Genomic DNA, 72,089 nt, shown 5'->3' on the forward strand with positions numbered 1-72,089 from the left:
ATGAAATGTCATTCTGAGAGATAATTTATGACTGATAATTACTGAGACCCAGGAGAAGTGAAAGACCTCGAAGGTTAAATTCCACAAACCAAAGGTACTGTAGATGCTTCAAATGTTGAAACAGTTGATTATATCGAACTCTACAGTTGAGGAGATCAGTTCTGAGAAGCATCTTTGCATGCACAAAACATCGAACCTTGAGAACAGGGCACAATGGCAGAAGATCACATCAAGTTCCATTTGGTCAAGGCATGAACAGGAACCTGAGGCACTCATGGGCACAGTCCAGTTTCAGTGAACTCTTTACCCACAATACAATGCTAACTTTTTTCTCCAATCTGATGTTTGATGAAATTCATGAGTGCTACTGATGTATAGCTGCATAAATAAGCAGGAGTCCAGATGCTCCTAATAAAGTGGAGAGTAAGTGTATTTATATGTATTTATATATTTCGAGTACTCTCAAATAGTTTAAAGTATTTAGATTGTCAAGGAAGTGAATAATCTGCCAATAGAGCAAAATGTAAAGTTTGTAAATGTAAAGACATTTAAAGTAAAAGGTCTTAAAAAGGTCTCGTATTTAATAGATTGTAATGTTATAGAAAATATCAGTTAAATGAGACTATATTTAAGCTATTGCCAATTGCTAAGTTGGAATTTTTTGTAGTGAAGTTTAACTCGAGACACTGGTGGGTGTTTCGAATGCTAAGAATTCTGTAAGATAAAAAATAAGAAACAATGACAGAAATGAAGTGATGCTTTTAGAGACCCAAATACACACCTACTGGGTTTGAGGTGGGAGGAAACCAGAAAACCCAGAGGACATGTGGAGAACATGCAAAAACTCCACACAGACATTATACTGAGCTTAGGCTGAAACTGGTGACTGTCTGAAGACAGTCCTCAAATGAGAGCACTATAAATGAAGTTGTGACTTTTTTTTTTTTAAGTCTTTGATGTACTGTATTGAATTTTTTTATCAATAGAAAAAAACAACAAAAACACCACGATAAGTAATCAACTATTTTATTAAAACTGGTCAATATGATTAAAAAAAAAAAACATATCAAAAACTGGTTTGCGCTAAAATATCACTGATTTTTTTTTTTTTTTTTTTTTTTTAAAATATTTAAAATTAATACATATCAAACTTTATACATGAAGCCTCCAACTGAAAACTTTAATTGGGGCTACAATATAAATAGTTACAGACCAAGCAGAACATATACTATTTACACTTTAGGGAAAAAAAAAACAAAAAAAAACAAGCACTCAATATCTGTTGATTAAGAATTCAATTTGTACAGAAAAACAAACAAACAAAAAACAACGTGTAGGGGTTTCAGAGTGCTAGGACCCCATTTTAGCTACCAGTTTATGAAACTGAGCATGTGTCATTTGAAAGAATCCGTGAGAATGTGTAAATATTCATAGTTAAAATCCCATTCTTCTCAAAAGACTCATCCGGTTTGTCTAAAACAGGGAAGACAGAGACAATAAATTTTTGATTTTTAAAATTTTAAATCATGAATGAAAGGATAACCAAAGAAGATAAAAAAAAAGAATCATAGACAAAGCTGATACTGCAAAACAATTCTTGATATTTTAATCTTTTATCCTAGCTTATGTAGTGTCCTCCATGGTTTATATAAATGCAATCGTTCTATTGCCTTATCCTTCCTGCCAATTTAAACACATCACTTAATCTATACAGACCAAATTGTGCCAGCGCAGTAACAGGCAGAGGTAAAGCTGTTCCTTTAAGGGAAAATGGAAAAGTCTAATGATGAGGACTTTCTGGATATTTCAGAGTTACCCATAGACAGAAACTAAAAAAAAAAAAAAAAAAAGGTGTCGCTCAAAATGTATTTTAGTTTTTATATTTTCGATATTGCTGTGGGATAAACGGAATAAAAAAAATGGTTTTCTGTTATTAAAACATACAAACAATACCATGCTTAAGGAACAAATGATTTCTTCTTAAACCACTAACAGTAGTTGTATGTAAATGTACGCTGAATAGCAATTTCCTTTTATGCATCGTAAAGTTTCCATTATTGGGCTAATACTGAACTCGTCTTTTTATTTTAGAAACTGTTAGTGTATTTTACTTTGAATACAAAACCGAAACCTTTAAGGAAGATAGGAAGAGCAGAAACACACGGCATTTTATGAGGCACGACATGCATTGTGATCTTTTACGTGTGCACAAATAAAACAAGAACAAAAACTTCACCTGTAATGAAAATAGGGAACCGGGCTGAGATGTTTTGGATCTGGAGACGAACTAGACAGCGAAGGAAGTCTGGCTTGTCCCGTGAAATGACGTCACATTCATGATAAGGTAAGACCTCCACTATTCCTGCTTCCTGGCAGCAGTCTATGAATTGCCTTCTCCTTTGGGCTTCAGGACAGCCCCTAAAGGTAACAGACACTTGTTAGCTATTGCAGAATTGAGACATGCATCTGTATTCATCAAGTCTGGCAGCATTTTCTACTTGATAAAACTCTTCACTTCACTGATTCTCTTTCACATGTATTAAAAATGACATGCTGGTTTGGTTACTTCAGAAATGAAGCAATTTTAAAAGCTGACGTGTAATTAAGCATATAATAAAGAAGATAGACAAATTAAAAATCCATCCATAAAACTATATTAAGACTATATTGTCCTCTCAGCAGCCAGTTTCTGTTTAATACCATCTTATTTTATATACAAGGGGCTGACACTCGCAGTCCACTTTAATAGGAACACCGGTGCACTTGCATGTTCATTCAATTAGCGAATCATAAGGCAGCAGCACAGTGCATAAGATGATGCAGGTACGGGTCAAGAGGTTTAGTTAAAAAATGTATCAGTGACATTGTGGCATGGCTGTGTGTGCCAGAGGGCAGGGTTTAAATGTGTCAAAAACTGCCGATATCCTGGGAATATCACACACGCCAACTCAGAATGGTTTCTAGAATTTACCCAGAATGATGCAAGCCATAAAAACGTCCTTTGAGTGAGAGAGCTGAAAGTCAACGTTGATGAAATAGATCAGACTTCTCCATCCTCTGACATCTTTTCTCAACATTTATACAGTAATTAATTTATACAGTACACAACTCTGTCGCAGAGACTGTTGTGTGTCAATATCTGAAATCGGCCATTTGAAAGGCTCGAACTAGGCCCATCTGCCACAGTTAAATTCAATGAAATCACACTTTCACCCATTTTGATGATTGTTGTGAACATCAGCTGAAGCTCTTGTTTGGTAGCTGCATGATTTTATGTATTGTGGTATGTACTGGGGTTATGGTAGCCTAGCGGTTAAGGAGTCGGACTACCAGTTTGAATCCCATGTCCACCAGGCCCTTAACCCTCAATTGCTCAGTTTTATTTAAAAAAAAGAAAGAAAAAAAAAAGAGATAAACATGTAAGTCTCTCCGGATAAGGGCATCTGCCAAATGCTGTACAAGTGCATGATGAGTTTATATAGGTGATTCAAGATTAATTTGCCTAAACAATAATGTTTTAAGAGACCATAATAAAACTGAACAATCTGAGATCCGGTATCTGAGGCCCAGGCCTATCTTCACTTAATGAAATTGCGATAACTTCGGAATTTCACCTTTCTGTCTGAATTCGGCTTCACTGACATCTGACAGGTCTTCCCATGCCACCACACATTATGCAAATTAAAAAAAAAATCTATTGATAGCCATTTTTTTAATTCAGCTTTTGAAGGACTAGACACAACAGGAAAGCTCAAACACAAACTGCGACCTTACCTTGCATTTTCCCGAAACTTGCGGCTGTCTCTGTAGTGTAGAAACCATTTCCACTTCCCTTTTTTATCTAGTTCTTCCATAATGCCCACAAACTTTTTCATGTTTTCTTTTATTACATTTTGAGAAAAGAAAAAAAAAACATATATAAATGAGTTTTATAATAGATTACAAAGCGACATTTCAATCTTTCTATTTTTTTTTCTTCAAAATTGCAATATTACCAAATGTAAAATTCTTTACCTAAACTCAGCGTGTCCAGTGCGGTTTCATCAAAAACCACAAATCCTCCTTTTGCAAAAAGCTCTTGGTGTGTGAGGTTTACAACATCGTCAGGCTGATCGATGCCCACAAACAGAACTCTGGATGACTTCTTTAACTCAAGCAAATGTGGAACCTGGGAGGACATGATATTAGTGATGATCTGCTATTTTATTTTACACATATACTGTATACACACATACACACACACACACGTGTAGTATAGTCCACCTTTGAAATGGACTTACCTCAAATATGTGTTCTGCAATATCCTCGTTTCTCAGTATAATAAGTAGAGGAGTTTGCCCGTTGGCATCAGATTCAAACTGATATGGCTCAACTGCAGTGTGGCCCTCAGCTTCCAACAGATCCTGGAGATCAGAACAATGTTTTTTTTTTTATTTCATTTTTTACCTACAATCACACTATAATTTATTTTATCCTTTAAGAAAAAAACACCCTGAACCACAGTGTGTATGCTGCATGCAAATATCACAAGGACATTACTGTTGAGGTTAAAGTAAATAAAAAAAAAAAGAAAAAAAAAAAAGAAACAAATATTCTGTGATTTTATAAGTAATAGTAGCTTTTCTTCTTGCCATCTTTCAGCAGTTATATTAACGGGAAACCTAATACATGAGTTAATGTTGGATGCAAAATGCAGATGTGGTGATGAAATAAAGTTCAAAGTAGAAAACTAAAGATCACATTAATCAAAGTTTTTATATGCAATATAAAATGTTTCCATTAAATATAACTTTAATATCAATTTTCCCACCTTGGTTTCCTCAAAAAAGGGGTCCGCTGATGTAACAAAGATATAGAACTTGTACTTGGTTCTGCATGCTTGCCTCACAATAGAGTTTAAATTATCGTGCAGATGATCAAACATGTCTTTCTTGATGCGACCACAGAATCCAGACTGCTTGCTGGTTGTAACGCGCTCGGAATCCCATTTTCTTTTCAGCTCTTCGTGCTGATGAGGGACAGTCTTGCCAATGCAAATGTCATTCATCAGGGTGTGGTATGACTTTGAACACTCTTTCGTTATGTCTGATAACTTTGAGCAAGTTGCTTCAGTGCCTCTTTCACAGAAAAGGCTTTGGAGATGCAAGGGCTTACTGTAATTTGGAGTCTTCTTTAAGGCTTTCCTTTCAGACATGTCTACGTTGATCTTAAATTTAGAAAGTGTCGGCCAAGTCTGATCAAGTGCAGAAAAGCTGTTCTGCTCATCAAGTCTTGAAAATTGAATAGTCATAGGCTTTTCTACAGGGCTGATATTTAGTCTGTGGTGGTGTTTTGCTCTGGAGGTAGTCTTATAATTTTTGAGCAAATGCGTCATCTTCTCTGAAAAGACGAGATACTCGAGTTCCATTAAAGACTGGGTGACAGAGTTCGATTTCTGTTCTTCCATATTCGGACTCGCACCGTGGATGCCTGCTAATCGCTTTTCAGTGGAAGGACTTTCATATATCACTCTGTTCCCTTTCTTATCAAACATTGTGATAATAGAAGAAGGTGGATCATGAAACGGGTCACTGGTGCCTCCCTTTGACACAAATATTCCCTCTCTCCTGAAATATCTGCGCCAGTCAAAGGACTGCTTGCTTTCTCCTTTACGCTGATATGGGCTGGATGTTCGTGTCCTTGAAATGCTCGATTGACCTGAACTACATGAAAAGGTCTTTTTTATGCTGAGGTCTACAGTTGCATAAAAGTCTTTTTTACCCCGATCATTTTGACAAAACCTTCTCTTATGTTTCTTTTTACTGTAATGTACTGGCTCTGATCCCTGGCTCTCAGACTCCTCATTAGATTCAGATAAACCTGCTGGAGGTCTGAAAGAAAGAACTCTTTCATTTGACTCGTCGGCATTGGGAACGGATTCTGAATAACGAGTTCTTTGTACCCAGCCAGGAGTGTCTGACTTACTCTCTGTAATCTCTCTTGGCCTGTATGCAACTTCCCTGTGGATAGAAGTGCTGTTTGTGTAATGTGTATCCTCGTCAGGCGCATACCATTCATTTTGCTGCTTTCTTTTGAAGTTGGCACCATGTGTCCATGATGAAGGAAGCTCTTCATAGGAATCATCTTCATATTGCTCAGGAAAACTACCAAACTGGTCATGTTGAGGCTCTATTTCTTTGGATGTTCTAGGTGTGGGAACTGATTTGCAGTCTAAATAAACCGTCTTCTCTTCAGGCACGTAGTCGTCAGCTAAAAACGTTTGATTTTCATCAGTATCTTTGACTGTGGAATTGTGCCTATTATAGGACCAAAGTGAATCCTGAAGGACGATTTGTTCTTTGTGAGCTGCAGACTCTTCTAAATCAGAATCCTCAGAACTTTCAAGTGCCAGCCATGCATTAGTAGAGTTATTCTTTACACAGTAGTGCCCGGTTTCAGAAATGTCCTGGAAATTTCCTTCCTGAATATTTGAAACCTCATCAGCCCAATGATATGTTGGTTCATCCAGAGTAGGGGTACAGCACCTGCTGTTCATCTCTGCCTCAGTGTCTATTTGCAGAGTTGGTGGAGATGCATCTATGCTGTCGAAATTCTTGTGCAGCTCAAAACTATTAGCAACCGAATTGTAAAATGTGGGGAGTAAAGGTTTCTGTTCAGTGCCCAGCTCTAGAGTTCTAGGGTCTTTACTTGACTCTTCATTGGCATTGAAACGGTCTAAATCCGCAGCTTTTTCGCTAGAGCCCTGGATACTAGAGTCTTTTATTTCATATGGTTCTGGTTTACCTTTTTCAGTTATGGGTAACACATCGTTTAAATATTTTGTGGGTTTGTACGGCTTGACCCCAGGTGTTTCATGTTGAACCACACGGGCATCATGATCACTTTCACCATCGTTCTGTTTTGGGATGCAAGCACCACCAACAGCCAATAAACTATGGCCTTCCTCCAAAGTAATTAACGGACTGGATGTTGAGCTCACATGATCTGCAGATGAATACTCAGATATCCCTGGCTGAGCACCTTCTCTACTGTGCTCTTTACAATTGCTTGCTACAGGTGAGTCAGTTTTCATTTCACACTCTTGCAGCTTTAGAGTGTCTTCCTCAAATGCTTCAGGGTGTCTTTCACCACAAGAGTCGTTCACAGCATGCACCGTTTCTGAATTTTCAGTTTCTGAATCCATATCACTCATATCCATATCTACACTACCTGTCCAATCTTGAGACTCAGCAAAAGTGCTGTTCTCCACAGAGTCGGATTTAGTCAGGGACTCTGCTACTGTTTTTCTAACACTTTCAGTAGTTGTTGCATCTGCATTTCTCTCATCTTTTTCAGACACATGTTCCTCCATGGCAGAGATTTCTACATGGACTTCCATGTCTTCTGTCGACTCCACATTGTGCGGTCTATCCAAAGAGCTGCAGTCTTTGACGTCAGGCTGACATTTGGTTTCATCTTTATCCGTTGTGGTTTCATTCTGTAACACATCCTGTATGTTTGGAGGTTTGTCGTCTCTGACATCAAGCCCAGATATGGCTTCCTTGTTCGATTTATTCACATCCTGTACATCTGCTGACATATCAGCTCTGGCATCAAGCTCAAGAGTGGCGTTCTTGTTTGTGTTATTCATATCCTGTAAAACTACAGGTATGTCATCTATAACTCCAAGCTCATCTTCGTCTTCAGCTTGTACGTCAGCAGATGCATCTCTGATGTTCACCAAAGAATTAACTTCATCTGAGGTATTACCGTCCTCATCACATTCCCCATCAGCAGTATTTTCTTCATCATACTCTGGCAGGATATCGCCGGTATCAGGCATAGTCAGAACCATGTCGGCCTCATCGTTAACATTTACCTCCTCATGCATGTCATTTCTGGCATCATGTGAACTTGTGTCATCTCTTACAGATGTAACCAGCTCCTGTGACTTAACCACATCAGGTACATTAACAGAGGTGTCATTTCTTACAGTCACAGATGTTTCTTTGTCCTTTTTCTGATCATCAATAAGCACTTCTCCGGTGGTATTACTGCAGTCATGACTGAAAGGTTTTCCTACCACCTTTGTTTTATGATTCACATGAGGTACATCTACATGAATTTTGTCTATGACGTCCGGTACAGGCCCAACGTTCTCTGTTACTTCTTCATTAACATTGACATTTCTGACATCTATTGGTGTGATATCCTGCTTTGTCTGGATACTTACAATAAACTCATCCACTGATGTGTCTCCTATATCATTACACACTACCTCATTATTTCTCTCGGACACAGATTTCTCTGTTGCACTACTATTCTTGTCATGAATGACCATAGGTGTTTCATCCCTGGTAAGAAGTGCAGATTTAAATACAATTCTTGCATCATTTTTATCACTTACAGAAACAGAAATAACAGAACAGCTTCCTGGATTGGTTTTAAGTACAGACTCATTCTTTTCATTATTACCAGAATACACACACACTGATGTATTTCCGTGTATTTCCTTATTAGCTTGTCCTTCACGTTGCTCATCTTTGGATACGCTCTCTCTGTGCACTGATACAGGTGCTTCACCTTTGTTCTTTTCCTTAAAGCTCCATGACTTTAGGTTGAACTTAAAGGCTCTGGTGTCAGGCACTTTAGAAATAATCAAAGGCTTGACAGGGGCAACAACCTGGTGGAATACCTCCACAGTCTTTGTCTCAGTGCTCAGATTCATTGGCTTTGATATAGACAGGTCCTTGCTAACAGGTTCATTCTGTTGCACATTCAACAATTTCTGTACTTCAATTCTCATGTTTGATGCAAGACCACACAACTGATTGTATGCACTGTTGCTCTCCAAGAGTTTTGCGTAAGTGCTTTCAACGACACCGGACATATCGTCCTCCACGTCGCTGCAGTCATTATGATCAGTTGTGGAATTTTCGTCCTCCACAGTGGATCTGTAATCCTGCAAAGGTTAACAAAAATGACTCAGTTCCGTGCAGTAGCATAAAGTATGGATTTCCTGACCTTAAGAAACAAATGACAATAAAAATACAGTTGCATAAATGGAGCTTATTGCTACTGGAGGATTGTAGAAATGGGTCTAAAAGGTAAGTGTGAATATTTTTAGTCATTAAACACCAGAAAGATACAGCAATATTTAGTGACACAGAATTCCTGAAACTGACTGTTTCATTCACTGTCTCAACTCAGTAGGTCTAACTATAATTCAAATTTCTATGCTATATGGCCATAACGTTTGAAGACGCATAAGCATCACACTATTGTACCAAAGTTGGAAGCATACAGTTACGCAGAATGACATGTTATGCTGTAGAATCACAATTTCCCTCATTGGAACCAAAACGTTGTTGTTCTAGACTTAAGAACCGCTTGCGTCAGGGGCTGTGGGCGGGGTTACTGTTAGCGCATTTGATAATGTACCTTAAGTATACTAATGTTTAATACACTTTTACTTTACCGCAATATGATACATTATCAGCACACACGATAGTAGTTAGCTACATGCTAAGGCTAACTTTTTCTGTGTTAACGATAAAATAATGTTATGTACTTTCTCGGTTACAAAGCCATGAGCATTAACAGTAAAGCAACATCCACCATTGTTGATGTGTTTGTGTTTGCCGCTGCTGCGCTAAAGTTGCTGGGACACGTGACACGTATACAGTGACGTCAGACTCGGCTCTGTGATGGCTCTCTAGCCGGTGGAAAGGCAAATCAGTTCTTAGAAGGTTTGCCAGTGGAACCAACTTTGAACCAGCACCAGTGCTAGCTCTGAACCAGCACCCAGTTCTTTTTGGTGGAAAAGTGGCATTAGACATGTTCCAGCATGACAATGCCTCTGTACACAGAATGAGCTCCATGAAGACATGGTTTGCCAAGTTTGGAGTAGAAGAACTCGACTGACAGCACCCTGAGCATCTACAAAAGTCATGAGGGCCTGACCTTAATTCTTCTCTTGTGGGTAAATGAGCACAAATCCCCAAAATCTAGTTTAAAGATATCTCATAAGCAGTGTTGTGCTAGTTACTAAGAAAAAGTTACTAGTTACTTCATTCAAAAAGTAACTCAATTACTTTGTTGATTACTTACACCAAAAAGTAACGTGCGCGTTACTGTTAAAAGTAACTTTTTAGTTACTTTTTTTAAAGAACGTTCTTTATTGTTCCCATTAATGGATTGGACCTTCGATAAACAAAGACCCAGCTTACATTTGACTAAAAGGTTTTTGTCTTTATGCTCAACTAAAGTGAAATAATGAGCATATTTCCACTTTGAGAAACTCGTCTTGCTCTCGCCTTGACTCGCCATTACTGCCGCACATACTTGAATAAACGGAAACACGCCCACAGTGTGGCGTCTTCGTGTTTATAGTGGTTGGCATCCACCAATCCTACAATGCGTCGTTGCTGTAAACAGGTTAGTCTGTACGCTACACTTCAGCCAAAATGAATTCATTTAAAAAAGTAACGGACAAACGCACCATATGGTAAAGGTAACGGAGTTACTTTATTTAAAAAGTAATGCGTTAGAGTATTAGTTACTGTCAAAAGTAACTGTTACAGTAACGCGTTATTGCCCAACACTGCTCATAAGAGTGAGATTATAACATTTTAGCAGCAAAGGGCATTATTTTTGGGTGGCATAGTCAGGTGTCCACAAACCTTTGGACATGTAGGGTCCAAATACGTACTCCATATAGATTTTCAAACCTGAGAAAGTCTTCAGGGCAGAGTGCTTTTGCAGATTCTCAGCAGAATTACAAGCTGCATTGTATTATCTTATAACCTACACAAGCAAGACTGTGACTAAACTATAATCAGATAAAAAGTATGGTATTCGTTTTTCTTTTAGAAATTGGCTAGCTTTAGGACATAATCGATTTTGGGGTGCCTATAAAACTCCCAGTCACATTTGACTTTTTCTGTAAAATCGCTTCCTTCCTGTTTTATTCCTTAGTTAACAAATGCAAACATATAACTAGATTTGTAAAGTTCGTCGTGACAAACTTTGATGTTGGCTTTGACGAGGTAAGTATTCGCAAAGGCCAGTGCTTTTTGGAGGCGAGTGCACATAAGGGTCAGTGTTACTTTTGGAGGCAAGTGGACAGAAAGATAGGGTGCCAAAACATTTGGAGGCAAGTGGAGACGAGCATGTGACGTCATCCAAATACTCCTGAGGAAGTTCCCCTCATTGGACTGAGAGTTTTGATATGTCACATGTTCATGTTGTGCTAATTTTTGCTTTTCACGTGACGTCATCAGAATACACGTGAGGAAGTTCCCCTCATTGTTCTGAGTGTTTTGATATGTCACATGTCCATGTTGTAAAATGTTTTTTGATTCTGTATATTTTGGGGGCGGGGCTGCGGCACAATCGAAAGGCCAGTTGGTACACCAATTTAAAAGTTTATTCAGAGTATCACCCTAAAGGAGCTGGCAGAGTTTGGTGTAGTTAGTTCGAAAGCTTGCCGAGTTATAAACCTCCAAAGTTTATAATGGGAGTCTATGGGAAAAAAGGCCAATTTGAGACCCGTTACCGGAAGTACCGGTACTCGGATTGCTTAGAAAAGTATATCCGAATTTGGTGCATGTGGCTCAAAAGCCCTAGGCCGTATTAAATTTTATAGATTTTTGTCTAAGGTGAAATAGGAAAACAGAATGTTGGCTTCTACAAAGCCAAAATAATTAACTGAGATTTAGGCATCTACTGTACAATAATCAATTATGTATGTCACTTTTGATGGTTATAACATCTTTTACTTGAAATGACAGAAAAATAAGGTTAGACATGGTTGATATTGCCCCTGGACTGCTTACCATTAGAATGCTTGCTGAGGGAACATTGAGGGAATTGTCTAAACTGGGTCTAATATCTGGCATGTGTTCGAATCTTGATTGTATACCAGACGTAGGTGTTAGATTCTCTTCAGTGGTAAAGTCATCCTCAGTCCCAGGCACTTTCACTGAAAGGTCAAGCGCATCCGATACAGGATCTACGGAAGTAGGCTTGTCCACCTTTGAGGTCAATTCAACATCCGGCAGTGATGTGGAAGTCTGAACAGCACACTGTGATGCCATTTCAGGATTCTTTTTTTCCACTGCTGGGCCGATTTGGTCAAAGTGAAAGAACCTAGAAGTGGGTTTACTGTAAAAGAGGCCTATCCACATATGGAAGATAAGATGCACCTGCTCATAACTGTCTTCAATGCTAAAATCCCAGTCGCTGAAGAAATTAGGAACAGAAAGGAAAGCGGTTAGTGGTAAATACAGTGAAGACCATTTTGGCTACATTACTATTACTGCTATTTGAACATCAAGCTAAATCGCCTATTTAGATTTAATTAAAAGTTCAATTTACATTCAATCAAAAGTTGATCACATTGATACACATACACACTGACTGATCACATGACTATAAAAAATATGGACACGCTGGAAACACTTTTATAACACTCTCGAGTAAGTTTAAGTGGGGGAGAGAGTACATACCCATGCAGCGCTCTTATCACACACTTGTCTAGCTTGTCATTTGTGAACTTGCTGTCATATTTGAAATCATAGTTTTCTTTCCAATGCCTTGTCACTTGAATAGAGCCCTCCTTTTCAACTATGGTCCTACAGCGAAGAAACTGAGAACTCCATACGTTGGCCTTGACAGCTGATCCAGGGAGAGATGGCAGGAATTTCCATCCATTTTTGTCTTCTTTGTTACGAAAGCCTGGATAATTAGCGAGATCAGGTAGCTTCAGCAGAAGGTCAGATTTCATGGGCAGACAAGACTCAACACACTGAACTTGAGGTTGAACCTGGGGGCATATGCCTGCCAAACTTGACAGCAGAGAGGGCTGTGAATAAGAATGCTCTCTTGATATCTCTAAGATCAGATCCCCAGTCACAACAAGACCCTCTGGAAAAGGAGATTTATCAGGTAATTTAAATCTTGCAAATGGGGATTTCAACGGATGAAAGACTTGAGGAAAAGGCGAGCTACTGGTCTTGGCTCCAAGGTGTTTTCCTCCAAATTTAGGCAACATTTTATCGCTATTTACACTGAGAGCCAAATCAGCCAGGAGATTAAGAGCATCCGAAGGTGCAGGCATGCCAACAGCAACATCCTCTTTATTGCATTGACCATCAGAACTAGGTAGGCACTTTTCTCCTACCATATTCTCTACTGGCTCAGACGTGAGCGTTTGGTCAGCTTGTTTAACTATTTCCTTAAGGGAAACGTTCTCAAATATGTTGCAACCTGTAAAAAAAAAAAAAAAATGGAAAAGAAAAAAATAGACAAAAAAACAGTATGAAAAAGAGGCAAGAGAATGGACATAAAAAAGCAGAATTTGTCACAGACACAAGCACACATGTGAAACAGAAGCTGAAGAAGGAAGGAAGGCGTGATTCATGCTTTCCATACTGAAAATGCTAAGACTAATATTATAAATGTATCTGCAATTAATAGTAATATTAGTATTGGATGTAATGCAGGCGAATAAAATACATTTAAAATGTTGCTCACGGTATATATAATTTTTGTAGGTGGAGCAGAAAGGAAGCTAAATGAAGGCAGGCAGAGAGGTCCACATAGGTTTTGAGCCAAATATGCTGATTAAAATGTACATAACGTATATGAAAATTAGTCCACACATTTCACACAGAGCTCTTATAAACTAGATTTAAGGTTGCCTTTTGGGATATATTTTATTTGTTGCATATGTGCATTGCGACTGGGATCCTGCCATCAACCATAAAAGGAGCTCAGATATGAAGCTTGCAGGACAAAAAGAGACAAATTTCCTTGGGTGGGTTGCTTGTAAATTTCAAGGCCCCTGTATACTGTGTTCATTCATTCATATTCAGTTAGCGCTTTATTCTGGTTGTAGTCACTTGGGCCTAAATTATTAATTTGTTTATATTTCAAGAAAGATGTGCACTGGCGCTTTAAAAATGCAGGCACATCTCAGATCATGTTTAAAGTGAAAATATATTCTACTACAGTACACATTAATATGAAAAGATCGTACTTGTCTATGCATTCATATATTACATAAGGATAAAAGAACTTAAAAAAATATTAATCACAACGGTTTTACTAAATTCCTACCGTTTTCTTTTGAGAACTTTGAGCTCCGCATCTCCTGAGACAAGGTGGTCCTCAGGAGTGGTTTAGACGGTGTATTTTCCACAGGCTCTTGGTTCCCGGTGGATTCGGGATTATGCTGTAATGTGTTTTCTTGTTTGCCTTTGTCTGGCAACTCTACGTTGCTTGGTTTCCCTCTTTTCAGTTTAGGCTCTGTATTATCTGATATTGATTTCCCGTTATTCTGTGCAGTAGGAGATTTAGTCCTTTTTGATCGTTTGAGCACTGTCTTTAGTTTACTTATGGATATTGCCCTGTACACATGGTCTTTTGTTGTGCTTTTAGTTTTTTCAGTCGAATCCAGGACAGATGATTGGTCAGAGTTTTCAGAAACTTTCTCAGTAATCTCCCCAGAGGACTGTGCTTTAACTGGATTCACTGAAATGTTTTGTAGCTGCGTTTGGGGATTATGCTGACTTGTGTTTTCTATTTCTAATGGCTGCGGTTTATCCCGTGTTGGTGAAGTCGTCGGCTTCCCCCCTATAGGACTGCTGGTTGTAACAGAGGATGACTCTTGAGCTTGCTGGTTTTCGTTTGACTTTATGTCCCCAGGAGCAACTTCAGAGCCATGGGGGACAAAGACAGAGCCACAGTCTGTGATTATTGTCTTAAGGCCATATCGTTCTCTCATAGTAATTCCTTCCATTTTTCGTTTTGGTGTACTGGGCATGTTTGTTGTAACAGTAAGGTTTGTATTGGTGCTATTTTTCTCAGTCTCATCAGTTTTACCACATGGCATTTCAGTGCTTTTTAAACCTGAGCGTAGTGTTCGCTTTGTACTAACATCGGCATTCCAGTGCCTCTTGCGTCTGGGGAGAGAACGCCAATCTTTTTTTGGTGTGCTAGGTGAGGAATGTATTGTCTCACTGCTACTACCCCACTCAGGAGTAGCTTCTGTTGAAGGGGAAGATAATAAAGTAGTGTTTTGTAGTGGGGTTGTAATTTGACTGACTTTGTTAGTATTGCGTTTTATACCTTTCCTTCTTCTCCTTTTTCCACGCCGGTTTGGCTTGGATTTAGCAGGAACGTTACTGCTTGCCTCTGGCTGTATTTCTTTACAGCCTTCGATTAATGCTTCAGTCCGATTTACTGATGTGGTAGGAGGTGAAATGGATGTTGGAAGGTCAGCTTCCTGTAATTTTTCTGTAACAGGTATCTGACCTCCAACCATAGGAAGAATATCGGATACACAGTTTACTTTGTGTGAATGATCGACTTCCATCTCAGAATTAGATGCCACAGTTGAGGCATCATCTCCGATTTCTGAGGAAGGCATGGCCACGCTGGTGGTCTGAACGGTTTCTGTGAAAGATGCCCCGGAAGACGCCTCTCCGCCGCATTTGTCATTGGCTGAGACACACTCTGAACTTTTCTCACTGTACTGAGCAGTATCAACTGCTTGAATGTTCTGAATATAGTGTTCTGTGGGGAGGTCACCTGACATGGGTGAAGGGTCTGCCCTATCCACAGGGTTATCATCAGGTGTTTCAACCACTGCAGCACAAGGTGTTTTCACTTCCTCGATCAAAAAACTCTGTTTGGCAGCGTTCAAAAAACTCTGTTCAGCAGCGATCAAAACACTCTGTTCAGCATCAGTCAGTTCTGTTTCAGCTTGCTGCTCAGCATTCTTTTTCACTTCCTCAGAAACATTAATACAAATAAAAGTATCTGTTTCATTAGGCATATCTCTTTCCATAACCAGATCAGCAGGAGTCTGAGGGGCATCAGGTGATGAGATACAGTAATAGACATCGTCGTCCTGATCATCACTGCGCTGCTGTTTTCCAGCAGCAAGGAGTTCCTGTGCCCTCGCCAGTGGGATTTGAAAACTGCACGGACTTTTTAAATATATCCTGAGGCGACTTCCAGTCTGTTCTGTCAACTTTGGAGCAATTAGAGGAAAACCTTCAGGTACATCATACTGATCAGGAAACATACTAGCCTCCCTACTAGGGCTGCTAGTTAAACCTGGAAAAATAAGAGCAGCAAAGTTTTGCAAATGTTTCTCCATTATACCAAGGGGCTCCTCATCCTGCTTTGGAGGACACTTCTCCATTTCTAATTCAGCATAATTTAGGGCAGGGAGAACTTGAAGAACCTCCAATGGAGTATTAGTCTTGTGGTATCCACTCTTTGTCTCTAAATCGCCCACAAAAAGCAATAATTAGAAATGAAGACAACAAGAACAGATGCTATAAAATATTTTAGATGAATTGTACTCACCTCTTGGCACAGTTCTGGAGACAGGATAAACAAACATTCCTTGAAGAGCAAAGGCTTTATCGGTTCCTGCACCTAGAGCAATGTTTAAACATTTTACTAATCAATAAAATACAATATTTAACATATTTATTCAGATTTAGAGTATCGCATTTAGAATATCTTTACCTTCATAGGAGAGGAAATTGGATGAATGTAAAAATACAAGAAAACCACCATCCTCCAAACATATAACAAGGGCCTGGACATTAAAAGGAAAAGACATATTTAATTTGTTTTCTAGATCCTACTCCACAGGCTCAAATGTTACCCCCACCCCAGACTTACCAGGTCCTTCTCCTTCAACCCCTGAGTTAAGAAATCTAGGTCATTTCTTGCTTCAAGGGAGACGACATCATACATACTAAACCATTTGCCATCTAATGAAACTATATAAAAAAAATTCAAAAAACTCACATAATATATAATCATATACAACATATAGCATATGTTGTCAAACATTTATAAAATGACAAGTAAATGGAACTTTACCTTCTAAAGCTCATCAAGTAACATTACAGCTCATTAGTAACTAATCAAGTAACATGCTATGAAAAGTATTAAACACACCTTCGTTAACAGGAGAAGTTTCAAAAACTGCTTGGGGCAATATCTTCCTTAGTGCAGAGACTTCAATGACACGATCAACTTTAACTGTTTTTGGGCTGACGGAAAAAAAAACAAAAAAAACAACAGATCAGCAAAAAAAACTAAAAGTATAACATAATTCAGTTCAATTTCAAAAATGATCCAACATACAGATTTGCTGGGAACATTGCTCCATGGTTAGACTTCAACCCAATGTTGAAGAAAACAGACTCGATCTGTAGCTGGCCACTCCAGGGTTGGTAATGAAATGCTGAAATTAAAGGTCTTCAGTCAAATGCAAGAAATGACAATAGCACAAAGTACAATAAGACAACAATCCAAAAAATTTTTCGATAACATTTAATGAAAAGTGGTGCGTGTTGAGTACTTCCAAGAACGTAAGATCAGGGTTTCTGCAGGGTTTAATCAGTCAAATTTAAGACTTTTTAAGACCTTTTTATGACCATTATGATTTGAATTTATGACCTACACGAATTACGACAGAAACGGAATCCCGCGCTGTACTTGACCGGGTAACGTTAGTAACGGAGCCGAACAAAACTGACGGATCGCATGCACCCGCTGCAGGCCTTTTACGGCAACGATATGCTTTTCCGACTTTGCATGCGACTTCAAGGCTTTTATGCCTAAACTAGACAGCTCCAAAGTCTTCTTACACAGAGTGCAATAGGCTTGATACCGATTGTTAGCGATGGGCTTGAGCCAGCTACTAAACGCACCGTCTTCGAGCCACAGATCGTTAAAGGTACATTTTCCCATTGTCATAGCCAGGATGATTTCAATTAAACTAAGCAGTGACTCAGTATGATACAGTATGTTCGGAGTTCGCGCGGGTTTCTGTGAAAGTCCTTCCGACAAGTCTGTATGCTGCCGCATGGACCTTGTAGTTCTGGAATGCTATGATACCAGTGTGATACCACCCAGATTCCTCATACAGAACTACAACAAGCGAAACAAATGAATGCCATTGCCGCCGCGAGCGCATTTCGATTGAAGAACAAATTAATGGACGGGCATATCAATTTACGACGTGGCTAAATGTTTTTTATGACCTTGTATGGAAAATCCGGACGTTTTTATGTCTTTTTATGGCCTTAAATTCTTATTGTTAAATTTATGACTTTTTATGACCCCGCGGAAACCCTGTAAGATGTTAAAATGTTAATGCAATGCTTACATGATTTTTCTTGGCTGAAAAACAAAGGAGAACAAAAGACACTTTTAAACGCTAGCAGAATATTTACATATGCAAAGTCTTTACATGAACACCAGGTGTCAAAAAAGAAATATGCAGTTCACTTATTTAAATCTAATTTTCTGTACAAACCTGAAAGAAACAAGAGTGTGTAAACAAAAAATACTTTTCCTGTAAAAACCTAATGCATAAAGATCGTATAAAAATACGCAGATTTATCATTTTAAATTAAAAACAGAAAATCAAGGAGATACGAGTCGATCGGTTCAGTTAGTGTTTTCGTCAAACTGCGATCTCTGTAACTTGGAGTGTTGTATGATTTTTGGTGCCAGACCGACTCATTTGAGTAATTAAGTAAAAGCTAATCTCGTTTGAATTTCATGCACAACAGTCTCTAGTTAAGAAAAACAAAAACCATCCAGCGAGGTGCGGTTCTACAGCAGAAATACTGAGGAGAATGGCCAGATTATTTCATGCTGACGGGAAGGCTAGAATAGCTCAAACAACAAAATAACTCTTTACAGTCATGGTGAGCAGAAAAGCATCTCAAAGCACAAGAAGAAGACCAGATCATATTACAATCCTGCTAGTTTTGCTTGTTTTAGTGTGTATTATTATATATTTAATTCTATTTTGCTTCATTATCTCTTGTCTTAGTATCATTTTTTTCTGTGTATTTTTACTAACACACTTTTATTGTACAGCACTTTGGTCAGTCCTATGGCTGTTTTAAATGTGCTATATAAATAAAGTGAACTTGAACTAGTTATGACCAGGAGGCTACAGGGGGCAGTGAAATCTAAAAACAAGCTCCAAGAAGTCTGGCCATTCTGCTTTGCATTCCATTGTCTCCATTTTGCATATGTTTCAGACATTATTTGAATAGTAGCACTAATGATACCGACCTTTTCTCTTTTAATTCTAAAGAAATGGCAGTTTTTCCATAGGAGAAAGCCACAATGGCAAATGGACACACATGCCTTGGGCATGGCTCTACCTTTTCCACTCCATCCACCAGCTCATACATATAATACTGAAAAACAAACATTCGCTTAGTAAGGCACAGAAATACATTACATTTATTTTTATTGATTTTAACTGATTTTAGGTGTAGCTAGATAATAATAAAAGAGCGGCAGGGCAGTTTAGTCCTCATGGCTGCATGTATGAGTTATCCATATAAACAAGCATAAATGATTAGTATTCAGAAATGTAGCACGCACAGTATTGGATGTGGATTATTAAGGTGAATTCGACTTTTTCCAGATGTCTGGCAAAGGCATGTGTGTCAAAGCTAAACTGGACAATCAGTGAGCTGGGTGTCACCTGAGTCCTTTCGAATGCAAGAAAGAAGCTGGTGGTTGCACACACTGCTTGAAGCTGCTCTGATACATGGCAGTCAAACCCGGCAGTTGGAGGTGTGAAGTTTTGGGTATAGTTTTCTGTCACTTCCTTCACTCGACCCTATTGACAACATTTTTTTTTTTAAATAATGCAGGCATTATAAGCTATCTGTGGTACAAAAGGTAACTCATTTATGTATATATTCAGACATTTGCCTTTACAAAAAATCAACAAAAAAACATGCTTATTTATTTATGTTTACCTTTGTCAATTTTAACAGAACAATGTAACCGGTCTTGCCATCGTACCAACGCTTTAGGTCAAGGCAGTCAGAGTACTTTGAAATATATACCCCTGTTTCAAAGACAGAATAGAGACGTTAAAATTCAATGACACTGGTGTTTGTATATATGCTCATATAATCCTCCTAGACACTCAACATATATAATCAGTTTAACGTCTAAATACTTTCATAAATACAAGTCAGTTCTGCATGTAAAAATATTATCTAATGTTGGCTTGTTACTAATTATTCTTATCGCTTTACCTCTTTTTTTGAACCTGATATGAGATCTACTCTTAAAGGTTTAAGACATTTTACAACCTGATAAGAATATGTTGAAAATGAAAAGCATGTATTCTCAGCTTAAAGCCCAACATGCTGTAGACATTTAGATTTTTAACTAAAAGCCTAGATGGTTTGTCTTTTCAAGCTCCAACATGCCATGAACCCAATGCTAACAGCAAATTCAGGAAAAACCAGTTCAATTACATTAGCATGGGTGAACCAAAACACAAGCTCCTCCTCACAGACAAAAAAACACATTATGTTATGAATGTGTAGAATCTGGATGTTAAACATGAACACGTCCTATTATTACAGTGCATTAAAGACAATGCTATGTTATGTGCGATTTAATTTAACATGATCTGACTAACACTGGCATGATTTATACAAAGGAAAGAGGAAAAGGGGGGTTGATGATTCAGCAATGGCTTCTCTCATTACATATCGGTTGCTTTCCGGTGGAAAGAACCGGACTGGTCCAATCATATTACGCCAACACTATGTTGTAGGTGACTGAAGAGAAGGGGATGTGTATATATCCACTTGTATGATCAAAAAAGTTGTGCTTTGAGTAAGAAGATAGAGATCAAGAGAGATAGAGAGATAGATAAGATAGATAGATAGATAGAGAGCCTGTCCCATCTTTACCCAATCCAACCTAAGAGAAAACAAGGGTGTACCGTTTGCCATACAGCAGTACAGCTGATTCATCTCATATCTCATGAAAAAAATATCTAAATAAATTTTAGACAATTAATTTGTAATAGCTTTAAAAAAAAAAAAAACACTTTCACTTTCTTTGTAGTCTGTATTTTTCAACTGGATTGCTCTTTGAGCTGTTCCTGCTAACACTTTCTGTTTCTATTTCTCATTTTCAATGTTCAAAAAGCTATACATTCATGCTTTCACTTTCAAAACAGGATGACTGCCTGATCAGTACACATCACATGGTGAGTACACATTCTCAGCTTTATTTGTGTGCGCTAATGTCATGAATATTGCTCATATTAAAGGTAGAGTGTTTTTTTGTTTGTAGGCTGTAAGCTTTTCAGGCTGTGTCAGTGAGCTGTATGTAACAGAGCTGCTGTGTTTCATATGCTGTATTTTTAGTAGTGGCCTGCATTAGTGGTGGGAAATTGTACAAATACATAATTACAATATATGTATATACAAAAAACATGAGTCTTTAACTTATTACATTTGCTTAAATGTATCTCAAGGTCTGTTTGATTTACCATGAAGCAGTCCTGGTACAATAGAAACTGAAACCAATTATTCTGAAAGTCTTGATATTGTTGTAAAATGGCTCTCAATGTTCTATGCAAAAACATGATTCATGTTGGAAAGAAGCTGTTTGTGTTGAGACTAAGCATCTGTGAGTGCCTTTGAGTGATATGCACCAATAACATTCTCATATAAATCTACCACAGTTAGTTGTGATGATAGTTACCCTTTGAACAATCTCCCAGAGTGGTGCACGTCCCTTGCCCGACAATTAGGCCTGTTTCCGCAAGTCTGTTAGCCTTTAAATAAAGGGGAACAGGTGGTCAAGAAATACAATCACTTATTAACTGGATTTAAATACAGGACCACAATGGTGCTTGTGTTGCATGCATGTACCCTAGACTTGTCATCAAGCAACAAGAAGCCAAACGATTCCTCAAGTTCCTCTTCAGAGTAACCATGTTCACGTTTTTCAGCACGAAAGGCAGAATACTGTGATAAATTTAACACAGCAACAAAAAAAAGTCTAGGTGAACACCAAAGATGACAGAGCAAAAAGCAAAGTTCATGTGTCTACTTACTCTTTTTTGCAGAGCTGCATTTTTGATCAGCTGTGCTGAATTGTAGGTAAAAGACTCTTTAGACTCCTCGTACAAATAATTGTTATGAAGAGGAGCCAAGATACTGCTTTCAAAGGTTACTGAGCCTGAAAGCACTGGCTCAAGAAGACCTGCAAACACAGATAAAACCTAAATGATGCTCCAGGTTATACCGACCCAAATTTCACTGTTCATTCATACTTTCTTTAAAGCCAACCTTTATGTTTAGATTTAATTACATACGCAATAACAACCAACAAACCAACCAAAATACCCAATATGTTGATATTATCAATACAGAGATTGATACTATGATATTTTCCTAGATGATTTATAACTAATATATTATAGAGATTTACAAGACATTTTCTACACATCAACATCCCCCGTGCTGAATTAACACCCACCCGGAGTGCTTAAGTAACACCATACGGTGTTCATTTATAAAAAAAAATAAATACATTCTGCATGTGTTAACACTGTGGGTGATATTTTAACACAAAGTATTTGGCTTGTGTATTTACTTCAAACTTTACTTGTTTTGTAAAGATTTTCGAAATCGATAAACTGTATATACTTTTTTACGCATATTACCTAAGGATCGTGTACATACATACGTTTTAATGGTCTTTTGCATTTTAGACTATAAAAGTTTGCATATGATAATTTTATCATTTGCATCACCTGCTTGTCTGACTACAATGTAAACGGTACAGACGTCTAGCATAAATACAGATTTAAAATAATTCGAAACAACAACAACAACAACAACAACAACAACAAAAAAAGGCAGGAATTGTTTATTACGATATAAACGAAACTTGGAAATGCAATCTTATCATCTGGAAAGAGGAATTGTGGACTAATCAGGATTAGATTTAATTAAGAACACCCATCTCTATGGATGAAATATGCGTACAATAACAATATGTGCTGTTGGGGATTTGGGGTGTATTAAAAGCAAATTATTTTTTTTTAAAAAGTGGATTATTTTGCACCTTCTGTACTAGGACCTTCTTCTGCAACGTGGACCTCACTAATTTTGGTTGCTGCCCTGGTTTAAAAAGTCTATTTATAAATACTGGGTTCAGATGCATGGCATCGTTTACAAAAATCTTCCAGTCTCCTTCAGACAAGAACAAAATGTTCAGCATCAATCCTTGACAATCTATGACAAGAATACGGTGTTTTTTTATTTTGTTTTTGTATACTACAAGATCTTCACGGTCACTTTTAGCAGTCGCTGCATTGCTTCACATTAACTTAGCAGGCACGAGTGTTCACATCTAAGTCCAACGTTTATAAACGTTAGTGCAAAATATGATCCCTGTTACAACGATTTAAATCGATTAAATCGTAAATTGACTTCCAAACAGATTTAATATGGCTGTCCGACCCCGAATTATGATCACTTTTTGATTAGACAATCATCTTTTTTTTTTTTTTTTTAGCGTTGAGAGAGCTATATAAACACGCAGACGCACGTTTAGCCACTTAGCTTGCTAAACACGTTAGCGTTTCGTCGGTTATAGTAAACAGTTTTCTTCTCGTATAGTCATAACACGCCTACGAGAATGTATACATTATGTGCATTGAATTTAACAACCGATTACTTTCACCAGGGGGGAAAAAAAAGAGGAAGACGCTAACCTTCTTTCGATATTGTAGTGTCATTCTCCATGAAGGCGAGGCATTGGCTGGCGTTTCTGCTTTCCTCTCGGTTTATGAACACTTAGATATCCGTTTCATAGCTTCACTGCTTTTCACCGACATATACAATTAGTTTGATCCCAATGTGATAAACCAGAGGTTTAAACCGTATCAATTAGCCCAATGAAACATACTTTCTACAGCTATCTTTTTTCTATCTCGGCTGAAAAACTGGTTTTGTCTCAGCGTTTCAACGATACTGTTGTGCAACCAGGAAGTGATGCTAGCACACTGTTAGCTTACTTGCTAGCTTACTGCTAAACCCTAAAAGGCTGGGCGTTACTAGAACATAAGCGGCTTTACGACCAAACTATCACAATTGCGTTGACTGCGGTTTGTACGGTATTGGTACATTGAAAGACATTATAGATTATTCGTTTTAATGTGCTCGAAAGTGGAGCGAATGGTGTAATGCTAAGCGCTTCTCGTTTAGGCTTCATGTCTCAAGCCTGGTCGAAGCGTCGAGAATCGAAAAAGAAAGAGAAAGTTAAACAGAGCGGCGCCTCCATTTTGTGTCGCATTCACACTTGCTGTTTCGGTTTCGGGTCGCTGGAAGTCGCGCTAGAGCATTAAACTTCAATCTCTCTCTCTCTCTCTCTCTCTCTCTCTCTCTCTCTCTCTCTCTCTCTCTCTCTCTATCTATCTATCTATCTATCTATCTATATATATATCTATATATATATATATATATATATATATATATCTATCTATATACTGTGTGTGTCTGTCTGTCTGTCTATCTATCTATCTATCTATCTATCTATCTATCTATCTATCTATCTACCTACCTATCCATCTATCTATAGACAGGGGCGTGGTTACTATTTTGGGAGTCCCAAGCAAAGTCAGGACCTGGCGCCCTCACTAAGATTTGCACAACAGTAATGTTTAATATATTTTAAATAATATATTTTAGATACACTACACTGTTAGAACACTAAAAATACTGTATATAACTTCTGTACAATTATACATACAATGTACATATTACATGTTGTATTTTGTTTTCTCTACACATATTGTGCCTTACATACATCTGCACTATTTTATTTATGTATTTTATAGCCTTTATATTTATTCACTGTACATATGTTTACATATAATATATATATTACATGCTGTACATATTTTTACATATATATCTATATATATATTTCAGGCTGTACATATGTTTACAAATATACCTATATATTACATGCTGTACATATGTTTACATATATATCGATATATCTATATATTACATGCTGTACATATGTTTACATACTGTATATACCTATATATAATACGTGCTGTATATATAATACATATGTAATGCTACATATTTATCTGCACTTGTCTATTTGCACTTCTCCTAGATGCCAAACTGCATTTCGTTGCTGTGTACCTGTACTATGCAATGACAATAAATTTCTATCTATCTATCTATCTATCTATCTATCTATCTATCTATCTATCTATCTATCTATCTATCTATCTATCTATCTATAATTAAGTGAGACAAATATAAACCAGATATATTTTACTTTGATTTGTGTAACAGTACAATCTCTCTTGATTCTTTCTTTGTGTCACAGCCACACGTTAATAAATGATGCCAAAAGCAATCATTAAATGAGTTAACTGCTTGTGGTTAGTAGGGGCCCCTCCAAGCCTGCAGGGCCCCACGCAGTTGCATGCTTTGCGTGCTGGGTAGACAAGCTACTGTCCATAGGTATCTAACAAAATATCGATATCAGTGCAGTACAAAAGTAATTGAGTTCATCTGAACCTTTGACATTGTTTATATTTCAATAAGAACTTGACGTGGTCATCAATCACTAACTGCTTATCATATCTTCAGAACATTTACAATATTTGTCAGACACTCTTATCCAGAGCGTCTTATATTTTTATGCAACTGAGGGGGCCATCAGTGGCAGCTTGTGGGGCCTGGGATTCAAACTCATAATCCTCTGATTGGTAAGCCAATAAATTAGACACTATACTCATACATCAGTTACAAAGTATTGGTCAAGCCAATATAATAAACCATTTACACACATTGTTCCTTTACTTAAAACATCAGGCGTCAATCATCCAAGAAGACAATTGGAATAAGATGAATCAATATATAGCTGAGAGTTTATGTATTTTGGATACTCTGGGTTGTAGTTTCCTTCCACCTCCTTTATCTTATCATGGCTGTCTATGAAGAATGGCATCATGTTTATCATGGTCATGTTTTGAATCTTAGACTGATCTGTATCTTAGCTGTTTCAAAAGAATCTGTATGGTAATAACATACTCATGAATATTACACAACATTGGTAATGTCAAGCCAAGATGTTCCTCTAAAAGACAATGTCCCAAGATTTAATGTCCTTTTTATAGTGCGTACATTGTTTTCTGGGACATTTTCAACCTGTATTTTCTAGCTTAAGAATTGTACTTCATTGAATGCGAGTATGCGAGTTGAATATTTGGGTTTAATGCCACACAACTGTCAAAAGCTTGAATATTAGAACAACTTTGAGCTCATAAAGGATCTCAAAGATATATGAATATATATGATATGCAAAATAGAAATGCTCCATGGTGGTGATCATGCTGAATTTTTTGACTCTATGTCATTAAGACTCATCATTTTTGACATGATGTCCTGTGCCAACAGTACAGTCTCCTAAGAGGGACAGAATTTAAAGTCTTGTCTTGTTTAAAACATGTCAGATCCACCGTTGTCAAATATGTTAAAAAATCACCCTGTTACAAACCGTTGTGGACTCATTATGTTCAAATATCTGCTCCAATTCGTCCTGTACATTTTCAGCAAACCATTCTAGAATTACAGCATCTGTGATCCAAATACATCAATGTTAACAATTAACATGCAAATGAAAAAGCAATGTAACAGCAGTGCTTATACAGACAGAAAAAGAAAAGTAAAGAAACATTAAGCTTAGGCACTTTGTTTTTCCCTTTAATTTGTCACTCATCTCTATGTACAGTAATTAATATTTAAAAAAAATCTAAATAAATAATCTCTTTTTTCTCCAACAACAAATGCATCTTCAATTCACTGATCTTTCTGAAATGAGGTACCAACTGCACTGAATGTATCTGCACTCACCATGTTGGATTATCTGCTTCACAAGATGGCAAAAGTTCTCTGTGATCTCTGGGTTATCGAAATGGTGTCTTCGTGCAGCCAAAATGTTATAAAAACCATTCCTTTCAACAGTTACATGGAAAAGCTGTAAAGCAGCAGTATCAGATAGACAGGATAGATATACAGTATGGAGAATGTCTCGGTGAATGTATATAATATTTTAATAAATTAGTTATACTTTTGATATTGCTTTGCTAATGAAATTACTATCTAGCACAATACCTAGGATGAAATGCAAAAATTATTCAGACCGGACAATATCACCCAATGAACATATCTCATGTGTACTTTGTTATCAGATAGATGACAGATTCTCTTACTTGAGGTTTTGATTAACCCGGTGATGGAGACAAAGACATGGTTCACAATATCAGACTTCTAAGTTCATGCATCAAGAGACCAGTGGAATTCTTAATATCTTTATTTATGCTATAGAGCTACTGTATATAGATCAAAATGAAAGCGAAAGAAATTTCAGCTTTAGTGCTGACGTGTTCTGTTTATACAGTAGAAACGAAAGTGCTTCCTTGGTTCGTACTCTTGAACTGCTCTATATTGCCTTGATTAATCAGGAACTGTAGAGCAAAGCACACACATTCTGTCACAACTGCATCTTGCAGATGAAGGTCACCCACAATACACAATGTCTCCACAGCATCTGCAAATGATTCTATAGTACAACAGTCTTAAGGGAACAGATGGACTGAAGTGAACTTAATAATTTACTAACATGAATAATAAGAATAGAAAACCACAGCTGTACTCTATTCATTCATTCATTCATTCATTCATTCATTCATATTCTACCGCTTATCCGAACTACCTCGGGTCACGGGGAGCCTGTGCCTATCTCAGGCGTCATCGGGCATCAAGGCAGGATACACCCTGGACGGACTGTACTCTATTAGCACGCTTTAAAATCTTTTTAACCATGAATCATTTGGTCAGGCTTAATTTATTGATTTAACTGTTATTACAATGTTACAATGACCTTTTTCCAGTGTAATTTGTATGATTTTGCAGCAAGGGAGGATGATATCCTTCTCGTTTGGGTAATCCTTTAATGTATTCAATACTCGATGAACTCTGTCCAGTTTCACAGTCAGTTCACAGGCCTTCTGTAGTAAAGAACATGCATATAACTCATAAAACAAAACAATATTTTTCTATTGTGTGTATATTAACATCAAGTAATGTTATTGAATTTTAGCCTGATTTTCCAGTCAACAGTGAAAAGGAAAAGGACTCCATTCTAACTGTGGCATTGCAGACATTTTGACAGCTAAAGTGATTAATCTTATGTTTGTCCAAGTATTTGATGAAAGTGTATGAGGAAATGACACATAGCTAACAATTTTTTAGTAATCTTTAGGCAGACTGGTTTTGATACTGCGCTTATTCATCTGGTTTTTCTTCAGACAGAATACATGTGTATGAACGAGAGTGAGGGAAGTAGAACAGTAAGGCTACAGGGTTCTGAGGTCAAGAAGGTGCACTAGTTTAAGTATTTGGGGTCAACTGTCCAATGTGATGGGGAGTGTGGAAAAGTGGTGAAGAGGCGAGTGCAGGCATGTTGGATTGAGTGGAGAAAAGTGTCAGGAGTTTTGTGTGACAGAAGAGCATCAGGAAGAATCAAAGGAAAAGGTGTACAAGACAGTAGTGAGAGCAGCTCTGCTGTATGAGTTAGAGACTGTAGCAGTGAGGAAAAGACATGAGGCAGAGATGGAGGTAGCAGAGATGAGGATGTTGAGGTTCTCTTTAGAAGTGATGAGGATGGACAGGATTTGGAAAGAGCACATCAGAGGGACAGATCAGGTTGGCTGAGAGATTAGATTGAGATGGTTTGGACATGTACAGAGGAGGGAGATGGTTATATTGGTAGAAGGATGTTGGAGATGGAGCTGCCAGGTAAGAGGTCAAGAGGAAGACCAAAGGGGAGATATATGGATGTGTTAAATGAGGACATGAAGGTAACTGGTGTGAGAGTGGAGGATGCAGATGATAAAGTTAGGTTGGAAACTTATGATTCGCTAACAGGCGACCCCTAACGGGACAAAGCCGAAAGTAGTAGAAGAAGATTCATTCATCCGTTTTTCCCATGTTGTTTTACTGAAATACTGTATATTTATAATTTCTTTGAAGACACCTGTCAAAATATGTTACAAGCATATTTGAATTTAAACACAATGACATCCATCAGGTTTTCTCAAATCCTCACACAACTACATGGGAAGATTTCATAGAGTCATTATTACAGTGAAGGAATACATATGTTTACAGTATGTGCGGGGACATCGAATACACTTGAGCACTTGAAATGCTTTAGCCAGCAGATCTGTTTTCTTTGGATTGTTCTGCTCAGCTTTCAAGACACAGGGGATAACATTTTCTTCACAAAAACAACAGACTTTTCCAATATATTGTCCTAAAATATGAGACACTAAACATCGGACTTAGAACAGAAATCATTGCATAATTGTTAAATCTTTAAAGAAATTATATATAGATGGGTTATTGAATAACCTGCGGTTAGAAGCACTTGTATGAGCTGGAATGATTTCAGCTGGATGCAGACTGACTCAGAGTTTGTCAGCATAGCAGAAGTCACAGCCTGTACCACATCCTCACGGGGATCTCAGGTGTCATCGGGCATCAAGGCAGGATACACCCTGGACGGAGTGCCAACCCATCGCAGGGCACACACACACTCATTCACTTACACACTACGGGCAATTTTCCAGAGATGCCAATCAACCTACCATGCATGTCTTTGGACCGGGGGAGGAAACCGGAGTACCCGGAGGAAACCCCCAAGGCACGGAGAGAACATGCAAACTCCACACACACACAAGGCGGAGGTGCTAACTGTTTTTAAAGGATTTATTACTGTCCTACAGTTATTTTTTTCTTCTTCTTTTATACCACATCATCTGTACGGTGGCAATATTTGATGAACTTTTTATCCATTTATAATTACATTAATCGTTATGGAACATGTTCCAGTCATTTATGCACTAGTCTTTTTCATTCTGTTAAAGCTAAAAAATAAAATTAAATAAAGAATAAAAGAATTACATTGAAAAAAAATGCAAAGTGTAAATCCCTGAAGAATTTCCTAATGCCAAAAAACTCAAAAGGACATCCTTATATAAAATCTTTATATAAAAACATGTATTAATTAATTATTTTTGAATGTAATAATGTATTAATGAATGTGATGAAGAATCACAGACATTCAGACTTTTTTGTTGCACAATAGCTTCATTCGCCATCACCTTGTATTAACAGACAACTCAAATGTTCCTGACTCAATTTTCACTGGAAAAAATGTAAGTATTATGAATCGAATCGATTCTGTACAAGCTGGTAACAAATGTTTCTTAGTTAAAATGATTTTTAGCAGATTTGTTGTACATATTAATACACTTTACACTTAAACTGACCAGATATTGGCTCTAATTTTTGGATTGAGGCTTAACGTGCTGTTAAGGAGCTCGCAAAGGTCTTTGCATATAATAAGATCCAAAGGAGTCGGATCTTGCCTCAGTTGACTCAGCTGTGACAAAGAGAATTAATTCTGATCTATTGTACAACTGTTTATAACTAAGGCGCAGCTGCTGTCATGAGATCGACAGCAAAACATTTCATTTGAAAATTCTCAAATCCATTTGAAAATCAAGGACTTTCATTTCAAAAAGTAGACCTTTGTTGGAAAGAAGAATTATGCAATTTTTTAAAAAAAAGCTCATACGGAAAGTACTCTCATTCTTTATATGAAAAAAGACAGTAATGTAGATCAAGTATGTGGCATACATGTATCAACATGTCCAGGAGAATGCAGCCAAGTGACCAAAAATCAGACACCACTCCACCGGTGTAGCCTCACGCTCTCGGTGGCCATCCAGCACTTCTCACCTAGAACGACAGATTAACAGTAATATCAACATGTCACTTCTTAAAATCTGACTAGTTCATATCAAGGCAGTCCAAGCAGTGGTTAAATGTTTCTGAGCTAAATTACAGTCTCAAGCCTTTGTGAAAAGCAGCACAAACCGGTACAGCAACCTCATAAACAATTGATCAATTTTTGTCCACTAGATGGCACTGCGTATCTAAACCAGTGGTTCATCGCCATTGTTTACAATTGAAACTTTTAGGTTATTACTGGTGTTAAGTTCATATATTCAAGTGACTTGTTTAATTACTAATCTAATTAGCATCAATAATCCAGACAGAGCCTGGAATCCTTAAATGTCAATGTATATTCTACAACTGTTATCTAATTGACACCATTTGGGGATATGTAATGTGACTAATTGCATATAGTTAACATATATAACAAAAACAAATAAACAACCAAACAGCACAAATAAAGAAATAAATAAATCGACAAACCATTTGTGTGTCCTGGTGAATGATTAAATGTTTACCCACTCCTCTATGTGTATGTGTGTGTGTGTGTGTGTGGTACTGTTGGTTTGCTAGTGTATTCATGTGTAGTTTATTACATTTAAACTATGCAGAATATTGTGTCTTGTTATCATAATCATTACATTAAAACTGTGATTCTGACACACTGTGTCACATTGAGTGCTTTTACAGTTGTATACAATGCATGGTTTTTGAACCTTTGTGCGATCTTGTGTAATAGTTGTGGTTCCGAAATAACACATATACGGAAGACAAAGCCACCGCTCATTAGAATGTCCGATGGTTTCAGATTTCTAAAAGCCACACACCAAGCAGATATTTTACACCACTATATTAAAGCCTGTAGACAAATGTATATGATGATGGTATGCCATTGCATCCACCATTTGTCCTAAGAACTGTAAGATCTGTAAGCACTGAACAAAGTATAAACATTAATGACACAGAAAGATAAAGATCAGGTAACTGACTAATTTGCCATACAACCGTTTTAATTAGTGATTACATGATATAGATGATACCATGTCTTCAAACCTCTCCTTTTGCTCCCTTTGAGTTGAGACGACTATTTTGGGGGTTGTCATATACGGACAGTCCATCACCACTGAAAGCATGGACGACGCTATCTATGATAGAATAACTTAAATACACTTGTATTTCCGTGAGCAATTTCACATAATTCCCTGTATCTGACAATGTTTGGGTGATTCACATCGATGAGACACAAAGCCTAGGAACAGCACACAACTAACCCATTACAAATAAAAATAAATAAATAATAACTTACATTTGATCTCATTTTTATATAACTGTGCAATTGAGGGTTAAGGGCCTTGCTCAAGGGCCCAACAGTGGCTGCTTGGTTGACGTGGGAATCGAACCCACAACCTTCCGATTGGTAGCTCAACACCTTATACACTAGGCTTCATAAAGTAAAACATCATTTTCCATAATAGGAAAGCATTTAGGTCCCTGGCTAAGTCATTTATTGGGTGAAATAGTTGTGTGTGTGTTTGCTTGTGTGTTGAGTGCTTGGGGACGTCAAACATGCACTGCGCATGCGTCCTGTGTCACCAGGTCAACTCATGATTTACTCCAAAATATAATACATTATAAATAAATTAAAAAATTATGAATTTGCAACACACAGACTGAGTAACAAAACTAACAGAGCCAGGTCGCCTAAGTTGTGTTTTAGTAACTGCTTCCTCAATTCCCTTCGCTCTTCGCGAAAAAGTCCGTGATTTCAACCACACTCATCAGAGTCTCGGGGTCGCTTCAGTTTCATCTGTACCTTTAAGCTGCCATATAGAAGTATAGTCAGACAGACTAAGGACAGAGCAAGCGATGGGGAAAGCAGAGAACGAAGCAAGTCCGTTACTACCGAAGAGAAGTAATAAAATAAGGTAACTCTTTCTCTCTCTCTCTTTCTCTCACTCTTTCTCTCTCTCTTTGCGCTTTTCATCATATATTTTCTATTTTCTTCACTTTTTCACCTGCATTTGTTGCCCTGCATAATCCTATCTATTGTCATGTTTATTTACTGTCCAAATGATTTATTGTCCTGTGTTTACTTTACACTAGGTATTTATTGACCTCTGTTTTTTTTTTTATTGTATTTTGCCCTCATGTCACACTGTTGTCTTTGCACTCCTGTTTTATTACATCGTTATATATTTCATTCTGTAATGACAATTAAAAACTACGATCAGTGACTTTTCACATTGTGTGGGTGATTTTATACTTCTCTATTGTATTGTTCTGATATCCTGTTTGTATTGGGGACACTTTATAATAAATATATTGTTCCCTTTATTTCTCACAAAATTGCTTTCCAATAGAAATGGCTGGCTCTTTCTTGCTGCCTTTTCGGCTGTTTTGGGCAATTTTATTTTTGGTTACGCGATGGTATTTCCCTCTGCGGTGATTCCACAGCTTCAGAAGGAGAATGATCCAAATCTGCACATGGATGTTCATCAGATTTCCTGGTTTGGGGTAAGAGCAGCTAGTTTGTTTCTCATTGGATATCACATTATCCTGAACTACAATGAAAATAATGTAACATAATGTGTAAAAGGTGTAAAATTGCTTATGTTCTCTGACAACGTTTCTTCTGATTTAAGCAAAAAAATCAGTTTTTGTACATGTGTGAACTTGTCCAATAAATCTGACACTTTTGTTTTTTAAATAGTCTGTTTTTGCGATCGGAGCTATAGTAGGAGGATTGAGTGCCATGGTTTTGAACGACAAAATTGGAAGAAAACACAGCATAATGATATCCGTAATTCCCTCCACGGCGGGGTTTCTCATGATTGTAGCCGGTCATAAAGTGTGGCTGCTTCTCCTGGGCAGACTTCTCACAGGCATCGCTGGTGGCATTACAGCCAGCTCCATTCCTGTAGGTACATTCTCAGTCACGATGAATCACATTTCCTGTCTCAAATTCCAAATTGTGTATGTGTGTGTGTGTGTGTGTGTTTGTCTTAAGTCTAAATCCAGTCAGCAATTTTGAAAGAAGATGAAAGAAAACTTGAAGGTATAACTGCAGTCAAAGTTTGTTCCTGCAACTAGTCCACAATTCTGTTCTGTTCCACTAAAATCTGTTCACCTTTAATTTAGAAATACTACGCAAATCAAATAGTAAAAATTCTTTTAAGGACAGTTTCAGTTTCAGGTAAAGTTCAAAAGGGTGTATCCTTGCACAACTACTGCACAGTCTGAGTCAGTGATAGAAGATTGCATCAAGACAGAAATTTTATCAATACAGTAAAATAAGGGTGTTGTGTCATATTTTCTAAATTTGCTGCTAACCATCATCAGGCTTAAATTATTTTAGGTTGACTACATGCACTGCTTTTCACCCAGCATATACATATATATATATATATATATATATATATATATATATATATATATATATATATATATATATATATATATATAATTGCCCTACAGCAAAAGTAAAGGTATTCCAGAAAGAAATAATATCTAACTTAGGTATTAAAATACCAACTTTCATTTAAATCAGTATGCTTCCATCTTCACTGCGGGTGTGATTAACATATAGTGTCAAGATAGAATGACATCTGTACTTTAATTAACACCTTTATTTTGGGAATTATTTTGTTAGCATAGGCTTAATTATGCTTAACTATCACAGGTCTACGTGTCAGAGATTTCACATCCAGGTGTGAGAGGAGCCCTGGGATCTTGTCCACAGATAATGGCTGTCTTTGGAAGTCTGGCACTCTATCTTTTGGGTAAGTGACACACTTTCTTGCTTTTCTCACTTCACTTATGCTGTACAGAGATTTCTTTGTTTGCACATTAGCACATGTGAGTTGTTTATTCTGAATTTATACTGTTTCATTTCAATATCTATTTTAGAAATCCATCTGGCTGTTAGGATTTAGATGATTAAGGGAATTTAAAAAGAAATGTATAGCATGTAAATAAACTACACTAAGTTTGAGGGATTTCCCTTCTTCCCCCACAGGTTTGGTTCTGCACTGGAGGTGGTTGGCTGTAGCTGGGATAGTTCCTGTTCTGATTATGCTATTTCTCCTGTGTTTCATGCCAAACTCCCCACGTTACCTCATCTCTAACAACAAACGTGACGAGGCCTCCAGAGCCCTCAAGTGGTTCAGAGGCTCTGAATCAAACTACATTTCTGAACTCAATCAAATTGAGCGCAGTGTCAATTCACAGGTAAAAACATACAGCAGCTTTACACATTTACCAGACACCCTTATCCAAAGCTACGTATATTTTTTTTTTATATACAACTGAGCATTTGATAGTTGAGTCTTGCTCAGGAGCCCAGCACTGGCAACCTGGTGAACATGGGAATAAAACTCACAACCTTCTGATTGGTAATCCAACACCTTAACCACTAAGCTAGGATGAGCTTATTGCATTGCTTAATGCATAATGCAAATGTTATGAACTGGTTGAATTGTAGTCCAGACCAGGAAACTGATTTGAACTGATTTGTTGTATGCAACAAATCAGTGTATGAAACAGTGTATGAAAAAATATCTGTCTGAAATTTAATAGCATTGCTGCTTCTGTATCAAATCTGTCATTGTGGCTTATCGCAGCCAAATACATTTAAAGACGGCTTATTGAGAAAGATTTTACAGATGATCGTATATTTTTTATGGTCTGGTTTGATTAGTGAAGTGATAAAATGCCTTGTTTAAAGCCAAATATCAATCAATAATGTTTAAAAGGCATCTGTTGTCACTATTTTATGTAGATGTACTACTTGTAAGCATTTTTGGTAATGTAGCAATGGCGTAGTGTTACTGAAAAGCTCCAATTTAACCTTTGCAACAGGTCGCAATACAGATGAGCGATCTTAAGAGTCCCTTCATGTATAAGCCGATCTTGATCTCTGTGTTAATGAGATTCATGCAGCAGATGACGGGTATTACTCCCATCTTGGTTTTTCTTCAGCCTATTTTTGAGAAAACGGCCGTTTCACTGGTGAGTGGCTTTGAACATCTGTTAAATCAGTATTGCGTGATGTATGTTTGTTGAATTTACATCTAAGATGTGTCTATGGCTTTATTTTCTATGTGTCTATGGCACATTATATTTTCTTAATGTTATCTAGGAGCCCAAGTTAGAAGCAGTAGTGGTAGGAGTTGTTAGACTGCTCTCTGTTGCAATCGCAGCTGCTTTAATGGACAAAGCTGGCAGAAAAGCTTTGCTTTACACATCAGGTTTGTGTTGCACAACACATTTAGTTTTGTTGAATATTTCTTCGTAGCTTAGCGCTTACTGAAATGTTAAAGATCTGCTGTATAGTTGCAGAAGTCAGTTATAATAAAGTTATCGATATTTGATAGTCACTTTCCAAAATTAAAAAACTTCTGCTCTTTATTTTTAGCTTTTATAATGTATCTGGCTACACTTTCAATGGGCATATTCAACCACAAAACACCATGTGATACCAGAAACTTTACTGCCATGGTCCCGTCTTTGGAAAATGCGTACGGAGCCATGGCAGGTCCTGCGATAAACTCCAACATGCTTATCCCCCTCATCAGCGTCATGTTTATAATATTTGGTAAGTGCTCGATTTAATCGTTATCAATGTTTTCTTTATTTTATAAAGGACAGTCTCACAACTGAGTCGAAACTTTATAATAATTCACACAACAATATGACAACCATACAACCAAATATTAAGGTTTTATATTATTAAAAGACTTTTAGTATATTTCAAGCAAGTATTTTTGTGGCATCATCATTTATAATTAAACCACTATAATAACTATACAGTATAACAGTATAACTAGTTATTATTGAACTATATCTTACTGATCTGAATAATTTTCCATAACAGAAGCTCCGACTGTTAGATTTACATAAATGCACTTGCTTTAATATATTAAATTTTTGGAAGTATTCTCAAATGTTAGCACTTTGTAATAGAGATGAAGCTGTAAATATAGCTGCTGTTATTAACTTCACCGGAAATATAAAAAAAGAAGATAGCATGTTGAGGGAGTGACCGTCTTTCAGTACACAAATGAAAACAGGAACTTGTTTCAAGGATATTCCACACTCTAAATGTTAACAGATGAAAAAATCGATGTGATTTCCATTTTCTTATAGTAGAAATTTGCATTGCATTGCGTAAAATTGCTGTGGTATAAGAGGAATAAAACAATTGCTGTGTTATTATAAAATAGATTTTCCACTTTCTAGCTGTGACAGTTATTTTACAATAACAACAACAACACACACACACACACACACACCCCATCGTGTGTTTATACCTACTTAATATAGCCTTAATAAATTGGTCATTTTGACAAACTATTAATTGCCAATAGTTTGGATGTTAATACAACTCTATTAACAAATATTTATTTAATCTCTATTAAAAAATAAGTCCAGATAAATGATCAAAACATTAAATACAGCATTGTTACTACTGAACAGTCTTATAAAAAGCCTTTTTAATGTCATGTAAGTCTTTTTCAATACACTTCTTGCTGCTTTCCATTTCCTATACACCTGACCATGAATTTTCGTAAACAGAAAGCGTGAAAATATCTGCGAATAAAGTTGAGTGTGAAAAGTGCAGATAATTACAAAAAACAACATATACAAACAGTGCTTCCTTTTTTTTGTTGTTTGTTGAAAAAAAAAAAAACAATTTTTCTTGTCGTTATCATGTAGTTTTTGTTTCATCCTTCATGGTTTTTATAGGTGTTGTATGAATAATGAATAAAACGTTATCTAGCATGTTGTTATGGGAAAACAGACAGTGACAGGGTTGTGGATAAGTTTGGTTTTATTCCTCTCATGCCACAGCAATTTTCATATGATTATTTTTTTAAGATTTCTATTTAACAAAGGTGAATACCTTCTCTTAAAAAAACCAAAAACTGTACTTACATTTGTTGCAGGTTATTTTCTGTTGTCCTGTTATTTATTGTTTGATTTGATTTTTCTGAGCAGGTTATGCAATGGGCTGGGGTCCAATCACATGGCTGCTGATGTCTGAGATCTTGCCGACGGCAGCACGCGGCGTTGCTTCAGGCCTGTGTGTGGTGGTTAGCTGGGCCACTGCGTTTGTGCTGACACTAGTCTTCATGCATGCAGTGGTAAATTGCACAGCTCTTTTTTATGGTTATTTATCTATCTACATATTTCTAAGAGCACATAAACTAAATAATATATAACGTATTAAACTAATGTAGGCAAATTTGATCTACTTCAGTCAAATTTAACCTTTAAATTTAAAAGGATTGGAAATTTCTCAATTCCACTAGACTGTTGCAATCAGTCAGTGTGAACCATTTCACAGAGCAGAAGAGATTATCATTTCTGCTGTTACATAATGTGTCATAGGCTGGACTTTCCTGCATTGTGCAAAAATTAGGATACAGTTCCCTATTTACACTTTTTTTCTCTCTCTCACAGGAGGCATATGGGCTTTTTGCACCGTTTCTGTTCTTCTGTGTCATCTGTGTATTGAACATCATATTCACTGCCAAGTGTGTGCCTGAAACCAAAGGACGTTCCTTGGAGGAAATCGAGAATTATTTCAGAACTGGACGCACCTTCACTATTGCTGAAAGCTGAAATACTTGACTACATTCAGAGAATCTCAGAGAGTTTCTCCCAGTCATCATCATATAGGAAAGTTGTATATCCGGTGTGCAGTGTCTAATAAACTTTGAGAAATTTAAAACAAAAAACAAACAAAAAAACCACCTGCCTAAACATTAACTGACTCCCAGTGGAGCCGTGTGTCCCATGACCTAAAATGACATTTTAAAGAACTTAACCTATCCAAAGCATGACATTTAGGCCATGTATCATTGAAGTTCTATGGGTGGATGCTTACAAAGTTCACTGGATATTTTCATGCAGGCTGCACTGTGAACAAAATCAAGGAACATCACAATATACTGTAGTAGTAAAACTTTAAGCAATATTGTACATCACATAATGAAACAGTTTACAGATAACAATTCATAGAAAACATGTAGAAATATAAATCATATCGTTAGAACTGACAGACTATAAATCAGCATCATTACAGACAAGCTAAGAAGAAATTGCATTATAAAATTGTGTGTGCATGATAATAGTTTAACCTGAGACACAATCATCTCTGCACCGGATGAGCGTATGTGTAGATTTTAACTATCTGTAATTTATGTGAGTTTTTATTTCACCTAATACTTGTGATGTTTACTTTTTACGGTCTCCTTTCACTTTACGACATTACTGCGTTTCTCTTAAATCATATATGCAGAAAGGCATAATTTAGCATCAAACAGCTTCAAATACAGTACTTTCTACTTCTACACTTTAACGAGTTCTACTAATCAGCAGAGTAAAGCTCTACTTCAGTGTACACTTATTCCTTAAGAAAGTTTTATTGTGACAACTAACTAATGACATACAGCTAGTTTGTATGGACGAGGTTATTATGCTAGTACGCTAGTAAACATACTGTAAAACAGATATAAACCGGTTTCTCCTACGTAATAATTAACGACGGTGTTTGATGTGATACAGTTGCCCTTTCCTTTTGTGATTTTATTTCTTGTTCTTTTTATTGAATATAGAATTTTTTAAAGTATTTTACCAGAATGTATTTATTGACAGATTTATTAAACAGCTGCACTTTGACTTGGGTAAATACTTAGTGTATTTTCACCAACTCTAATTTTAAATATAATGATAACATCTTTTCAATCAAAATGGTCAAATCACTAGCTTTTACTACGGGATCTAAATATGATCTGCATAACTGAGACAGCTAGTCAGTTCAACACTATAACTAAAGGATGATACTGAAGAAGACCTGCTCAGTTCAGGTGTGGTGTCCGAAATGATAATAAGCAGATTTTATTACCTGAAAACAAGTGTGTAATTGTTGTGGCATGCTAGAAAAAGTCAAAGATTATCAATATTGTTCTGCCAGTCATGAACACATCTTTAATTGTTTTACTTTATTTGACATTATAGTCCACGCTCATAAAGATAACAATGATATTTGCTTCAGTTAATTTTCCCCCGGTTTTTATTCACTGAAGAGCTTGTATGACAGTAAATCTTTGCTATAAAAACTACAATCATCCGCTTTTCTGTTATTGTCCATTTCTTCTTGCAGTTTGGGGCGAGTGATCTCTGCACACCTCTATAGTTCAGGAACTAAAGCATGAAAGGAACCGTCTCAAATAGTAGTTACAAGCCAAAATCAATGACTTCTGAAGTGAAAGACTTTACCAGAATATTTTCTAAACGTGCTGTTAGCAGATTTCTACTCAATGTCCACTCAGGACGGAGCATCGGACAGGAAAAAAACGGCTTCTTGTAGAAGAGCCAAATTGAAAAAAGGTCTGAATAATGTCCATTTGGATATTTATGAACGGTTTTGAGTTTAAACACCTTAAATTAACTTAAATAAGTGTAAGAAATAAACCTGAGAGTGGGTGATGCTATACTGTATGAAAATAATCACAGACCGAGTAGCTTGATACAGCCCCATGGATTTACACGCATTGTAGACTCTCTCTCACTCACTCATCTTCTAGCGCTTTTCCGAACTACCTCGGGTCACGGGGAGCCTGTGCCTATCTCAGGCGTCATCGGGCATCAAGGCAGGATACACCCTGGACGGAGTGCCAACCCATCACAGGGCACACACACACTCTCATTCACTCACGCAATCACACACTACGGACAATTTTCCAGAGATGCCAATCAACCTACCATGCATGTCTTTGGACCGGGAGAGGAAACCGGAGTACCCGGAGGAAACCCCTGAGGCTTGGGGAGAACATGCAAACTCTACACACACAAGGCGGAGGCGGGAATCGAACCCCCAACCCTGGAGGTGTGAGGCGAACGTGCTAACCACTAAGCCACCAGCATTGTAGACTCATAAACAATTAAATAACGACCGTCGATAAACGTATAAACATTTAAAGATTAATACTTGTTGCTTATGAAGTTTTTATAAACTTATCAGTTTTTATAAACTCTGATTCCTCAATTCCCCTCACTCTCCTCTCTCTTTTCTGTCGCTGATGTGAAACACTAACACTTTAGTTTCACTTTAGATTTATTCTATAGCATTAAGCTGCCATATAGAGAGAAAGTCAGAGATTGAGGGCACACAGGAAGCAATGGCATCAGAACAGAACAAGACAACTCCACTGTTACTGAATACACAGAGACAAATAAGGTAGTTAAAAAAAAAGTATATTTTTGCTCTTCACCTATTCTTTCTCTTAATAAAAAAATAATAAATGTTTATATTTTACACTAATTTTATATTTTACACCAATTGGTGAGTCTTACTGGTTTAAGGTGGTGTGCACAGTCCACAGTTTTCTACCCAAATTGTACAATAGCCTAGAGTCTGCATCACTGGAAAAAAAAGCAAATGATCAGATTTAGTTTAACTTCTATACAAAATTAATTTAATTCAACATTTCTGAAGCCTGTTATTGGTACATTTACCCAGTGGTATGCATCATCTGAGAGGAATCATTAGTTCCTGATAATTCAGGTGTTAATAGACATTAAATAGAAATGCTAACCTTTAAATAGCATGCATTTTCCTTAGTATGAAATAAATAAATTTTTATTAAAACCTTTCTTTTATTTGTGCAGTGGTTAACTCTTTAACTCAAGCTGAGTAAAATCTATTAGCAAAAATTTTTCTTTGAGAATAACCCTTAATGCCATGGCATTGTAAAGCTGTATTTAAATATGCTTAATTACATTTACTAAGACTTCATGTGTGGAAACTACTTTTCCAGTATCAAATATTCATTTTTGTTCATTTGTTTTTATTTTTCTGAATGTATATTTCCTTGAGTATTACTTCTGCTGTCCTGAAGAATTGGAGCTGGATAAAAGTAAAACAACATGAAAACACAAGAGCAAAGGGGTTTTAAAAAAATAAATAGAAGTTTTTATTGAAGTGCTTGGTGTGAGCCATCTGACTATATGATATGATGATACAATACGATATGCTGTACTAAATTTTTGACTGTAGATAAATCAGAGACTTTATTTGATACTTGTGTTTAATACCATGTATGTTAAGCAGAATAAAAGCATAAGACATGGATAGAGATAGATAGATAGATAGATAGATAGATAGATAGATAGATAGATAGATAGATAGATAGATAGATAGATAGATAGAAAGATAGATAGATAGAAGGGAGGGGTGGAGAGAGAGAAATAGATAGATAGATAGATAGATAGATAGATAGATAGATAGATAGATAGATAGATAGATAGATAGATAGATAGATAGACAGGCAGGCAGGCAGATAGACAGACAGACAGACAGATAGATACATAAACAGACAGACAAACATACTGTATAGACAGACAGATAGATAGATAGATAGATAGATAGATAGATAGATAGATAGATAGATAGATAGATAGATAGACAGGTAGGCAGGCAGATAGACAGACAGACAGACAGATCGATACATAGACAGCAGACAAACATACTGTATAGACAGACAGATAGATAGATAGATAGATAGATAGATAGATAGATAGATAGATAGATAGATAGATAGGTAGATAGATAGATAGATAGAAGGGAGGGGGTAGAGAGAGAAATAGATAGATAGATAGATAGATAGATAGATAGATAGATAGATAGATAGATAGATAGATAGATAGACAGGCAGGCAGGCAGATAGACAGACAGACAGACAGATAGATACATAGACAGACAGACAAACATACTGTATAGACAGACAGATAGATAGATAGATAGATAGATAGATAGATAGATAGATAGATAGATAGATGATAGATAGATAGATAGATAGATAGATAGATAGATAGATAGATATTTTATTGATCCCAGAGACAATTCAAGTCTACTTGAACTCAAGTGCTTGGTAAAGAAGCAGGTCTTTAGATTCCATGGTGAACCATGGTGGGTCCAGTTGAGCTGTGCCAGAAGCTTGAACGTAGAATGGTGCACAGTGGGTGTGTTATGTGTAGTATCAGTTTATTATGCTTTATTTTTTAATTCTGCTGATTCTGCTTTTTTTTAACGATGGGCTTCCTGAAATGAGAAGAAGAGTGTCTACTAAAAGCTGACAGACAGGATGTTTACTCTTTGATATACAGAATTTAGTACTAGACAGTAAGTTATGGTGAGAAAGTATCACAGAAGCAGTCCCAGAGCAGACTTCCTGAAACTGCAGGCTTAGAACTTGCTGTTGCTTTTCCGGTTGTACAGACAGAACAACGTTCCAGCACGTATTTAGGTTACTGTGTGTGAATTGGGGCCCCCTGTGCACCTATTTCACATCAACAGCCTTTTTTTCTCAGAATCTATTGTATCAGTAACTGTAAGAGATCCCTCCCTCCCTCCCTCCCTCCCTCCCTCACTCCCTCCCCATACTGAGCCCACATTCACTGTCATTCTGTTCCCTAGAGATGATCTGAGGTGCGAGGGTGAGAACATATAACCTCCACAACCACAAGCATTGCATCAAAGAACAACAGAAAACAGCATCTGTTCATTCTTAGGGGAATTTTCACCACAATACCACCCTAGGTTTTTTTTTTGCCAGGCACCATTGTTTCAAATCTTTAAGTATGTAGTCATTTATTATTTAGTATGTTTAATGTTCTGTGCATTTACTATTTGGTGTATTCTTTATCCTGTGTATTTTTTCATTGCTCTTTGTATATATGCATATTTTTTATATGGCACACACTGTCATCTATTTGCACTTGTGGTTCTATGTACCATGACACTGCAGTGTTTTTGTCGCATTATGAGCCTGAAGATCTTGAATTGACTAGATCTACCAATCTACCATCTGTGACTTTTCACATTTTATGATTCATTTTAAACTTCATTATTATAGTACACAGGGGATACTTAATATTTTATAATTAATTTGTGTTGTGAACTTGTTTTCCTATTAGAAATGGCAAGCTCTACGTTGCAACCTTTTCCGCTGTTTTGGGCAGTTTTATTTATGGATACTCCATGGTACTTCCCTCTGAGGTCATTCCACAGGTTCAAGAAGATGATGATCCAAGTCTTCACATGAATGTTGATTAGATTTCTTGGTTTGGGGTAAGCGCAGATTGGATTCTCAATGAATATCACACGTTTTCCCAAATTGCATCGATAATTAATCTATAAAGAACATATTTGATATTTGACATGAACACACAATGACTGCACAAGTTCTCATGTACAGTATGTGTCCAATAAATTTGACTCTGATTCTGTTGTATTTGTTGAATAGACTTTTTTTGCGATTGGAGCTATAGTAGGAGGATTGAGTGCCATGATGATGAACGACAAAATTGGACGGAAACACACCAACATGATATCCGTAATGCCCTCCACAGTGGGATTTGTCATCATAGCAACAGCGCATAAAGTTTGGTTGCTTCTCTTGGGAAGATGGCTCACAGGCATCGCTGCTGGCATTACAGTCAGCTCCATTCCTGTAGGTACATTTCAGGGTGTGATGTGTCCTGTCTGGGTTTTATTTCTGGGTTCTTTCTAGGTTTTCTTTTCCAAGCACTCCCCAGACAAGGTCCCTTGCTCAAGCTTTGTGTCACGAGAAAAAAGAAAATTGCTCTTACGAACATATAGGTTTTTTGTTTTAGTATTTTAATAAATAAGCAGCCATAATATGTTATTGTTTCAGATGTATGTGTCAGAGATTGGTCTGTCAGTGGATTTTTGGGATCCAGTCCTGAGATCATGACTGTCATTGGAGTTCTGGCACTCTATGCTCTTGGTAAGTAACACACCTTCTGTCATTTTTCTGTCATTTTGTTTATGTTGTGCTGAATTTACTTTGTTCTCTGAAACCTATTTAAGTTGTTGATTCTGAAGATACCCAAATGCCTGGCATGCCTAACAATAAGCAACAGTGTGCAAATACACACTCATAGACGTATGATCGATATATTTTATTACAACATTGTGTACTGTTCGAAGAATTAAGAAAGTATTTAAATAAATAATCAGCTTTAATAATGACATTCTAAACTTTTTGGCTGTCAATGATCTAAGTGGGACTTACTTCTTCCCTTACAGACTTGGTTCTGCCATAGTGGTGTTTAACTGTAGTTGGCGTAGTTCCTGTTCTGATTATGCTGTGCCTCCTGTGCTTCATGCCAAACTCCCCACGTTACCTCATAACTCACTCACTCATTTTCTACCGCTTATCCGAACTACCTCGGGTCACAGGGAGCCTGTGCCTATCTCAGGCGTCATCGGGCATCAAGGCAGGATACACCCTGGACGAAGTGCCAACCCATCGCAGGGCACACACACACACTCTCATTCACTCACGCAATCACACACGGACAATTTTCCAGAGATGCCAATCAACCTACCATGCATGTCTTTGGACCGGGGGAGGAAACCGGAGTACCTAGAGGAAACTACCGAGGCACGGGGAGAACATGCAAACTCCACACACACAAGGCGGAGGCAGGAATCGAACCCCCAACCCTGGAGGTGTGAGGCGAACATGCTAACCACTAAGCCACCGTGCCCTCATCATCAACAAGAAATTGAACGAAGCCGACAGAGCCCTCCAATGGCTCAGGGGCCCTGATTCAAACTATATCGCTGAACATGATGAAATTGAAGAGAGTGTAGCCCAGGTAGAAACAAAGATCTGCGATGCAGAGATATTTTACATTCACAGCATTTGGCAGATGCCCTTATCTGCTACATATAAAATTGCTTTGAAGTCAGTCAGTGAATACATGATAATGTATCAATGCATACACTGATAATAAGATATATCATTGTAAATTGTGTAATAAAGCCAAAAATACATAAACATTCTTGTGACCTGATTGAATGCATCAGGAGATTTCTACATGAATTTTAATGTATATTATAAACCTGCTCCATTCAGGAGGTAGCATGTGACCTTACAGCTCCAGGTTTAATCCGACAACTCTTGGTTTAATCCTGAGTTCTGGTTACTGTCTGTGTGGAGTCTCTCATGTTCTTCCCTGATGTTTTCTTTATTGATAGCCTTAACTAATTACTAATCACTTATTAAAAGCTAAACATTGACATATCAGTGGTGCTTTATGTGGCTGAATCTTTTTTAATTTTAGTTGAATACCCCTGATGAAACATACGTGACAACTGCTCCAATTGAACTTTTCCTACAGGCTGAAATGCAGCGTTTAGATCAGAGTCCATTCTACTATAATCCGATCTTGATCTCTGTGCTTACGAGATTCCTGCAGCAGATGACAGGTATTACACACATCTTGGTTTATCTGGAGCCAATTTTTGGAAAAAATAGCTGTTTCACTGGTAAGTGGCTTCAAAGAATCAAACCCGTATTTTTTATACATGACACAAACGTGATAAAAACCTTTCTGTATATTGATAAGAATAAGAGTTTGCCTTGCATGTTGTATTTTTCCAATACTACGTCCTTATCTAGGAACCCAAGTACGATGCAGCCATAGTGGGATGTGTTAGACTGGTCACTGTTATAATTGCAGCCGGTTTAATGGACAAAGCTGGCAGGAAATCTTTGCTTTACATGTCAGGTTTGTTCTGCTGAGGCACGACAACCTTTTTAACCCTTGTATGGTTTTGTATTTTTGTTACTCAGCCAGTGTTGGAGGGTCTGGTGGACCCGCTGCATTTTTGGGTTTTTAATTCAACACAATCAAAAATTTTATGTTAAAATACTCTACAGATGTTTACTTCATTCAATTACAAGCAATATAAACAGCATATATGGTTAATATTTGCCCTTTACCTTTATAACATCACATTTTTTAATTAAAGTGCTACTCGTTTTTTGTTGTTTTTTAATAAAATGACAAATTAACAAATCCGAAAACAAATTAACAAATCCGAAAACAAATTAACAAATCCCAAAACAAATTAACAAATCCGAAAACAAATTAACAAATCCCAAAACACATTAACAAATCCGAAAACAAATTAACAAATCCCAAAACACATTAACAAATCCAAAAACACATTAACAAATCCCAAAACACATTAACAAATCCAAAAACACATTAACAAATCCCAAAACACATTAACAAATCCCAAAACAAATTAACAAATCCCAAAACACATTAACAAATCCCAAAACAAATTAACAAATCCGAAAACACATTAACACACATGGATGGAATGGATTACTGTGGATTAATTCTGTTATTTTCTTATATTTAAATGGAGAACTTTACACATTACACATAAGATTCCATACCCATATATCTTGAGTGACAGGTGTCTTGTCCAATGAACGGTAAGTTTCCATTCAAAAAGATACACTACCGTTTCTGGGTTGTCTGACTTGTCGTTGTGTTTTCGGATTTGTTCATTTGTTTTCGGATTTGTTAATGTGTATTCTGATTTGTTAATTTGTTTTCGGATTTGTTAATGTGTTTTCGGATTTGTTAATGTGTTTTGGGATTTGTTCATTTGTTTTGGGATTTGTTAATTTGTTTTGCACTTCCCGGCCACCGTAAAAATGTAATAAAAAAAGAAAATCAAATTTAATCAAGTTATGAGTGAAAAAAAATCAACAAATTTACAAGGAAGCAAAGTTTTTCAAAACTATTGATGTTTATGAATATGGGTCCCACAGACCCGAACAACATACAAGGGTTAAGCTTCAGCATAATCACAGTGCTTTTACTTTCTGCATCATGACCAATTAATAAAATATTCTATTTTGCCTTTCAGCATTTATAATGTATCTTGCCATTCTGACATTGATCATATACACCCACAAAACACCATGTAACTCTGGGAATGTAACTGTTGAGGCCTTGTCTGCAAAAGAGCCATTTGGAGCAAATAGTGACATCACACTTATCCCACTAATCAGCATCATCTTTATAACAATTGGTGAGAACTTGGTTGTTACACCAGAAATTTTACACTACATTGTGATAACCATTCCACCAACAATCAAGGTATTTTAAGGAAATAAACAAAATATTGAAAAAAAAAAAAAGGTGGTATACCACAGCAATTTACAGCACTGTTAATTGTCTAATTCACGGAGCCAGGGGGCATGGTCGCTTAGTGGTTAGCACGTTTGCCTCACACCTCCAGGGTTGGGGGTTCGATTCCCGTCTCCGCCTTGTGTGTGTAGAGTTTGTATGTTCTCCCCGTGCCTCGGGGGTTTCCCCCGGGTACTCCGGTTTCCTCCCCTGGTCCAAAGACATGCATGGTAGGTTGTTTGGCATCTCTGGAAAATTGTCCGTAGTGTGTGATAGCGTGAGTGATTGAGAGTGTGTGTGCCCTGCAATGGGTTGGCACTCCGTCCAGGGTGTATCCTGCCTTGATGCCCAATGACAGCTGAGATAGTCACAGGCTCCCCGTGACCCGAGAATAGTTCGGATAAGCGGTAGAAAATGAATGAATGAATGAATGAATAAATGGAGCCACGGATTTCTGTTCTGAGCTGGCATCCCAGACTATTGCCTATTGTGGTTGTATGTTTTTGTGTTCCATCCAGCTTAAGGTGTTCTGGGACCACAATACTAAAGAGTGGTTATTTAAGTCATCTAAGCCTTCCTGTCAGCTCAAACCATTCTTTTCTAACCTCTCTCAGAAACAAAGTACTTCCACCTTGCAGAAGTGCTATTCACAGTACAGTAGTGATGCTCATTGTTTCACTGAAGGGAGGAAAATTCCATCCAACTCTCATCTCAGCATTTTATGAAACCAGACTGGCATGAGATCTATACCACACTGCGATCACTTCTTTTCTCTATTTTGATACTGTATGTAAATACTAACTAGTTTCACTGACACTTAGGTGGCACCTTACAATATCCTGTGCTATGTGACATGCAGCAGCCTCAGCAACCTCTTCCTTTCTTCCTTGAGAAGCTTCTCATGAAAGCGTGAAACCACAATATGCAAAAGCCTCGCTGCTGAAAACTTTCTCAGGACTTTACCTCAGACAGTTACAAAGCACTGACACTGCTCGAACAGCAAGGCTAAGGCATTTCTCATGAATAGGCCTCACATACATCCTGCTGGAACATACCTAAGCTATGGCTATTTGAACACCAAAGTCTCCGGCTGTGTATCCGACAGTCGTTGGCTGAGCATTCACGTCTGGTAGCCTGACACAACAGATTTAGCTGACACCTTGCTTGCTATGTCCTTTAATAGCACAAAAGCCTCGTTTGACGATGTAGTGGTTTGAACCCAGGACCTCATACATCCTAAGTATGTAGTGTTTCCTTCAGTTGAACCAAACAAAGTAACTTTTACATAAGGTCTTTTTATGATGTTATCTGATATTCTTTCTCTCTGAAATGTATTTTTGTATCTCATCTTTAAAAATTATTAAAAGAAAGCATCGTATACACATTAATCTGTTATATAGATAATTATAGATAATTAAAGCCAAATTTTTTGTAGTGATTTCGTCAGACAAGATCGTGTTCATGGGTGCATTTATTGTTTTTGTTCTTTTCTTTTATTCTTCAGATCATTTATTGCCTTGAATATTAAATTGTCAGTAACGCGGGATAAAAACGGACCCAAATGCAGGACAGCTAAACAAAAACAGTATTTATTAACTTAAAAAACACTAAACAGGACAAAGACAAACCAGACGAAGACAACAGAGGATTCCGCGCTGCACAAGGCAACGCGGCTCAAATAAATAATACAAATAATTAACAGACATGAGGGACAGGTGTGCGAAGGCGGGGAAGAAACGACAAGGGTGGGGCAGACACGTGAACACCGTACATAAACAAAAAGGCACATGGCCAAAGTCCAGGCAGAGTCCTGACATAAATATCCTGTGTAGTAATTTATATTACATACTGTATTTAATTACATTACATTTACAGCATTTAGCAGCATGTTGTTATTATGAGTGACTTACAGAAGTGCATTGTAGACTATACATAAATGATAAAAATGCATTCTCATGCTAGTTTGACAACTAAAATCTAAAATAACGTTGGAGAAGGTTACAACAACACGAAAGAAAACACACAAGCTAAGGGATTTAGTTCATTTAAGTGCATAATCAGAGCTACATCTGACTACATGCTGGCTTATCTGATACCTTAACACTAAAAAAATTGAACTAAAGTGAAACTGTATTTCACATCAGTGTTTGATATTATGTATGTCAAGCAGAACAAGAGAGCAAGAGGAACTGAGGGATAAAAAAAAAAAAAACAGATTAATTGCCCTGGGCTTTGTTTATTATCTTAAGGAATCTTTGTGCTGCACATTTATAAGACACAATTATTTATTCTTTGAGTGTTTACACTTGTATATTAATCAGCACCATGTCAAGCCTGGTTCTATTAAAAATGATCAATCCTATTAAAAACAGAAGTGTTCATTCAAGCGGTGATGAGGTATGTCTCCTGTGTAATTACTGTCTTAAGTATTTATTGTCCTTAGCATTAATGGTCCTTGGTCTATCATAAAAATGTAATGTCCTGAAGATTTATTATTCTGTATATTTACTGTTTGTATTTTTCCTGTGTATATTTTGTCCTGAGTATTTACCGTTCTGTGTAATTACTGTACTAAACATTTATTGTTATGAGTATTTATTATCCTATATATTTATTGCTTTTTTAATTGTATGTTTTGTTCCTAACCATCCAAACCATCATATATCTGCACTGGTCCTGTAGTTCGGCTTTGAGACTTTTTTCATCAGTGACTTTTCACATTGCTTGCTTTTTTTTCTGTATTTTCATTTTTGTTCTCCCTTAGAAATGGCTGATTCTTTGTTGCTGTCTTTTCAGCTGTTTTATTTTTGGATACTCCATGGTACTTCCCTCTGCGGTGATTGCACAGATTCAGAATGACCATGATCCAAGTCTGCACATGAATATTCATCAGATTTCCTGGTTTGGGGTAAGAGCAGCTTGTTTCTGACTGGATTTGTCTTTATCCTAAACTGCACTGATAATAAATATATAAGCAATGTTTATGAACATATCTGATTAAGGTGCCTTTAAGTGTTTTTCCCCCTTATTTAAGTGGCAGATCTACCCAAACTATTCTATTTGTTGAATGGTTTGTTTTTGCAATTAGAGCTATAGTAGGAGGAAAAAAAAATGCTTATAGTTACATGGTTACAAACTTATAGTTAGACATATTGTAAATTATTTTTTAAACATAAGCAGTTATCATACATTATTGTTGCCGGTCTATGTGTCAGAGATTCCCCGTCCAGGTGTCAGAGCATATCTTGGATCTAGTCCTCAGATCATGACTGTCATTGGAGGTCTGGTACTCTTCCTTATCTCTGTCATTTTAATTATGTTGTGCTGAATTAATTTTGGGGGGGGCACGGTGGCTTAGTGGTTAGCACGTTCGCCTCACACCTCCAGGGTTGGGGGTTCGATTCCCACCTCTGCCTTGTGTGTGTGGAGTTTCCATGTTCTCCCCGTGCCTTGGGGGTTTCCTCCGGGTACTCCGGTTTCCTCCCCCGGTCCAAAGACATGCATGGTAGGTTGATTGGCATCTCTGGAAAATTGTCCATAGTGTGTGATTGTGTGAGTGAATGAGAGCGTGTGTGTGCCCTACGATGGGTTGGCACTCCGTGCAGGGTGTATCCTGCCTTGATGCCCGATGACGCCTGAGATAGGCACAGGCTCCCCGTGACCCGAGGTAGTTCGGATAAGCGGTAGAAATGAATGAATGAATGAATTAATTAATTAATTTTGTTGTCTGCAACCAGTTTGCACTGTAAGTTCTGAAGATACGCACACTGTTATGAGAAATACCTGACATGCAAACAAACTACAGTGTGCAAACGTCCAGTCTTAGAAGTATGAAAGATATAGCAATCTAATATGCATGTAATATTCTGGGTCACATATTCTAAAGTGTATTGTAGTATGAAAAATTGTACTCTAATCTGATTGATAAGGATACTCAAATCTTTATGCCTGCTGATAATATAAGTGGGATTACTGTCTTCCACACGGGCGCTTGGTTCTGCCGTGGCGGTGGTTGGCTGTAGCTGGCGAAGTGCCTGTTCTGATTATACTATTTCTCCTGTGCTTCATGCCAAACTCCCAACGGTACCTCATCGCCAATAACAGATGGGACGAAGCTGCCAGAGCCATACAATGGCTCAGGGGCCCTGATTCAGACTACACAGCTAAACTCAATCGAATTAGGCATAGTGTCAATTCTCAGGTAAAAACAAACAACAGGGTTATAAGCAGATGGATTATATATGCAATCAATGTACAGTATGAGATCTTTAGTATTTTAAAGCCCAAAATACACACCAATGTGACCAAATGCATGAGTACATTTTAATTTATATCATAATCATGCTGCATAATGTAGCACATCACCTCACACCTCCAAGGACTTTGTTTGATCCTGATCCAGGTTATTTTCTGTGTGGAGGTTCTCGTGTTCTCATGGTGTGAGAAAAAATACTTTCAATAGCAACATCAGTTGTTCTAATAAGCATTATTTTGCTGATGACTAAATTTTCATATTCGTATTTAGCATTTTGTTTGCCCTCTTATATGACTGGCTTAAAAAAAAACTCAATAAAAACAAAATAATAAAAGTCCAAAGTGGTAAAAATATAACCACTTCAAACTGAAATATTAAGTTTAGTTATAAACTAATCACTGATGTTTGTTGACATTTAGTGATGTTAGTTGATTTATATGAGTTTTTCTTTCCTTTTTACCTTTTATAATTAATCCTAATATAATGCAACTGGGGGGGCACGGTGGCTTAGTGGTTAGCACGTTCGCCTCACACCACCAGGGTCGGGGTTCGATTCCCGCCTCCACCTTGTGTGTGTGTGTGGAGTTTGCATATTCTCCCCATGCCTCGGGGGTTTCCTCTGGGTACTCCGGTTTCCTCCCCCGGTCCAAAGACATGCATGGTAGGTTGATTGGCGTCTCTGGAAAATTGTCCCTAGTGTGTGATTGCGTGAGTGAATGAGAGTGTGTGTGTGTGTGCCCTGCGATGGGTTGGCACTCCGTCCAGGGTGTATCCTACCTTGATGCCCGATGACGCCTGAGCACAGGCTCCCCGTGACCCGAGGTAGTTCGGATAAGCGGTAGAAGATGAATGAATGAATAATGCAACTGAAAAAATCTCAAATTTAACTTATCCAACAGGCTGGAATGCAGTGATCAGATCTTAAGAGTCCATTCTACTATAAGCCGATCTTGATCTCTGTGTTTACGAGATTCCTGCAGCAGATGACAGGTATTACACCCATCTTGGTTTATATGGAGCCAATTTTTGAGAAAACTGCTGTTTCACTGGTAAGTGGCTTCAAAGAATCAAACCGTATTTAGATTACATGACACAAATGTGATAAAAACTTTTGATAAGAACTATTGATAAGAATAAGAATTTATTATGCAGCCATAGTGGGATGTGTTAAACTGGTCACTGTTATTATTGCAGCCGGTTTAATGGACAAAGCTGGCAGGAAATATTTGTCAGGTTTGTTCTGCTGAGGCAGAATCACAGTGCTTTTCCTTTCTGCATCATGACGGCTGTTGTCCAATTAATAAAATATGCACTTTTCCCTTTCAGTATTTATAATGTATTTGTCCATGCTGACATTGACCATATACACCCACAAAACACCATGTAACTCTGGGAATGTAACTGTTGGCATCTTGTCTACAAAAGAGCCATTTGAATGATTTTAATTCGAGATCTGGCACAATTATTCCCCTCATCAGCATCATCTGTATAATACTTGGTGAGTAACTTGGTTTTCACACCAGAAATGAAATTTCACACCACAGACAGTGTAATAGAAAGGAAGTGGTAGACTAGTGTCTAAGGTGTTTGGCTACTGCTTGGAATGTAGTGAGTTTGAATCCCAGGTCCATCAAGCTGCCATTGCTTGGCCTCTGAGCCCTGAGTCTCTTGACGCTCAAGTGCAATAAAATGTACGTCGCTCTGGATAAGGGCATCTGCTGAATGCTGGAAATGTATAACATTTGCATAACATATCATGTATAATAAACCTGAAGTTATATATTACTGTTAAAACACAGCAATGTACTGTATACACACACACACACACAAAACACAACCAATTTTTTTCCTTTCTTGTAGGAAGTGCAATTAGATGGACACCAGCACACTCGGTTAGTGCCTGAGGTATTACCTACTGTATGTGTGAGATCCAATGCAGATAATACTGTGGAATGCCAACTGTTATTTGTTAAAATCCTTCCTACCTGTCCATCGGACTGTATAATTCCTCAGTAAAACAAAATATCTCACATATAGAGATGAGGTAACAGACACAGTTTCCCCTGGGGATTAATAAAGTACTGAAGTCTAACAATTTATGAATGTCAATTGATATAACAGATTACAATGTTTTGGCAGCTTGCCAGTTTCTAGCCTGTACAGTTTTACAAATGTATTTATTTTTTTTAATTTACTGAAACAAAAATATTTTCGTTAAACCTTTTCAGTAAAGAACGCTTCATTTTCCAGTAATGTTTTGTAGCTGACAATAGCTCCACTTTCTGTCACAATAACAATGAGTGAATATACTGACATCCGTCAGCTTTAATTATTAGATTCACTGCATTTGCTGAATGATATATACTTACAGCCATCACAACCTTCTTTCATTCTTGGCTGTTGTCTGTTTAATTATGCTGCAGTCTTTTCTTTGATATGGAAAATGTGTCTTAGTCATTACATATATATATATATATATATATATATTTCTTGAACATTTCAAGCAAAAAAAACAAAAACAAATTATTTGGAGTTCACAAGCTTCCATTTCCTCAGTCCCAATCTCTCCGAGCAACTAATACCTTATCCATGCATTGTAGTGGTACGTGGTTGCATGTGATATTTTGCTCATTGTTTGCTCTGTACCAATCCATCCATCCATCCATCCATCCATCCATAAAAGGCACTTTAGTCTGTCTGCTGCTACAGACACGTTCTATTCAACACAGTCTGTATTGTGACAGCTTATTGTTAGGATTTATTTAATATTTATGCTCAAAGTTATTCTGCTAGTTATTGTTTGAGTGATGGGGAATAGAGCTGTTGGTGGTTAGACTTAAATTGAAATAGATGTTTATTTTTTCTTTTATCATTTGTAAGTAAATTAAAGTTTAACTTACTTTAACTCAAGTGAAGAATTTTTACAACTTTTGGATATCTAAAATGACAAAAATGCATTTTACTTGAGTGGAGAAAATCGGGTACTTTCTACCAACTCTGATTTTCAATATAAAAAGAAAAATGGCCCCTTTGTGCCATCATTAGCTGTTATCTCGGTTGCTCAATATTATCCGCATCACTTAGATAGCTGGCCAGCTCAAGACCATAAACAGCATGGCTAGAGATGAAATTGCTTGTTTACTGAGCTCACTAGTTCTGAATGGCCAACCACCTAGAAATTACTATGATCTTGTTGTACCATTACTGAAATAGTCAAATATAACATTCATTCATTCATTTATTTTCTACCGCTTATCTGAACTACCTCGGGTCACGGGGAGTCATCTCAGGGGTCATTGGGCATCAAGGCAGGATACACCCTGGACGGAGTGGCAACCCATCACAGGGCACACACACACTCATTCACTCACGCAATCACACACTACGGACAATTTTCCAGAGATGCCAATCAACCTACCATGCATGTCTTTGGACCGGGGGAAGAAACCGGAGTACCTGGAGGAAACCCCCGAGGCACGGGGAGAACATGCAAACTCCACACACACAAGGTGGAGGCGGGAATCGAACCCCGACCTTGGAGGTATGAGGCGAACATGCTAACCACTAAGCCACCGTGCCCCCTTTCAAATATAACATATAATATATAAAAATCGTCCACTGTAACACTATAGAAAGAAGAGTTCTTGTCCAGAGAGAGAACAATGTTTGTTTTAGTTCTGGGTATTTTTTTTATCATAAAAAGAACAGTAGAGCTTTCTTTCAGAGAGGAGGTTGCTGGCTTTTCTTTATTGTCAAAATGACCCTCATCCACTTCTCTTTTACCCGCTCATTTTTTCTCACAGTTTGTGGTGAGTGACCTCTGCCTCCTCGTTACAGTAACTACAGCCTGTAAGAGTAACCTTCTGGTGAAGAGCTCATCTCAAATAGCAGTTCAATGCCAAAATCAAGGACTATTTTCTAAATAACTCTAGAAAGCAGTTGGTAGCAGCTTTCCTCTCTATTTCACAAACAGAGCACTGGACTGGAGAATCAAGTAGCTTCTTGAGGCAGATCCGTATAAAAAGGGTCAAAATAAGTATTTGGATGGCTTATTAAATCATACAGAATGCTACGAATGAGGTGTTAAGTTACAGAAGAAATCAGACAAGACAAGACATGCTCTTATAGGGAAATAATCACCAGCGGTGTGAGAAGATTGGAGTTGATATGAAATCCCTGTTGAATCCCCTGTTGGGAAAATCAAGATGCACAGAATAAAAATAAAACCCATAAAGCAGGAAATAAAGGACATTAAAAAACAAAGACTAGGTATAAGATAAACACAATAAAATAAATGATTAATGGTGCTTGCAAAGCAACATTATTACTATTGTGCCAGACAAAACTTCGGTGCGTAACTTGTCCCGCAGCTTTTGTCCTAGACCCATGAATGACGTGTCAGATCGACCGGCTCATTGAGGAGAGGTGTGCTATGACTTTTATAAGCGATCCGAGTACCGGTACTTCCGGTACCGGGTCTCAAAGTGGCCTTTTTTCCCATAGACTCCCATTATAAACTTATAAAATATAAAGTTTATAACTCGGCAAGCTTTCGAACTATCTACACCAAACTCAGCCAGCTCCTTTAGGGTGATGTCACGTGAAAATAAAAAATTAGCACAACATGGACATGTGACATATCAAAACACTCAGCACAATGAGGAAAACTTCCTCAAGAGTATTCAAATGATGTCACATGCTCGTCTCGACTAGCCTCCGGGATTTGCCACGTGCAAGCACCATTCACATTTTCTTCGGGAAATGTACGTTCTAGTTTATTTTGTTACTGTATATACATCTTCAATATAAATGGTATTCAACGACATGTGCAATATCTGTGGAATGACAGTTATCTATTGAGTGTATGTCAGTGGGGGGCATGGTGGCTTAGTGGTTAGCATGTTCGCCTCACACCTCCAGGGTTGTGGGGTTCGATTCCCGCCTCCGCCTTGTGTGTGTGGAGTTTGCATGTTCTCTCCGTGCCTCGGGGGTTTCCTCCGGGTACTCCGGTTTCCTCCCCTGGTCCAAAGACATGCATGGTAGGTTGATTGGCATCTCTGGAAAATTGTCCGTTGTGTGTGTGAGTGAATGAGAGTGTGTGTGCCCTGCGATGGGTTGGCACTCCGTCCAGGGTGTATCCTGCCTTGATGCCCAATAACGCCTGAGATAGGCACAGGCTCCCGGTGACCTGAGTTAGTTCGGATAAGTGGTAGAAAATGAGTGAGAGTGAGTGAGTGTATGTCAGTGGAGTAGGAGGTACTGGGTACTATTGCATCGTGGAATTTGATGGCTTATGGTAGAAAAGTGCCCTCAAGATGTTATGATGCACAAGGCTGGATGCATCTGTGGATAAAAAGTATGAGAGGATGAGAAGAACGTGGTGCAACATGAAATAGGGAAAATCCTTACAATTTCTCAAATTCAGCATATAAAGACTTTCATGATTACTACGACTACATAATGACAAATTTATACTATTAAATCTTGTAGATATATAGAACAATGCCCAGTGGCCCTCATCAGAGAAGGTGAACTAGCTGTAAGTTGCATACTGTATACTGTAACAACTGATTTACTACACACACATCATGGATAAAGAGCCGTAACATAACCGCTTTATCGTTATTCCTGTAAAGCTGCTATGCGAGAGCGTCCATTGTTACAAGCACTATACAAATAAAATGGAACAGAAATGAGTAGAATATTATATACTAATGCTCCACCATTTGTAAAAACACCATACATAATATTACAGGCTTTGCATCCACCATAAAACTGAGAGGGATAAAACCCTTAATAAAGTCTATTTTGTGGCATTTCAAACTTATAGTGTGAATGCAGCCTAAATTCTAATTCAGCTCTATGTTCAATTAAACTAATATTCAATTTGGAAGTCTATGTTTATCTCCCATATGCGGGTTTAAATTTTTGTTCTTTGCAGTTTTAATAGATGGGTAATTTTAGCATATATCACTATGATAGCAATCGTGCTAAAGAACTTGATCCCCCTTTTAGTCAAGATAGAATCACTCATTTCTATCAGGCTACCATTTTAAAGCAGTATAGAATCATTTATTTGTGTTTAAATGTCAGCAGCAACCTCTAGATGGCTCTCTTTACTCATTGAATGTTACCAGGGTTAGTTATTAAATGGATCTCAACAGATTTGATGAGTCACTATCTATCTATAGTGCTGATGATCAGCTGATTTTTCAGTGTTAAAATGACTAGTAAATCAAGTAAATTGAGAATTTTATTACTCTTGACATCAACTTTTCCAATACAAACCCATTTAAACATGTATAATATTAATCTTGAACTTTTTTTTTATAATATTAATCTTTGTATAATATTAAATATTTTGTACTTAATATTTATTACGTTCTGTAAAGATGCTTTGAGACAATGTCCATTGTTAAAAGCGCTATACGAATTGAAATGAATTTAATAACACGCTTTGATGCCCAATGAGATAGGCACAGGCTCCCCGTGACCCGAGAATAGTTCGGATAAGCGGTAGAAAATGAATGAATGAATGAATAACACACTAATAACCTAATAATTAAAAAAAAAAAAAAAAAAAAAAAAAAAAGCTTTTTTATTTTTAGTTTGTAAAGAACACACAAGCAGCACATAATGGAAGATTTTTCATAAGATGATTGTGGGAAGATAAATAATAATCAGTGAAATGAATTTGGCAGCAATTACACAACATCTGTCCAAGTCAGGGCCAGAACCTTAAAACTCGTAGTGTTTTACGAGCTTCATTACAGACGTGATAGGCCCCACAGCTATAAACCATCAGAAGTCCCCTAAAATAACAGCCCACACATACAACCCATTTACACATCTCCTTTTCAAAACAGGATCTTTTTTTCACTGCTACACATTTCTCAATCAGACCATTATCAGTCATGAAAAACAGTCATGTCTCTTTTTTTCCTTTCCTGAATATTCCTTAGGAAGAAAAGCTAGTAGAAATATTTAGCCCACACTGTCTAATCAAAGTACAAATTACTCAAAAGGACATAACACTGAACTGTACGTTTAGTATTTTTTCACCTTTTTAAATCATCATAATTGCTATTTAGAGAAAACACAGCATGAAGCCAGCAGGGTATTTAAAGATTTAAGCACTTTAAAAACCACTAATGCAGCTGCCAGTCTCTGTGTATGTAATAGCTTGCCCCATATTGTTATTTTTGTGCTATCAATAATCCCTCACGATATACAGTATTAGATTTTCATCCTCCGGCTTCAATTATTATGTATTTTTCAAACTGCGCAAATGTGTCAACAACGTCATCTTGTAAATCAGTATTAGATTTGATTTCTTGCAAAGCAGCAGGTGAGCAGCCATAATTCCTCAGTTGTGTTCATATGTGTTCAATTCAAACGTGGCACTTGGGCTTTTGCATGATTTACAGCCTCAATTTACTGCGGCTGTGCAAAACGTTTACGACAACTGCAAATGTATTCCTGCCTGACGCTGCTGTAAAGTGACAATCAGGTTCTGATTATTCATCTTGTTGAATGTCCTTTGTGTGTCCTCTTCGTGAGTATGTAACACACGGTGACATTTCCTGTGCAGGTTCCTCATTATGTTGAAAAAAAAAAAAGATGCAGATCAAGCAACCAATCAGAGCAAATCATTACATCATTAGGTCTCAACAACACTATGGGTCTCTGAATACTAAACGTATAGTTCTGTTGTCTGTCATTTTACTGCATTTGTACTGTGACTAGACAGTGTGTGCTTAGCTTATGCGTTAATATTCTTTTCAAAAGGCATTTTAGGGAAACAGAGGAACACGGTGGCTTAGTGGTTAGCACGTTCGCCTCAAACACCTCCAGGGTTGGGGGTTCGATTCCTGCCTCCGCCTTGTGTGTGTGGAGTTTGCATGTTCTCCCCGTGCCTCGGGGGTTTCCTCCGGGTACTCCAGTTTCCTCCCCCGGTCCAAAGACATGCATGGTAGGTTGATTGGCAAAAAAATTGTCCGTAGTGTGTGATTGCGTGAGTGAATGAGAGTGTGTGTGTGTGCCCTTTGATGGGTTGGCACTCCGTCCAGGGTGTATCCTGCCTTGATGCCCGATGACGCCTGAGATAGGCACAGGCTCCCCGTGACCCGAGGTAGTTCGGATAAGCGGTAGAAAATGAATGAATGAATGAATTTTAGGGAAACAAATTATAGAGTAAATAATCCATCTTCAAAAATATTAGCCCCAGTGCACACAAAAATGAAAACGCTTCATTCTTTGTAATCACTTGACTCGAGTGTCTTGGAATGCTGCATGAATCTGCATCTTGTCTAAATTTCTTTTAATCATCAGTGGTGCTGTTGTGCTAAGATCCACAAAAGACCTTCTCTGCTTCGGTGGTTACCGTTTTAATCCGGCTGACCCTGCTCTCAGACCCCAGCTTTATAACAAGAAAAGTATTTCACTGTGCTGTAATGTATGTAGAAATAAAGTATAAATAAAGGCTGCAGTGGTGTGAGGAGAAAGATTATCTCTCATTTCTTCATTCATTCATTCTGTCATTCTAATCATCTGGCCTGCGAGAGGGGTGAACACAACAAGCAAGAGATCAGGGTCTCGGTTAAGTGAAGGTTAATACAGCTTGCACAAAGTGGTGTTCAGCTCTTCCAGGTTGTTTCTTATCTACTATGCTATGATGAAATGGACATTTTGCAATCGTCAGCAGTAAAACACAAAATGTCACAAAATCTGACTTATGAATCACTGAGCTCACCATTAAATGTCAAGTATGTACTGTAATTCATAATGTAATGATTTTTGCATATGTATTTTATATCATCGGAGCCGTCCAGTGGTCTGGGTAGCCTACTGTAGGTTACCGCATATGCAGCTTAAAGCAAGAAACAACACTGGAAGGTGAATTTGAATACACTTTTTAAACAAAATGGTCACAGTTTTCTTTTTAATGAATGTCCAAGATGACCAAACACCTATACAATGAAATGTGCATTTAGAAAACTGTATGAAACTGCCAACTGATAATAGTGAAGTCTGTTATCTAAAAATGTCAAATAGCACAGAGGTTAAAAACATGTACATTCAAAGGAGCGTTATAGAACAGCTAGGCTGTTGAATGATATGCTGTTTTGCAGTTATGGATAACGCAGAAAGGTAAAACAGACAGGAAGAGGAAGCACTGATTGTGGACAATACTACACTCTAAGCACCAGCCAATTAGAGCACTTCAGTCAGTTCTGGCTGGATGAAGAGTTTCTTCTGATATAGAGCAGATGTTCTTCTCCTCATCCACTTAAGAGAGTCAAGGGGATAACAAGAGAAAGTGGTGTGATATCTAGCAACAGACTGGCTATCCTTTGTCTCATGTGGAGGATTTGGGACCATTATCCTTATCCATTTGGCTAAAATACTTGGATTCTGAATATTTTATTACTGAAACATTTCCTTGATATCTTAAACGTTTGCACTTTGTTTGCATGTTTTAATATTTCAGTGTTGAGATGGACCTCAGATAAACATATACATTTGCACCATACTGGAAAATACTACAAAACTTTATTTATATAGGACCATTTATAAGCATAAAGTATTGCTTTCCAGACCTTATACTGCCTATTTTGCTATTTTTAAGCTAAATAGTCCAAAACATGGATTCCTTGACAAGCATGTCATAATCATTGACAGCCAGAAGCTTATGTAGCATAGACAATAAACCAATGTAACTGTCTTAGTATGATGCTGGGATACTATAATAATCCTGAGTTGAAAGTCTTTGGAATTCATTCATTCATTCATTCATTTTCTACCACTTATCCGAACTACCTCGGGTCACGGGGAGCCTGTGCCTATCTCAGGCGTCATCGGGCATCAAGGCAGGATACACCCTGGACGGAGTGCCAACCCATCGCAGAGCACACACACACACACTCATTCACTCACGCAATCACACACTATGGACAATTTTCCAGAGATGCCAATCAATCTACCATGCATGTCTTTGGACCGGGGGAGGAAACCGGAGTACCCGGAGGAAACCCCCGAGGCATGGGGAGAACATGCAAACTCCACACACACAAGGCAGAGGCGGGAATCGAACCCCCAACCCTGGAGGTGTGAGGCGAACGTGCTAACCACTAAGCCACCGTGCCCCCGTCTTTGGAATTGTTTTGCAGAAATAAATCAATTGTTGCTTTGGAATTTTTGATGGTGTTGTAGAGTGGTTGATATCTGTTGAACATGAAGGCCATAACATGGTATTTCCATTTTTATCATTCTCATCAACCTGTTTAATGACCCTCATGCTCCTTTGGTGGGGGTAAGTTGGGTCATTCTGTTGGGTAAGGAGATTACTCCCATTAGGATAGAAATGTTTCATTATGGGGTAAAGGTGATAAAGAACTTTCGATTGATGAGGCTTGCAATGAAGCCTGCCTCTAAAAAGGGAAAAAGTGGCACGAAACTAGTAAAATGCCTCTCATACAACATAACTATGAGTCAATAAAGATAAATAATTAAGGCTTCTAAATCTAAGTATCTCTGTAAATTTAATGGTTGTCATCACTATTTTAATACTTTTAGAGCTTTTTGAAATGCAGATAACTTTCACCAAGTCTTCATTTTGAAGTTTGTCAGTTCCAGGAAGACATATTTGAATAGCTGCATCCAGAATGTATATTGCTTCAAACATGAGGTCTAAATCCCCTATGAGCATGCCCAAGGCAACAATAACAAGGAAAATCTTCTTCCTAACAGTAAGAAACCTTGAAGAGAAACCTGACTCAACATAGATGAAGACCACCTGCCTGAGGCCAGACCAAGGAAATTGGAGAATACAGGATGAGGAGAATTACAAGTAGAAAAGGGAGGAAAAGCAGCAAAGGATGCAGGTGATGACCTAACAAACGATCATCTACACATTGACCACGTAAATCTCAACAAATTTGATTTAAATCTGGCTTTTAAACTTATCAGTACAAATTATATAAAATACAATTTGATCCAGCAGATCTGATTATTTTGTATGTTATATTTTCAAGTAATACATTGAGACGTGTCTTAGATCTTACGTCTAAATATTTTTGTGTATTTCCATTTATATGTATCTTCCCCACAGACATTGTGACCACAACAAGCACAGCAAAACTCCTTAACTTGTGTTAAGCTCTCTTCATACATAATTGATGCACTTCTGCTAATGACATCTTCCTTGGTGAAAACCAAGGGCCTTTTAGACGCAGTAAGTCAGTCAGTGTGATTTTGGAGGATGTTACCAATCACATTCATCCCTATTTGTGTCAGTTTGTCAAAGTGCAGCACTACCGTTTCTGCTAGTCACACTGTTTTCAATTTTCAGTTTCAATTACTACTAGAGCAGAACCCTGATGACCTCCTGATTATATACCGCAGACAAAAGTCTTCATTTCAGCTCTTCTTCCTCCAGCCTTACTTTCTTTATTACTTCTACAAATCAGTTCTGTTAGATAGCAGGAATATATTTGATGAGGTCATGATTTATTAAGCAAATATACTTGTCAGGAATATAGTGATGGATGATTCATTTAACCAGATGACCTTTCTTGCTACACCACTGCCTGTACCAGGGATATTCGATAAAATTGCATAAAGGTCCTTTACGATTACTTGTTTACAATTTTAATTTGAATAGCCTTTAAAAAAAAGCTCATTGTCAAAAATCAGCTTCACAGACATGTATATAAAATTTAGATATACCACAAAATATCATAATGAGCAAGACAGAAGCAATCCAAAGTCTTGAATAATTAAAGTAGCTGAATTCTTTACCTTTAACCATAAGTTATTAGTTTAGAGCTATTAATAAAATAATAATTATTATAGTTTTGTTTCATAGTGGTTCTTCATGTGACCACAATTAACTCCCACCAAATTACGGCTCAGAACAGATGAGACTGGTTTTGAATTGGACTTTGAATTTAAATCAGTGCATAATACTTTCTCAATTTGTCTTTAAATATAATGTTTTTTTTAATTGGACATTTAAATAAATAATAAAAATAATCAAATATTCTGGTGACATCTACACCATATGTGTCAAACCTTTTTTTTTAGGTAACAAGTCATATTGTATTTAGTCTGGTGTGAAGTTGGCTGTACTAAAAAAAAAAAAAAAAAAGGTATAAATTTATTAATAACACATCAGAACCTTTTCAAAAATGAATTTGTATATTTAAATGGTAAAAATAAAACATGTAAAATGAGTTAAAATAAGTTCTTTTCCATATCTTTAACACATCTTGCCAGTAGCTTAGTTCATGACTCTGAGTTAATTGCGTTCGAGTGGAATAACAGAGACCTATTTATTTATTTATTTATTTACATTTCAATTCATTGACAGTCCACAATACAATTTCTATTCAGAGCACAGACTCTGAAGTCAATTAGTGGGCTTGATTAGATCCTTTATCTGGTTGGTTATTTGACACTCATAATCTACACTCATTATGTTTCTCTGCTCATTTATAAAGGTTTTTCATTTCATTTTTCAAGTTATTTGTAGGTCATATATCACATATCACATTTCAGTTTACTTGGTATGCATCTACTGGATTCAATAGCATTCTAACAATAGACTATAAAGTGTAAGTAAACTGTCAGTAAATGCTGCAATGTCGTAGGTTTTATATCTGAACGGAGGCCAAAGTATAAAACTAAAGCATTAAACCAAAAGATTTGTTTGTCCCACTAACAGGTTTGCATACAGTATAATTCTGTATGAACTACAAACTACAAACCAAGTGAGCTGAATAAAAACTCGTTCAAAACGTCTCTGTAGTTCCGTATGAGTGTTCCGTGTGTATTATCAAATCTCAGGCTGCTCTCTTCCTCGACTCAACATCAAATAGGTGGCTGCTCTTTTTCTTTCTCACCAAGGAGCTCATCTTCTGGCAGCCACACTTCAGAGAAATATTTCCTTTTTCCCCGAAGACAGCCAGATCTGTGAGTCTGGGGCAAAGGAAGTGTGAAGAAGAGAGTATTTATGGAGACAGGAGACGAGTGACTGTCTTTTGCTTTTACAGGAAGGTCCCCTTGAGGGCCGAGCAGCATTAAGAGGTCTGCGCTGAGAAACTGTGATTTTCAACTCATTTATTTGAAAGGGTCTGGAAAGACCAGCGCTGGTGCTGTAATCATGCATTGAGAGGAATAAATCACTTGTAGCTTTCTAATGTAATGGTTTCTCAAAATAAGAATAAGATAAGTGTACGAAAAGAATCTTGTTTCCCAGTTTGCAGTGATTTAAAGTTCTTCGAAAAGGATTGCGTTGACTGTGGAGCTCAATCAAACCTAGCAATCAAAACGAGTGCTTTCCTTTTAGGCAGCCGTTACCCCCACACCTCGTCTGTCTCTTAACTGGCGTTCAGCTTTAATGTTATGAAAACTTTAAAAACCTAGTGAGTGTAAGGGTTCGTTCTTAGTCTTTTCACTCTTTCACGCCTCATTGCTCTTGTAATAGTAACATGCTTTATGCAGGGCTCTCAAGTGTCACGCATTGAGAGTGACAGTCACTCATTTTGGGCTTTTGTCACGCTCTCATGCCACACATTGTATTTCTCACGCAGAAAAACCTTTTGACTATTTATCATATATTTAATATGCCGCAATACCGCTGTTTCTATGGAACCGGGCAGGAATCAAGCGAGTCTCCCCTGGAGTTCTTAGTTGAGCCTGACACTTATCAGCCAATCAAAAAAAAAGAGGCTACACAATAGCCAATCAGAAAATAGCACTATCAGGGTAAGATTTGACGCAACAACCAATTTAAAAAAAAAACAACAAAAAAACAAAAAATATATATATATATATATATATATATATATATATATATATATATATATATATATATATATATATATATAGTGATAGATGGTCAGTTTGAACAAAACTTCAACACAAAACAGCTTGTCTCTGGACGGGACATCAATCATGACCCTAAAAATGACTGGGCTGTCTCTGGGGGGGGTTGAAGATGTCACTCTTCCCTGGAGCAGCTTTGCAGAGACTCTGCTCTCATCAAGGCAATATATTTTAGATTTTTCACCACAAAAAAGTACAATTGCTATATGTAAAATAACATTCTTCTTACGGAGATCAGCCACTGACATGTGTATGTGCCTAATTCATGCAGCTACACATAACCTCAGTAACGGCAAAAAATCTTCTCTTCTCTTCTCTTCTCTTCTCTTCTCTTCTCTTCTCTTTTCCCTTCTCTTCTCTTCTCTCCTCTAAACCTGTGTTGTTCAGGTTGCCTGGATACTCTTATGTTCTTTTTTCACATTTGGCAGAATCTCTCACAAATTTATTCAAGTATGGAAATTAGATTTCTTTCCCTGTGTGTGAATTAGTCAGAGTTGTCTGACAAAACATGTTGAACAAACAACCTAAGGTTCCATCCAAAGTGCATATAGTGTATACTAAAGAGGAGATGTGAACTCCATGTGATCTTTTGCATCAATACAACATTTGTTTGACTGTATATTTATAATCACACATATATCCAGTGTCACCCATATGAGAATGAGGTTCCCCTTAGAGTCTGGTTCCTCTCAAGGTTTCTTCCTTTACCATGTAAGGGAGGTTTTTCTTGCCACTGCTACCTGAGTCACCTCAGACTTTGGGGATAAACACATACACATTGTAAACTAAATCTATCTAATATTAATCTTGAATTTTGCATTCTATTAATATTTATATTATTCTTTATATTAACCTTTTGTTCTATGTTTATGTTGTGTAAAGATGCTTTGAGACAATGTCAATTGTAAAAATCGCTATACAAATAAACTTGAATTGAATTGAATTGAATGTGTATCTTCACTGGTTGCTAACTTTACCCAGCTAACACGCATTTACTAACATGACTGAATTTCAATCATCGACTTCTTGATTGCGATGTGTGGCTTGCCATAATAGATGCCTTTGCTAAGTTTTGGTAGCAATTAGCTAATTATTTTTGTTTGTTAAAAGTCTTTGTTTACTGATAACAGCTACATCACACCGGATAGCTTAAGTGTATTAGCAAACATTTAGCCAACGAGTTTCCTCAAACTGTAGTTTGAATGTAGTTTTAAATGGACTAAACTACAGGAGTCATTATTATATTAAAGGAAATATGACTATATCTGTGTAATAACCACTTTCATAACATTCATAGATCAGTTCATTTAAGTACTGTGAAATATTAGCCAATTACAGTGAAACTAATAGGAAAAAAGCCTCTGTAATCACAAGACTGAGAAATAGTCTGTACTCACTGAAAAGTCCTGGCAATTTAAGAGGTTAACTAGCACTGGAAATTAAAGCCAAGAATTCAAAAACAAGTCAAAAATCAACAGTATTTTTTGTTGTTGTTGTTGTTGCTGTTGTTGTTAAAATCACCCTAATGTCAGTATTGAAGAGTACTGAAAGTTTCTTTTTATTTATTTGTGCCTGAAATAAACATTGGTAACATGCTATCGTACAACTTACATAAATGTGTCTATTATTAAAAAAAAAACATCTACACAAATAGTATAGAACTAAAGAAACTAAATATTTCTTACTACGTCCTTACTTACTATGCCAGAACACCACTTTTTACTGAAAATAGGAGCATGAATTAGATCTCATCAAGCTGTTATAATGTCACATTGTTGTGACTGAACCCAAACCTCGAGTGTGTGTGCTGAACGTACGTCCACTCCAACTCTGGTCCTCTTGTGTCTTCTTTTTTTCAACTCTGTCACTGTTTAATAAATGCTTCTTGATTTGGAAGTCTGACAGATACGAGAGCAGAACAGATTTCCAGGGCAAAAAAGATATTAATCACCTGCTCATTTGGCTCCTGTCCACACTCATAGGCTGGATTTCTCCCTTCTGAATAGCAGCCATTTGTATTTGTCTGATGAACTCTTATGCACAGCATGTAATTTTGCATAACCACATGAGGCAAGCTGCCGCCACCAAATTGCTTTTTTTTCCGTTTTCTTTCTGTTCCAAAGTGTAAAAACATGCAATATAATCTCAGTGCAAGACATCAAGCAACCACCGATTTTTTTGTGTACAGCAAAACCATTAAAAATACACAATATGGTCAAAAGTACAGTATGTGGGGACCTGATCATCACACCATCCATACATCCATATCCCATTCCAAAACCATGGCTGTTAACATTATGTTGGTCTCAGATTAGCTTTTTAATCAGTCTCTATTCTGAGAAGACTTTCTACTGTATATCCACTAGAATGCATTTGGTCCTTTGGTGGGACAAGTTCTTCAACTCCAGCCCTGAAAACCATGTTATGATGGAGCTTGCTTTGTGCCCAGGGGGGATTTTTAATGCTACAGCATTCAAAGACATTTTACAAAATGGTATGGTTATGACATTGTGTTTGGAAAAGGCTAATATGTGGATGTGATGGTCAGATGTCCACATACTTTTGGCCATATAGTGTAGTAGCATGACCACTGTCTGGTATGATCCCATTCTAAATCCTCTAGAAAATATCCCACTGGTCTGCACCCAGTGCTCCCAGTAATACATCAATCATGATCACTTATTGCATCAATTATTGCTTTGAACCTCATTACTGACCTTCCGGTATCCCATGGCTATACCAGATGAGATGAGGTTTTCAAAACCCTGCTGCTTTCCCAAAGCCCAAACTCCTCAATGCCATTTGAACTAATTTCATATTAATATCACAATCAAGTAAACCCCCAAAGCTAAAACTCTACCTGGATATCTAGCCTAGATATGACTTTTATTCACTCATCTACACCTGTATACTCTAATGATTTATAATACAACTATTAGGTGGCACACAGAAGACGAGTTCTCTACTTGAGTCTTGTCCATCTTAAGACTTCTGAGATGTTTCCCTTGCCATTGTTACCTCTGGTGTTCAAATCTACAAGCAGATTTCTGTAAAGCTATTTCTAGGTCTCTTGTTAAAAGCCTAATATAAATAAATCGCTCCAGGGTCATGTTCAAACCATCCAGAAGAACTCCTTTTTACCTTTTTATCATCTTATTGCTCTTGATCAGTATAATGTCTAAAGTAACATCAATTTTTATTTTCATTCATTAAAACCCAGTTCATGATGACCACACTATTTCTTCTTCTTCTATGATCTACTACTACTTAATCTACTCTTTCAGTATTTGAGCAGTGGTGGTTCAACTGGTTAAGGCTCTGGGTTGTTGATCGGAGGATCTGTGTTCAAGGCTCAGCACAGCCAAGCTGCCACTGCTGGGCCCTTGAGCAAGGCCCTCAACTCTCCCTGCTCCAGGGGCGCTGTATCATATCTGCCCCTGCACTCTGACCCCGACCTCCTCAGTTGGGAGGTGAAGAAAAGAATTCCACTGCGCTGTAATGTATATGTGGCGATAATAAAGGCTTCTATGATCTACTACTACTTAATCTACTGTTTCAGTATTTGAGCTGAGGTGGATCAATATATCTTAATTCTATTTTCTTTATCTGTTACAGAAATGTTTTCCTTCTAAAACCTGACATGCTTTTGCTGTTGTTGCTGTAAGAGGCTTATCGATTTATCTAGCAAATATTTATTCATTTTGAAGGCGACAAAAGGGTTATTAGTTTAACCTTTTTCAGATATCCACCATGAATCAGTGGTGACACTTTTAATTTCCAAGCATGAGGGTCTAATTGAATGGCGTGCTTCAGTTGTTTTGTGAGATCTGAAAAGCAGTCAGTCAGCGCTTCTTGCAAGAGGGCAAATGAAAAAGCATGTGGGAAGTTGACCTTGCTCAAAACAAACGATATGAACGGCAACAATTTTCCTCTAAATTAAAAAAAGCAGCAGAAGTGTGAGATTATACAGTTTCATATTTGCATGGATTGATCATACATATTCATATTCAAATGGGATTTTGTGGATGATTGAAGTTTACAAAATATGAGCTTCACTTATCAGAAACGAAAAAGATGACAAAACATTATTATTTATTTATTCACAGAATGCATCATTATTTTAGAAGTTTTTTAGGTGGCCGTCAATGGCAGTGACGGTTTATCGACTGACACTCCAAGTACTCTTTGTAGCTCAATCCCTTAAAACAAACAAACAAAACCACAATAATCATTTGAATAAAGAAAGACAACAAAAACAACAACAACAACAACAACAACAACAATAATAATAATAATAATAATAATCTGTTCTTCTACTTCTATTATTAACAATTTTTTTGTAAAGTAATAATAATAACAACAACAACAATAATACTACTAATACTAATACTACTACTATAAATAATAATAATAACAATAATAATAATAATAATAATAATTAATAAATATTATTATTATTATTAGTAGTAGTATTAATAATAATAATACTACTACTACTAATAATGATTGTTATTATTATTATTATTATTATTATTATTATTATTATTATTACTACTACTACTACTACTACTACTACTAATAATAATGATGATGATGATGATGATGATGATTATTATTGTTAATATTTTAAATATTAATTTATAAATAAATATAAATAAATATATCTTATTTAACATATATTAATTAGTTTTACAATTAAAAACATTGCATTATTATTATTATTTTTATTATTATTATTATTATTATTATTATTATTATTATTATTATTATTATAGTAATTATTATTTAAAATGTATTCTTATTTTACATATATTAATACATTTTACAAGTGAAAACATTGCATTACATACTCGCTGTATGTAAATATTCTTTTAAACTAAATCTCATCTCTTCATCAGTCAAATGTTTTGACCCATTTTGTAAACCAGTAATGCACTCGACTCTAACACTAAAATGAAGTTTTTTCTCCAGAAGACAAGGTGCTATATAGGCCAGGGTTTAAATCTAACAGCAGGAGAGTTATTGATTTGGAGTGTTCATCCACCAGCAATGGATAATCACATCTGCACAAAGCCCAAATCTCCCCTGGATGCCTCTCATTCACTCCACTTTGCTTGAAGAATAAACAGACTTCCTGAGTTTCTTTTCCTGAGCAGAACACACTTCACATGCAGCCTATCTACTAGTGCTGCATTTCAAGTAACACAAGCTCAAATAAAAAAAAAAAAACAAAGTAAACTCTAGATAAACACTGACATCTCTGGCCCATTAAATATGATAAAAATCAGATTAAAAAAAAACTTTGACCATTAAGTTGTGCTGAACTTTAACGAATACGGAAAGCTTTTCTCAAATCCTGTTCTTTTAGCTTCCTGAACTAAAAGCTAGCATTCGAAATGTAGAAAAAGGAAAAAAGCTCCACTGTGAACATTTATATTTGTTTGAATCATAATCCATAACTATTTAAAAATAGAAATTTGAAAATAAAATTAATAACAAAATGAATGAAATTTGGGGCATATTAGCTTTTATTATTGCCACCATTACAGCACAGTGGAATTGTTGCACATCCCAATTGAGGAGGTTGAGGTTAGAGCACAGGGGCAGTTATGATACAGTGCTCCTGGAGCAGGGAGGGTTAAGGGCCTTGCTCAGATTGTCTACTTTCAGTATTTTACTCCCTACATTGCTCTCTCAAACTGAGTAAAAACATAAGGCGTACCTGGAAGAAAGACAGGATAAGATGGTACTGTGAAAAGAAGCATAATGCTATACTATAATTTATATTTTCAGAGATTTACACAGAAACAAGAGATGTATTCCATGGACTTTGGATGATCAATCTTCTCCTGGATAAAAGTGACTGTACATACAAAATGAGAAAAAGAATCTAAATGAAGTTATAAAGCAGAGTAATACATTATTAACAGGTTGTGAATATTACAGGATAATGGTGACATCCGTGGAGGCAGGAATCGAGATACCGGAGTCGGGCATTCAAGAGAGTGATGACTCTTTTACTTGTTTTTCAATTCCAGAACTTTCTTTGAAAAACATAAAATCTATTGGAGCCTTCGACAACTCTATCGGACTTGATTCTTCAACAATAGATTAGCCTGTGACCCAGAAATCAGTCAAAATCCCTCATCTTTAAGGAAGCATAATAGTTTAAGTAAAATATGCCCAGAGGAATTAAGCATCAATGAGAGAGAAGTCTT

General features: G+C 37.1%; 3 protein-coding genes and 1 pseudogene across 3 annotated transcripts; 2 read left to right on the top strand and 2 right to left on the bottom strand.

Annotated features, from left to right (window-relative positions):
* Positions 1-1,083: 1,083 nt before the first annotated feature.
* Positions 1,084-24,083, bottom strand: tasor2 (transcription activation suppressor family member 2). The gene is made up of 22 exons (XM_060882090.1): positions 23,585-24,083; positions 21,917-22,065; positions 21,732-21,827; positions 21,562-21,634; positions 19,806-19,897; positions 19,526-19,663; positions 19,105-19,232; positions 18,182-18,195; positions 17,155-17,254; positions 16,966-17,060; positions 16,684-16,784; positions 16,525-16,597; positions 16,360-16,431; positions 14,101-16,275; positions 12,489-13,248; positions 11,817-12,222; positions 4,811-8,941; positions 4,281-4,403; positions 4,015-4,168; positions 3,775-3,880; positions 2,237-2,418; positions 1,084-1,473 (listed from the first exon to the last, which is right to left on the bottom strand). The coding sequence occupies exons 1-22, from the start codon at positions 23,613-23,615 to the stop codon at positions 1,376-1,378; spliced, it is 9,297 nt and encodes a 3,098-aa protein (XP_060738073.1). The 5' UTR covers positions 23,616-24,083; the 3' UTR covers positions 1,084-1,375.
* A 2,133-nt stretch (positions 24,084-26,216) lies between these two features.
* Positions 26,217-38,067, bottom strand: LOC132853814 (serine/threonine kinase-like domain-containing protein STKLD1). Its single transcript, XM_060881802.1, is given in 9 exon segments — positions 26,217-26,303; positions 26,395-26,474; positions 26,751-26,896; positions 27,115-27,163; positions 27,166-27,218; positions 27,336-27,474; positions 27,781-27,907; positions 30,603-30,704; positions 37,635-38,067. Coding segments are annotated over 8 exon segments (684 nt in total). The 5' UTR covers positions 30,615-30,704; positions 37,635-38,067; the 3' UTR covers positions 26,217-26,225.
* On the top strand, positions 32,474-39,837 carry LOC132853813 (solute carrier family 2, facilitated glucose transporter member 6-like). The gene is made up of 10 exons (XM_060881801.1): positions 32,474-32,626; positions 33,062-33,215; positions 33,412-33,618; positions 34,381-34,480; positions 34,717-34,928; positions 35,559-35,708; positions 35,839-35,947; positions 36,115-36,294; positions 37,698-37,843; positions 38,163-39,837. Exons 1-10 carry the CDS (start codon positions 32,568-32,570, stop codon positions 38,322-38,324), a joined length of 1,479 nt encoding a protein of 492 aa, XP_060737784.1. The 5' UTR covers positions 32,474-32,567; the 3' UTR covers positions 38,325-39,837.
* Positions 39,838-40,885: 1,048 nt separating this feature from the next.
* LOC132853717 (solute carrier family 2, facilitated glucose transporter member 6-like) lies at positions 40,886-50,637 on the top strand (annotated as a pseudogene).
* The last annotated feature ends 21,452 nt before the right edge of the window (positions 50,638-72,089 follow it).

This window comes from Tachysurus vachellii, chromosome 11 (assembly GCF_030014155.1).
Source record: "Tachysurus vachellii isolate PV-2020 chromosome 11, HZAU_Pvac_v1, whole genome shotgun sequence".
In the NCBI taxonomy this organism is placed as follows: Eukaryota; Metazoa; Chordata; class Actinopteri; order Siluriformes; family Bagridae; genus Tachysurus; species Tachysurus vachellii.

Bases quoted from the DNA above. Each gene is read 5' to 3' on its own strand.
- tasor2 (XM_060882090.1), bottom strand. From the start codon at position 23,615: ATGGAGAATGACACTACAATATCGAAAGAAG. The intron at 12,223-12,488 runs GTATGTACTCTC...TAATTTCTTCAG, and splicing joins GTGATAAGAGCGCTGCATGG to CGACTGGGATTTTAGCATTG. The intron at 1,474-2,236 runs GTGAAGTTTTTG...TCCCTGTTTTAG, and splicing joins GTTCCCTATTTTCATTACAG to ACAAACCGGATGAGTCTTTT.
- LOC132853813 (XM_060881801.1), top strand. From the start codon at position 32,568: ATGGGGAAAGCAGAGAACGAAGCAAGTCCGTTACTACCGAAGAGAAGT. The intron at 35,709-35,838 runs GTGAGTGGCTTT...AATGTTATCTAG, and splicing joins AGAAAACGGCCGTTTCACTG to GAGCCCAAGTTAGAAGCAGT. The intron at 35,948-36,114 runs GTTTGTGTTGCA...CTTTATTTTTAG, and splicing joins AGCTTTGCTTTACACATCAG to CTTTTATAATGTATCTGGCT.